The sequence below is a fragment of the Durio zibethinus genome, chromosome 5 (assembly GCF_047325235.1).
Source record: "Durio zibethinus cultivar Kanyao isolate XHJ-2024 chromosome 5, ASM4732523v1, whole genome shotgun sequence".
Lineage (NCBI taxonomy): Eukaryota > Viridiplantae > Streptophyta > Magnoliopsida > Malvales > Malvaceae > Durio > Durio zibethinus.
This window is the reverse complement of record NC_143166.1, coordinates 23,233,764-23,305,852: the sequence shown is the minus strand read 5'-3', so window position 1 is coordinate 23,305,852 and position 72,089 is coordinate 23,233,764. Positions and strand designations below refer to the sequence as shown.

Genomic DNA, 72,089 nt, shown 5'->3' with positions numbered 1-72,089 from the left:
CTAAAAAAATAGGCTAACTACCGAAAACTTTGTACTAAGGGTAAATGGTCTTTTCATTTGGTTTAGGGGCTATAAAAATCCACTTTTTGTAAAATAATGTGGACCATTGGATCTCTTATTGAATCTTGATCTGATGGCTAAAGATTGCTCCTTGGAAAAAAAATATGAAGGAACTTTAGTCCTTAGATGGGATTTGATCCAAGGACCTATATTCACTAAAAAAGAGATTTTTAAGAGGCTTCTTCTTTATAAAGGGTGCTGGTCACAACAAAAGGAAGGGAGCTCATTTTGTGAGGAAAAAAGAAAAAAAAAAGGAGAAGAGTAGCCGAAAACCAAAGAAAAAGGAGAGGAGGAGGTCTTTTAGAGGAAAAACAAAGAAAAAAAGAGAAAGAGACACGAAAAAAGCTTGGTAGAAGAAAGGGATAGCTTGGCCAAAAAAAAGAAGTAAGCAACCTTAGAAAAACTAGAAAAAGGTAGTATCTTTAATCCTCTTTGGTAGTTTAGATGCATGAAATCCGTCATGAAGAGTTCCAAGAATAGTTTTGAATCTTTAAACTCTATTTTCGTAACAAAAAAAAAAAAAAAGCTGGTTTTAGAGTAAAAAGCTTCAATCTTGTTTCGGTTCACGGCTAGAGGAGTTTCAAAGCTAGTTTTTTTATCCATATTTTCTAATTTAAGTAGCTAAAAGAAGCTCCATTTTTTCTTTAAATATCAAGAACTGCTGGAAGGCATTCAAAAAAATGAAAGAGCTACATAAAAAAAACCAGATTTTTATTTCCCTTATGTAACGCCTAAAGCAGGGCTACAATGTCTGGGTTGGTAGTTTCACTTTAAGGCTATTTGTCCATGGTTTTTCTTCCATTTTCTTAATTAAATTCCCTATATCCTTTCCTTTATATGTCCTGCTTCTTAACTAGCATTAGAGGTAAGTTTGGAAGAGAAAACCGCATCATTTTCTTTTCCCTTATGTGACGGAAAAACCTGCTGCCCTCTTATGACAGTCATGGTTTTGGGTAGTCTCAAAGGTTCTTTTGCATTTGTTTCTTAGCTTTTCCTCGAGTCTTTAGTACTTGTTACCTACATTTCCTTGTGAATTTGAGAGCCAAAAACACCACATTTTTTTAAACAAAAATACATCTTTTAACATCATTGTCCCAGGTTTTCTTCTTTGCAATCCTTACTTTAGATCCTTTTAAAGTCTCTTTAAAAAAATCAGTTTCTTTTGGTCCATTTTGGTTGTTACTTTAATTCCACGTTCTTTAAGGGTAAAATCTCATTTAAATTTCCCATTAACCTCAAGTTCCACTACATTAATGGTGTATCTTAATTTTATGCCCATGAAAAACCAAAAATTTTTGGTTTAAAAATGCATGTTTGCTGGTTTTCCAAGTCTTTGTACTGATAAACGAAAGCTTCATGAAAATATATGAGAATCCATTGACTTTCCAAGATACAATGAAAACAATAAAAAAATGAAAAAGTTTTGAAACCAGTTTTCATCAATAAATTTCCAATACGCGGCAAAGAAAAAAAAAAAAAAAAGCAGTTTTCATCAATAGCTTTCTTCAATAACTTTTCAAACCTAGCTTGCACCCTTTTCTGGTTATGGGACTTCAGTTTTAAGTCTATTATCCTCTAGGTTTGAAGTTGAAGAATGGGAACTCTTTTTTGAACAAACTAAACCGTGGGTCCAGGACTTGCATTTTTTAAGAATTTTGCATGTTAATAATGAGGGATAGGCTATAGATAGGCTGTGCATTGTCAGTTTGTTTTTTTTTTTTTTCCTGCCATTTCCATTTGTTGTCTAATCTGATTTAGTAATAAAATAGCCAGGGCAAAGTGGGAGATTTATTTGACTTTTGTTTTTACCCATTGGCACGAGAAAACGTTATAATATGGGGTAGAAAGTATGTTTGTGTTATACATACTTCATATAAATGTCCATGCTTACTTATTTTACTTATTTCTTGTTTAATTAAAGTTGGAATTTTACACATTATAATCTTTTAGGTATTTAAATTTTTTATGTTTAGATTAATTCCATGCAATTTATTTTTTTATTGTAAATTATTTTTGATTCAATTTATTTTCTATACACACTAGTTTCATACAATAATAATAATAAAAAAAATTTGAAAAAAAGAAATATATGAAAATTTTTTAATTCATTTTTTAGAAGAACTATCAAAACGAACTTACTCTAAAAGTCTGCTTCGATGTTAGAGATTTTTAAAGAAGTTCATAAATTTTAAACTTACCCAAAACCCTAAGCTCGTTTTAAATGTTTAAGAATTTGCATGAAAACCTTTTATGAAGTAATCTGTTCCTAAATGCAAACCTAGATGTTGGAGTATTTAAGAAATTTTATTTCATTAAGAATTTTCTTACATTTTTACAACACTAAATAAATCCGTGTTATCAAAACTACTATTATAAAAACATAAAATAATAAGAATAATATGACGAGATTTTAAATATAAAAAGTCATACTCAAACATTGCCTAGATATTAAAGAGTCTAGTGGTCTCTTTATATTTGAAAACTCGATTCTTAAATTTGAAATTTACTATCATTTGTTTATATCTTTTTTTTTTAGAATAATGTGTACATTCATAATTCATATATGTTTGTTGATATTAATTATATTATTCATTTTTTTATTGTGTCAAAAAGTTTTCTTAAAAATTTTTAGTTTTAAACAAATAAAATTAAAATAGCATTTCGTAAAATATAATTGTTAGTAGTTTACCTAGATGTTAGAGAGTTATCAATGATTATCATTTACAAAGAACATTATTTTATTATTTTAAATGGAATAGTATGATAAATCTTAAATAAAAAATACTATCTTTGAATTCTACCTTTATGTTAGAAACTTTGAAGGTACTTCTTTAATTTGAAGATTTTCATAATATTCCTATATAAAGATTTTTAAAACTAATTTTATTTCTTAAAAACAAAGAGAATTGTAATTAAATTTCATATAAAAATTATTTTTATCTCAAATTACAAATAGCGCATAATTAATTAGTACCAATTCTATGAGCATTATGGAGGTGCTAATTTTTCTATACATGTAATCAACTCTCGAACCCGATCTTGTTTTTGTAGACCAAAATCATCCTTTTAAAAAAGCTTTAAACTTGTTTTATTGTTTTATTAAAAAGATAAATTTTTGGGTGGTCAATCACACCCTCAAAAGGATTGGTGGCAATCTTTATGTTTTTTACGATTTTAAATTTTTATGTCTAACAATCAAGTCTCTGGACTAATACGTTATGATGGGTTTATATTTTAGGGTTTGAATTTCATTTAAGGTTTGAGTCTACTTATAGGGTTAAGGGTTTATATTTTAGGGTTTGAATTTCATTTAGGTTTGTGGTCTACATTTTAAAGTTTAGGGTTTCATTTTAGGATTTCGGGTTTTATCTAAAATTTAGGGTTTTGGGTTTTGGGTTTCACTTAGGGTTTTAGGGTTTTGTTTAGGGTTTTAATTTAGGATTTTAAAATTTTATAAACCTTTATCCAACATCTAAATAGATTTTCAGAGCAAAATCATTTTTTATGACTTTTCTAAAAAATACATTTATATAACTACTACTACTACTACTACTACTACTACTACTATTATTATTTTATTTGCTTTTATTATTTTTATTTTTATTTTTATTATTTAATAATTCTCTAACATTTAAGCAGAATTAATTTTTAAAATCAAATTTTAATTCCATCCAACATTTAGGTAGGAATTTAAAACTCTTTTCCTTTATTATTGTTATTATTATTATTATTATTATTATTATTATTATTATTATTATTATTATTATCATGATTATTATCATGTTCGCATAAATTTAAAATGCATGGAGGATAAATGATATCAAGAATGATATGAAGAATGAATTAAAGCATGACAATTTAAATCACATAGTAATTAAAATAAGCATAGAAATTTAAATAAGAAAGAAATAATGCATAAAATTTAAACTTAAGTAACATGAAAGAAACATGCATGGGAATAAAAACATGCCTGTCGGGCTATCCATAAGTAAACATGTATCTAACCCAAAGTAGAAAACATAAGTACTTAGGCTTTGAAGGAAAGGCTTGGCTTTAAATTTCTTTGTCCCCACAAATGGCTAATACGAAAAAATGATAGGGCTCTAAACATCTGTATCCAAATTTTACACAGGAAAAAGAAGGAAACAAAATGCATAGAATGGTATGAAGCCGTAGGCTTCTATAAACAAGTTACGCACAGAAACGGCAAGCAAAGAAAGGAAAATAACATTGTTGAAGTTGTGTATAGCAAACTCATGCAGGAGGAATAGACAAGCAAAATGTATCAAACGGGATGAAGCCTTAAGCTTCTGCAAACTGGCCACTCGATGGACAAGAAATAAAGAACAAGCTTTCAGCCAAAACAACAGACATGACTAGGAAAGCTGTAAGCCTTCAGACCAGAAAAACATGAAATAAAAACACTTTAAGCTTCCATACACAGTCCACTCCCTTCCTCTATTTTACAAGTTGTTTTTCTGTTAAAAAAAAATCATTTTACATTAAACATTGATGCTTATCATCAGACCAGAAAACACAGGTCAAGAATGGAGCCTTGAAGTCCCATGGGCAGTCAAAAGAAGCAAAAACCAAAACCATCCCATGGACTTCCAAAACTTTACCTTTTTCTTTCTTCTCTTGGAAACTCTTGGACACTCAAATAAAAGCTTTCACCTTTTATGTGAGGTCATATGAGAAAAGAGAGAAACATTTTAAAGCTGTATGCATAGGAAAAAAAAAGATAGAAACTAGAGCTGAAACCCCTTTTTAGTTCAAAAAAATTTTTTTTTTTACTTCTTTGGCTTCTGAAATTATGCTTTCCAAAAAAAATCATGGCTTTTTTAGCTAAAAAAACTCTTTTTCTATGTGTCAACCCGTTTTCTTCCCTTTTCTTCCTATCTTGAAAATGCTTAATTTTGCCTAAAAAAACCTTTTAGCATCAAAAACCAGAAAAGTTTAAAGCCAAATGGTTAGCCAAACTTCCACAGCAGTAAAAAACAAAACTGGGTAAACAAACTTAGTAACCTTTGTGGCTTCCATCTTTCATACGCCTATATGTTACTTTAAGTTTTTTAAAAAACTTTTTTTTATCACATGCCAAAAGAAATATAGATCAAGGATGGAATTTTGTAACTTTAGGAATGGTGAATTAAAATAGGACAACATGTTTATACATGACAACCCTATGTAGGAGACAACATAAGTATGATATCGATCATATGCATGGAAACAACAGGGCCAAGTTTTAGAGAGCTACCTTTCCTCATAGTTTTCTTGAAGGTATAAATGCTCACTTGTTTCCTTCGAACCGGGTGCCTCCTTTCTCCCTTCTGATGTCTCCTTTTATGGTTTTTTTAGAGCTCCTTCGTTTCTTTTTTTCCATTCCTCTGGTCTATTTTCCCTCGTTCTTTTAAGACCTCCTTTTTTGTCTTATGGTTTTTTTTTATGCTATTGCCGCCAGCTTCTTTTTTTTTTTCTTCTTACTGGTTTGTATTTCACACTAGCTTCCTCTTGTTTTTCCTGCTACTGGTTTCTTCTAGTTTTTTCTGGATCACGCCTCCCTTTCTCCAAACTCTTCTTTTTTTGCTTCTAGTTTTGCTGTCATTATTCTTTCCTTTTTTTTTGGGCTGGTTCTTTTTTCCTTTGGTGCCTAAATGCTCTCCCCTTTCTTATTTTTTCTGTTGGTTGTTTTTCTCCCTGTGCTTTTCTTGCCCTGTTTTTCTTTGTTTCTGACCGTTTTGTTTTTTTTCTGGTCTGGTATCCCCATTTTCTCTTCTGTTTTTTCTTTTGCTGCTACTGTTTTCTTTTTGCTTCACCTCATGTTTGGTTCTTCCCCCACGTCTTCACGCTGCTCTTCAGTTTTTAACAGCAGTTTTTGCAAGTCCCCATTTACATTTTTTCTTGTAGCAACAGTTTTTCACGACGTGCTTGGTTTGGCTGGGCTTTTATTTCCTTTTCATGTGAGCTTCCTTTTTTCATGCAAGAAATCTACTAAGGCCGAATGGTCCTTTTCACTTTAGGCCATGTTTGATGGCCCATTCGGGCCTTTGTTTTTTTTGTTTTTTTTTTTTTTTTTCATATTGCTTGATTGTGGGCCTTTAGCCATTTGGGCCATATTGGGCTTTTGGATTCAGCCATATTTTAGTTCATTTTCTAATGGCCCACATTGGGCTTTTATTTGGGCTTTGAAATGGATTTTTTACTCCGAGCTTTTTATTGGGTCATTTAGAAGTTTATTCAGGCTTATGCAACAGGTCTCATTATAAAGCCCACATTGTGTCTCGTACCGAAGCATTTAAAGTTGAGCCATATAATGGGCTCGAAAATAATGGTCAAGATCCAATTGCAAAAACAACATCATATTAAAATGACAAAATATCTCAAATAAAATTAGATGTCTATAGCCCTTTAAGATGATCCCACAGTTAAGAATGCTCATGTGTAAAGTTAGAATTTTTAATGATGCTAGAACTAAGTAAAAAGACTATTTTACCCTTCATTAAAAAGTTTTCAGTTTTCATGTAATTTTCTTGGAGAATCGTGGTCCCTCCTTCGTTTTTGTGATTTTAAAGCACCAAAAATTCTAAAATAATATGGAATTATGATCTAAAAGTTTTTGTGACAAATCGACCTCGAAAATATCAAATTATAAAATTACCCCTTAAGGGTATTTTGATAATTTCACATCATTTGAGGTGCAATTAAGATTTTTAATGCACAAAGAATCTTCAAATAATTTTAAAACATGATCTAAATCGTTTTGCAAAAAATTAACCTCAAGAAGGTCAAATTACAAAAGTACCACTAAGAGGATTTTAGTAATTTCACACTTTTTGAAATGTGATTAAGGTTTTTAATGTACTAAAAATCATGAAACAATATATATTATGATCTGGAGCGTTTCACAAAAAATCGACTTCAGAAAGGTCACATTATCAAAATATCCATAAAGGTGTCGTGGTAATTTCATACATCTCAAGATACAATCAAGGTTTTTAGTGCACCAAAAATCATAAAATAATATTTTAATGTGATTTAAAAATTTTTACGAAAATCCAACTTCGAGAAAGTGAAATTACAAAAATACCCTCAAAAGGCATTTCGATAATTTTACCCTTCCCAAAGTGCAATCAAAATTTTCATTGCGTTAAAATCACAAATATAATTTTCAGGCCCAATTACTCCTATTTTGCTATAGATTTTGAAAGTTGACTTGAGTTTGATCCAATTTGACTGATTTTGACCAATTTTTTACTAAGTTTGACTTTTTTTACCAAGTTTGATCAGCTTTGACCTTGGCACATTTGAGTTAAATTGATCTCAATTTTGATTTTTAAAACTTGTCAAGAGTAAACAAATGTTGGATTTAAATCAAGTCAAACTTGAGAATCTTCAAGTTGGCTGGATCATGTTCGAACAAAATTAGGTGTCTACAAGTTATCATCTAAAGATGAGTAAATAATCTCCTTTAATTTTTGAGAAATAGTTTTTGATTATTGTGTTTTGGAGTTTAACTTGTAATCAAGAAACCTAAAAATCTTAGGAAATTCATTATTACTCTTCAATATTGGATTAGGCAAATCAATTAGACTTTAATTAATTCATAATAAAGTGTTGAGAAAGTTTAGTATTATGATTTTATGGTTGTAAAAATAGAAAATATAAATTAAATGGGTTAGAAAGGAAAAAAATTATGTTTCGTATGAATTATGATGTTTGCAGTGGTGGATTAAAACAAAATTTTGTTTTGAACTATGATATCAATCCTTTGAATGCTTACTTCAATGTTTTGGAAGCATAATGTGAATGATGTTTTTGAACGAGCTATATGTATGTATGAAAATGATGCTTGCTCTAGTAAGGTGTGTAAGCTTGATTGCATCAAAATTTTAGTATTTTCATGCTCTTTTTTAAAGTAATTTTTCTTATATTTTGGCTTGTTCCTTGTAAATTATGGCAAAAATACTCCTAAATGTACATTTTTCTCGTGTGTGGGTAAAAAAAAGAAAATGATGAATTTTTTATAATTTAGACATATTTTGGAGGATTTTTGGTGGTGAAATCTAGCAAATTAAATAATTAATGTAATTGTGCTTATTGTTTATCAAAGTTCTTCTTACCCTTTTTCATCTATAGCTTCTAGACTTTTAGATGATTAAATTTTAAGAATTTTGCCAAGTATTATAATGTCGAATTGGTTCATTTTATGGCTTGAATTTTGTAGCAAAATGAAAACATTAAGTTTGCATCAAAAGAGAAGAAAAGAAGCATGCTTGCTGTTTTTGTGCATGGTTCATACAACCATTTGCTTTGGTGCCAATGCTTGGCGATTTAAAGGAAGCCAAATGGAGCTACTGAGTTGACATTTTGGAGAGCTCTCATTGGCCATAAAGTGGACTTGTTGGAGTGGGAAAATGCAAGAAAAATGAAGAAGCTTGAGGCACCAAACATAATTTGCACCAGTTTTACAACCATGAAGCAAAGAGAAAGAAGGATTTAGAAGACCCCTCATCCTTAGGTATTTTAGGGTGATTTTTTGGGGTTTAAGGCAACACTTAACTACCTATAAAGAGGAGGAGAACTATCATTTTTGGAAGACTTTAGATTAGGATTTACATTTTTTGTTTCTTTAATTGTCTACATTTTATTTTTTTGCATTTCATTTTCTTACATTTTCTTACTTCCCAAAAATCCTTTAATTTTAGTTTTTCCAATTGATTCTTGTTGTAATTTTCACTTTCTTGAAGTGCTTTTCAATGTTTTTTAAGATTTTTGCAATGAATTGATTTCCTACTCAAATTTTTATAATCTCTTGTTGATCTCAAATTTGGATTTGAATTCACGCACTTGATCTCTTCCCAACTTTTTGTTCAAAACTCATTGATTTCTTTCTTTTTTTTACTCCATTTTTTCATAGTTTTGTAACTCATTAAGCTTTGATCTAGTAAAATTTTAATATCAAATTTATTCCCAGTATGTCTAGTTAATTCTTGTAAGTTGCAGTTGGAATCAAGTGGCAGTGCAGTTTTAGATGTTATCTATAGTTTGGCTTGGATAAATCTCTTTTTTAGGCAATTTGTTTGCTTCTTCCAACTTTTGATCTTAGATTTCTTGTTATCTTGCTTATTTCATTTTGTTGCAATTTAATTCGTGAGTTTGATGGCTATTTGGATGAATTGTTCATTTATTGCTCTATTTTTCTCTATTTTGTATAGATCTTGAGCAGCTAGTTCAACGACCTAGTTTTTGTATCTTTTGTTGCAATTTTCTTGCTGGATTTTATAGTAAAATTATTGATTAATTGTTCCTTATCTCAATTTAAATTCATTTTTAATATAGAATTCTAGTTCTAATTTGTTTTCTTATCAACTTAATGAGTTTATGATGGAACTTCAAATTCTATTTTGGTTTTTCTTAGTTAACTCTTGCATTTTTTTTGGTTTTCCAATCAGTTTTCCTCTTAGTTCCTTTATTGGTTTTTAAAACTCCAATTCATGATTATTTACTTTAACATCAATTATATTTAGATTTTTGAATTTAAATTCGATTAACATGTTTTTAGTTAGCTTTAGTTTTGTGATCTTTTTTTGCATTTTGTAATTTTTCTTCATCCTTTGCTTTTCAAATTCATTTCACATACTATTCTTTAATAGATTTTTACATTTTATATCATTCATGTATTTACTATTCTTGTTCATTTTTTCATTTACTTAGCCTTACATTTTTTATGGTTTATTTGCTTTTATTTTCATAATTAGATTTTATATTCTTTTGGTGATTTAAGCCAACTATAAAAGGGTAAGGTGATAATAGACACTCAATCTAAAAATTTCTTTACCTAACTTCTGTGGGATGATATTTTGATCAAAATGTCATTATTATTACTTGTACGATTTGTGCACTTGTAGATTGATCCGAATCAAAGTCTATACTTGTTAAGTTTTGGTTTGCTTATTCCCTTTTTACTTTCTCTTTACAAATGATTAAAATGATAAGTATGTTTAGTGTTGTGAGGAGCTAGAAGAATCTAGGCATTGTAGACATTTTTTGGCAAATAAGATCTTATGAAATAATGTTTTTTAAGTTGTATTAGTTGACACTGATTTTTTGGTGGTTTGTTCTTTGGTTAGTTTATTATCTATTAAATTTACTTAAGGACATTATTTTATTTGAGAAATTTTCAATGATTATGGGAACGGTTAGGGTTTTATTTAAAGGTAATATGATCGTATTACATCTCGATCTCGGGACATGACATAATTACCATTACTAATCCATCAGGACTTCATTGATATATGCTTCAACAACTTAGTGCACTTTCGCTATATGAATGTGTTTATTGTTGAAATTAAGCACTCTAGGTGCATAAAATTTCTTGAACCTTTACATTGGTTTTATTATATTTTTCTTGCATTATTTCAGGGTTGTTATTCTTTTCACCTTAAACCTTTATTATTTAATTCTACCAATAAATAGATCACCCTTTCTTTTAATCACATGTTTACATAAACCTTTAGAAGAATGCTTGTGTAAGCGAATTTGAATGCAACTTTAGCATCTCATTGATGGAAATTGTTTCCTACAAGCATAGCTACTAATTTGAGCCCCTGACTCAACCCAGCATAGAGAGGGCAAGATGATAACCTTGTGGAAAAAGTAAATATTACTTTATATCACAATTAATACATCTAGTTATCATAATAATTGCTATTGTTTTACTAGGAACCGCAAATATTTCTTGCTTAGTATGGTTATTAATCATCTTTTGTCTCATTCTCGGTAGAGTTATGCATCAATTCTCTACCGCAGGCATCCAATCAATTTTAAAATGATTTTACATATTAAAGATATTCAACATCATAACATTGTCAATGATGTGATGCTAACTAAAAATATAACATACAGGCCTCAAATTGTTGCTGGAAAATCATCTATTAGTTCAGATGTAATAATTATAAAGGCTTAACTTCTGGCTTGGATTGTTCATTATTTTTCCTTTTGGACTCTTCGAAACTAACCCATTTTTATCGGTCTTTTGTAATAGATGGTTGCAACTGTGACAATTGGGTTTGTGAAGGATGCAAAATATCATATTCATGTTTATGGATTTAATGTGTATCACAAGAACAGACTTATCAATGTTAGATTTTGATTTTACTTTCTCTCTTTTTAGGCAAAAGAATCCAAAATTGTTAGCAATGGACTTTAACTTTTTATGTTTCACTCATGCCTAAAAATTTAACCCCTTTAATATCAACCATTCTAGAAGATGTGGAATGCAGCTGGTAGTAGAGAAAAGACTTAAATAAAGTTCTTCAGGTGAATTTCATGAAGTTCCTTACTAAAAACAATTAAATTAAAATTAAAAATCAAAATCAAAACCAATAGATTGAAAGGTTTCTTTACATAAATCAAATGTGCAAAGTTTAAAAATTTTAATAAATTTTGATATATTTTTTAGATATATATATTTTTTGTGAAAATGTTAATAGAATCTTTATCGTTGAATAAGTATCAATTTGAATTATAAACAATATTCATAATAATTTTTTACATATTATTGATCTTCACATTAAACTCTATTAATCTATAATTTTGGAATTCTTATTGAATTTTTTACTAAATAATTTTTTATTTTGTAAAGATTTGAATAACAATTTATCATTATGCATTTTTATTTTTCTTATATATTTCAAACTTTTTTAAGGCATAGTTTTGGCAATATTTATGTTTACTTTTCTGATCTATAAATTAATTTAATATGAAGATTTTTATTTATTTGTATGTATTAGTTTTGGATTTTATTGAAGGCATAAATTAGGGAAATTTATGTTTATGCATTTGATTTATGATATATAGTTTTAATAAATATTTTCGTTTACAAAATTTGCAAAACTTGCCCTAAATCAGATGACCATGAATTGGTGCCAAAGTAACAAAACTTTCCCTCTAACTTGTATTCCATTCACTTTATAACCTTCATTAACTATATGAACAAATATCATATACTCTAATTTGAGTATAAGCAAAAAGAGAAAAGCTTTCAGGTAATTAACCTTTTTTTTAATATTCAATAATAATAGGTATTGCAATTTATTTAAGTTTTTATTAATGTCAACAATAATGTAAAAGACTAAAGGTATACTTTTTACAATATTGTTAATGCATTTTTTTTTGTTTTTTTGTTTTTTTTTTTTTTTTGCATTTGATATTTGATTTACATTCAAATCTATTATGAACTTAATTATATAGGTAAATCCATTATTGTTTCAATTATGCATTATTGAGTAATTATTTTGTTGACTATTTCATTTTAACAGTATGTGAGGTAAAGGTAATAGGAAAAGCTCAATTTGTTTTAAGTCGTGGTTGAAAAAGAATATTTTCTCAAAATAATGAATCGGATGAATTGTTTGAACTTCTTATTGAAAGAAAACTATCAAGGAGTCTTATAGATGATGATGATGATAAAACACAACCTCTTGATGGCACTGAGAGTAATCAAGAAAGTGAAGAAAATACAGGGCTCATTAGGTAATATGCTATAAGTCTGAGTATAATCATGTTTTTTATTATTTTATAGTTTATGTAAATTACTTTTATTATTTTTTCCTTTGTTGAAAAAGATAAAAGGAACGTTCGTGGCAAATCTAAAGGCATTAAATTGCTAACGAAGAGTCAAGGTGAGAAAATTAAATTGGACGTTAATATGGCTACTGATATAGAACATGTCGTTGGTGATAATATTTGGGATTTAGTTAACTTTAGTGTTTATGTTGTGAGGACAATGGCTCTAATAAATGTCAAAAATTGGAAAGAGGCTTATGAACAAGTTGGTGACAAGATGATAAGCCAAATACAAGTATCGTTGTAACATCAAATTGTTATAACTATATTTCATTACTTTATATGGTTAGCATAGTTGTTTGTTTTTCATTTAATAGTGTACTTGTAGGATAAATTTGAATATCATGATAATGAGGAGAGGTTTAAAGCATTTTGTGTGGCAACTATGCAACGATTGTACAAGGCATGGAAAAACAAATTGCATAAACATTATCAATATTATGTAGATGATCATGAACGCTTGTAGCATTTGCCTACTAATTTGAAAATTGAACAATGGAAGTATTGCATAAAATATTTTGGATCAAATGAGTTTAAAGTACTTAACAAATTTAATATTTTTAATTAAATTAAATTGTAAGTACTTGTCCAACTAATTTTATGATATGGATGATCAATGCAATTAATTCAGCTAATGCAAAAAAAAAAAGTAGATACACATAATGGGAAACATTTTTTTTGCAAAAAGTCAATAAAAATGGTAACTATATCATTTATTGCACCTATAATAGGTAGATCCCAATACTTGAGCGAAACCTATGGCTAATGAAATTTGGTAGAAGCAACATAATCCAAAGAATAAAAAAGGTCAAGTGGAATGAGCTAATGATTATTCAAAAGAAATAGGTATATGTATTAGTTAATTTCCATATTTTGTTGTGTATGTAACTTTTTAAAAATTATTGTAGAGTTTTAAACGATAAATGTTTATATAAATATAGGAGATGCTAACTAATTTGGTTGAAAAAGGTTCTCAAGAAAATATTTAAATGACTAGAGAAGATATATATGATGAAATAATAGGTGTTAGATCTAGCTATAGAATAAGATTTGGCTATAGGAAACAAGGCTTTACCAAAATCACACATTCATCTCAATATGCTCAACAACAACAACAAAAATCAAGCATTAGAAAATAAATTGACAAACCTTCAAGAGAAGATTGCTAATTATGAAGCTGATCAAATAGCACACGGAAAAAAGATTCATGCAAAAGTTCGACAGCAACTAGCAAATGAATGGCACCAAATATTTTTTTATGCAAGAAGGCATGAATTTCCCTACATTTCATAACACTTAGTCATAACCATCAATAAGTTCTTTAAATTTTTTACTTTTCTTATCATGCACATTTTACTTTTTAAATACATGACAATTATATATTGTCTTTGTTACAGGATAATAATTAGTTGTTACATTGTCTAGTGCCTTTATAAGTATTCCATTAATTTTGTTATTTAGTTGAATAAGAGAACAAGGCTCTATTGAATTTGCTATTACTATTGAATTTGCTATTAAAGTTTTTATTGAATAATTATATGATTAGACATTGAATTGTTTGGTGTGAATGGATAATTTTATTAAGTAATTTATGCTTTGTCTATTTTTGTTATTGTTTATATAAAATAAGTGAATCCTTATGCATTTGATTGTTTGTTTTAAAAATGTTAACCATTCATGATATTTTAAATGTGGTGTCATACCAAGCTTTGATTATGCAAGGTGTTGGAGCATCTTTTTATTATTTTGTATGGTCAATTTTATATTATTTATATAGAGTGATGGTGATAAATGTTTCCAAATTATTCAAACCAACTTCGAATGAATGCTAGAGCGTCAAAGTAGCTTCGAACTCTTTTTCTTGACAAAATTTTTCTTGGAGAAGCGTTCATCCTTTAGTCCTATATATGAAGAATGAAGTGCATAATTTCCTTTAGATATGGCTCTAAAACTATTTGCACTAGGGCGTTCTATAATGAAAAACAAGCCTATTATCTACACTACATAGGGAATAGCCCCATTTTGAAATAAAATCTGATAAAACAAAACTTCAATAACACTACCATTGGACTAATTTAATTGGAAAAAATAGAAGAACAAAAGACCATGCACTAATCATGGCCAAGGCACACCAAGAAATGAAGCTTCCAATGAAATAGGATTGTTGCCAGGGACAAATTTATATATGGAATTGTGGGGGCAACTACCCCCACTAAGATACTAAAATTCTTTAGATTTGTTACAGAAAAATCTCATAAATTTTAGAAATTTCAAGCTTTGCCCCCACAAAAAATTCTTTTATCATATTTTCCCTCATTAAATTGAAGATCATGAAAGAAAATTTTTAGTTGTTTTTCTAATAATTGAACATTTATACTTTGGGTGATAAGCAATTTCATTATAATATATACATTAATTTTGAAGAAAAACAAATAAAGAACTTTTATAGTTCATATAGATAACATATAAAGTGTGAATTAATAAGAATAAAAAATAAAAAATGATCTTGAACTAATATAGATTTATGTCTTTATTCTTGTTTTCATTGTATATAGAAAAATATGTTATTTTTATTGTATATAAAAAAATATTGTTTTCAATGTATATGAGAAAATAAACATTCGCTATTCTTCACATTATAATGAATAAGAAATGAAAATCAATAATAAAACTGGAATATTGATTTTTATTCTTTCACATATTATATCTATATTTAAGAATTCGATAAGTAAAATTTTGTTGAATATATATATATGTATTTATATTTATATGTGCTTATGTTTGCATATGTGTATGTTGAAAAATGATTTATCTATCGTATAATAATGTTTATGCTATATTTGTCAACAACCATGTAGTTAATTTTTGCTATGCAAATATTGTATCCATGGCATAAAAAATTGTATTTTATAGAAAAAATTGTTATACATGTTAATTTGTTTAGAATTTTTTATATTAATTTGTTTTTCAATGAAAAATTTAATACATTGAGTTAAAATACTAGCCCTCACTAATCATAACTCCTGGATCTGTCCATTACCGTTGCAAATCTAAAAGAATTAATTTGTTTAAAAAAAATTATATATATATATTTTTTAAAACGTTTTTTAAAAAATTTTAAAAATTGTTATACATGTTAATTTGTTTAGAGTTTTTATATTAATTTGTTTTTCAATGAAAAATTTAATAAATTGAGTTAAAATACTAGCCTCCACTGATCATAACTCTTGGATTTGTCCATGACCGTTGCAAATCTAGAAAAATTAGTCTTCAAACTATAGGATTGGAAAAATAAATGTTTGCCATAATTATTGATATATTGATTGTTGATAGATCATATTGTCAATTATGGTTTATTATTACTTGATTTGTTAATTTTTATGTTTTATTTCGATAAAACATTTAGGTAACAAAAATTGTCAATAACAACATGTTGAATTTCAATCAAAATAAATTGCTGAAGTATTAAACATGCCATTTAATTTCCTAGTAACCATTTCTCTAATCAAAACCCTACTTGATAACTATATATCCCTCGCTATGTATTAGGCAACAACCTCTATTAGCAAAAATTGTTTGTTTTTAAAGAGTTCTTCTACTATAAAAAATCGTATTCATCAGCCAACAACTTCCATCAACAACCTTTCATTCATCAAATTTTCAAGAGTCCTACAATTAAAAATCGTATGCATCTGCCAACAGCCTTCATCAACAACCCAGTTATTTGTTTTTCAATAGTCATTTTATAATAAAAAACTGCCATACCATCGAGAGATTTAATTTTCACAACCAAGGAGATCTTGGCTCTCTCTTGACATGCACATAAACCATATCATTCATGAAAAACCCACCCATTGATTAAGAAAGGTTTTCGGCTTTCATTTTTGTTTTCAATTTTTCATGGATCTATTATGTTCTATTCTAGGAATTTGGTAATTCCCATGTACAAAAGTGAAAGCATAATAGTATTGATATGAATCTATTTTTCATGCAAAGACCCATTAATATATTCTATTATACATATTGTATTGGCTTATGGGAGTATGAAGGCTTCAAAAGATTAAATAACTTGTACTATTTGTTTGGATGAAGTTAATAAGGGAGCTTGCTCGAAACTTGCCATGTTTGCATTAGGTTTTTATTTTTATAGTCTACTAATGTTTTCCTAAAATGATAAAATGGTGTACAATTAAGTTGTATTGGGTTCTGCAATATTTTGTTCATTTGATATGTTCATAATCATTCTTTTTTTTAAAAAAATTTTTTATGCATGTATTTTTTGAAGGATCTTGCCACAATCAGCTTTCTTTTGCAATAAGATAAGTTGAAACCAGTACCGCAATCACATGTAAGGTGGTGACAACTTTCAAGGTATATGCTCGAAAGAATGAAAATTGTAGCATAAAAAAAACCAATGAATTTATTGATTTTTCAATGGTCGGATTCATTGTAGATGTGAGAATACGCACTATAAATATATTTTTATTATATGTATGAATAAAATAATGAATTAAATTATTTTATGATTGGCAACAATAAAATTGTTACGAAAAGGTATAAAAGCAATTTAAAAATAAATATTATGTAACAATAACAGTTGTGGCTACAATTAATTAACAAAAATTGCAATGATAAAATTTGTTATTAAAATTAAAAGAAATAATTTTGAAAATAATTTTATCAAATGACAATATTAATTATGTATCATATTTTTGAATGATTACAATCATTGTGAAAGTTATTTATCAAAACAACAAAAAATCGTGATGCTAATTATTATTAGCTACTATATATGAAAATGTTGCAACAAGTAATAAGGCAACGATAGTAGTATTTTTACAAAAAGGTTTTTGTAACTAAAGTTTTTGGTTGCTAAAATGCAATTAAAACGGCAGCATTTAATTATTACGAAATATTTTATGTGACCAAAATAATATTATTATGAAAATAATTTTTGTAACCAAATTTTATGGTTGCTAAAATGAAGTTAAAACAATGACATTTAATTGTTAAGAAATATGTTATGTAACCACAATAACACTGTTAAGAAAAAGGCTTTTGTAACCAAATTTTATTGTTGTTAAAATGAAATTAAAAAAACAATAAGAAAACTTACAGAAAAAAAATTCTAATAGAAATTCTAAAAGGAATAGTGGCTCAAATCCTATAACAGATTTGTTTAAGATTAGTTAGATATTGCTTAATGGATAAGCAGATTTGCAGGAAAAGAATTCTAAGAAGAAATGGATTCTTGACAAGCAAGTTTATATGCTTATAAATAGGTGAAGTCTCTATATGGTTAAATATGAGAAAAATATATAAGAGAGTTACAGAGTTTTATAGGATAGACACCTTATGAGACTATTGGATATTTATATCTTATGGGTGCGAATGTTTGAATATTTGTGAGAGGATTAGAAGAGACTGAGAGGGTTTACATAGATATAATGCATGGATGCACATGGGTATGTGTTTGTTTGGGTTGAGAATATTCTATAAGACTAGAGGAGATTGAGAGGGCTTATGGATATTGATTGTTGAGTGCTGATTGATTTATTTTGATTTAATTTTCTACAACTAGTAGATTTTTTTCTTATCCGTGGACGTAAGTTAGTTGGGCCAAACCACGTTAAATTGATATCTCTTGTGATATTAATTAATTATTTGATTTTACTTCCGCTGGCATGAATATTCAATTGGAATAGAGCTTTTTTGGCCTAACAGTGGTATCAGAGCTATTCAAATGTTTTAACTATTCAAATGTTCTTATCACCCAGTGGTATCGTGATCTCAACAGTTTTAACTATTCAAATGTTCTTTTGTTTTTTTTTTCTTTTAATGCAGATTGAACAAAATGAATGGCGTTATGCATTTTGAAAGAGATAGATGCAAATCACTTGAATTGCAATCATGTTTACAGGCAGTTTCGCATTTTTAAACTTTTACGTATGATATTCAAGAATGACGTGTATTTTTCTCGTTTCAAACATGTTTATCCAGAAGTCAATTCAAGCCATAAGTTATTTCTGCACTTTTGTCACTAAGGGAGTTGGTTGTTTGTCTGTTTTTATTTGCTAAGTGACTATGTTAAGCAAATGGAAGTAAAGACAACGTTGATTGCTGAAATAGTAGAAGATCAAAATGGACTAGATGGAAGCAAATACTTTGTAAATTCAGAACTAGGCTTTGCTTGGTAGAAATGACGAAAAAGGTTAGATTTAGAAAATTGTTTATCCAATAAATCACTTTCCTACTTTGTAAGAACATGAAATGAGGGAAAAGATGCAAAAAGATTCGGCAATGTGATTGATATTTCATATGCAGAGAGTTTGATTAATTTTTGGGAGCACAAGGGTTTCATTTGTTTGGGTTACTAATATCCTGACATAACAGATTATCATGCTGATATTTTCTTGTGTAAATCAGCTTAAGCAAGAACAAACACGGAGCGAAGAGTTGAACAAAGAGCAGATTGCTTTGATTGACATGACTGTAGAAGAAAGGAGAAGGCAAGATGACCAGGAAGAGATTAAAGGTTGGGATTATTTTCGTCAATGATCTTCTTTTCCTTTCTTATTTTTTCCACGATGGATGTTTGCTTTTTTCATATTTAATTTTTTATGTTTCCCTGTAGGATGCTTCTGTCACCATGGATGAACTGCTTGAGTAGATGAAGCAGCTCAAAAAAGGGGACTTGCAGGCATCAGAACAGAACATTGAAAGCAAATTAACATGGAACGGTAACTGATACTGTAAAAATGGTTTAGGATTTGTCAATGAATGAATTTATAGTGAGGAGGTGACAGGCATTCTTTGAACAAAAGCCTTGCGAGCATGTAACGTAAATAAATAAATATTTTTAAAAATGGAGGAAGGAATTGCCAGTGCTGGAATTAGAATTAGTCTTATATTAATAAAACATTTATTGGGCAAAAGGAAAATATTGGTAAAGCATTTCTTTCTTCGGGAAAGGAAACAAAAAAGCATTTCTTTTTTGTCCTAAACATTGTAGCAGGGGAGGAAATGGCAGTGATGGAAGGGGTGGTAGTGGAGGTAAAGGCAATGGTGGAAATGGCCAAGGGAATCCAAATCTTGGGAAAGGAAAAATGCATTTTGAAGAACTTGGTGGCAGCTCTTTGTGATCTCTACACAAGGTGGCATTTCTATTGGACCGCCTATAATTCAGTACATTATCTTGTTTTGACTTGACAGATATCTGATTTGTCGAAGTATTCATACCTGGTACATTGCGTGCTGTGGATTTGCTCCCCATTAAACTTGCCTGGCATAATGACTCAATAGCCAAACCTTCCACACCGTCAACCCTATCAACGTGCGGTATTTCTAGCTTGTTCCGTACTTGTCGCTAGCTTTATTGATTGAGATGGTCATTTGCTCTCTAGTTTTGGGTGATTTTGCTTTAAACTTGCATTGAAAGTTGAGTTCCACAACCAGTAAAAAACAAAGGCAACCGAAATATTACAAATAATAATAATAAGTTTCGCCTACCAATTTGACCAATTTTGAGACTATGGCACTCTTATACCTGGCAAGAAGTTGCTGTGTCTGGAGAAATTGTTGCTTGAAAAGATATGTCAGAAAGCAAACACCCTCTATTGTGATCGATTGATGGGATTTGGTGTTTCAGTTATTGCGGAAAGTATATGTGTAAAAGAGGATGCTAGATTAATAAGGCGAAAGATTGGATCCATGACAGTTAGCAAACATTAGAGAAGTGAAAAGAAGCTCCACTAGGGCTTCTCTAGTTAAAAACTTAAATCAGTTGGAAGTATAGCACGGGAAGCATTTTACAATAGCATAAGAAATTTGTCCAGAGTCCAAATAATAAGCCCGTGAGTCGCTGGTCTTAGAACCAACTGTGAAGCAAGGAGCTGAAAACGCTTTATCTATTCACTAAAAACAAAGACATGTGAATAGCCCTCTTTGCAGGTTGTGATAAAAGGTAGAAAGACAGAGAGATTGCTATTCTGTCGCAGATTGAGAATTGCCAGGTAATGGAGATTGATTTGGAGGTTCTATAATTTCCTCGATAATTAATAACAGATGCTCTAATCAGTCTTCTGAAGTTGACATTATTGAAATGAAACATTGGAATTAGAGAAAGGCAGGCAGTAAACACACCATATGACTGGGTTAATAACATAGGACATTGTTCTATCAGTGGTTGACCTTCCTCCTTGTAAAAAGTTTAATTTTGGTTTTATTTTCAATGGGAGGTACCACTTGGATATATCACAGATTTTGTGCTGTTCCAACCCTATTTTTTGGGTTGGAGGTTGGGCTGGGAATGACTTAATAATTAAACTAATTATTAAGATCTTGTGTGTAATTTGATCTAACAAGTGAGCATGTGGCATATGGCATGATTTGCCATGTATAGGATCTTGGATTATTCAGGGTTCCACGTAGTTTAGTTTAATTTTGTGCCAGGATTCTTTTTTTTTTTCACGCAGCAGAGCTACTGATAACAGAAATAAAGCCTCAAAGGTTAGATGCTGATGTTAAATATAACAACATTATTAGTACTACTACGTAAAACGTAATTAGAAACAGTAGAAGCCATTAAACAAGGCAGACGGTGACTTGATCTTAAAGCATAGACAATGCCAAACATGTGCAATATCAATATACTTACTATTAAAGTTATGTTTGTCAAGTTTAGAGTTGTAAATTTTTGTCAAGGTCGTTTGACAAGAATTGAATGTGTTATATTTTTTAATACTATTATTATCTACAAGAATATTCCCCTGGCTTTGCTTGGATCACAATTTTTTATGATAAAATATAAATTTTTAAAATTTTTAACAATGATTATATAAAAATTTAAATTCGTATATTCTCAAATAAAATAATAGTTGATTATTAAAATATTTAAATTCTTGTAAATTTTTTAATTATCTGAAATTATAATAATTTTATATAAAATAAAAATAAGATCTAAATATGTTTAATGGTATGCGTATATGATTTCCATTTATTCTAAATTTTTTATAATTACTTGAATACAATTCTCAAGTTAAAAAAATATATATGCATATATTATTTTCAAAAAGTTAATCAATTATTACTACATTTAAATTTATTAGTTTATTATAATATATAATGTTTTTATTTATTTATTTTTTAGGGCAATCAAAGGTTTATAGATTAAAAGTTAGAAAATGAGTTCTTTTTTTTTTTTTATCTATAACTAAAGGAAATTATGTATCAACATAAAGAGTAATAAAAATGAAATTTTAAAATTTTTAATTTGCTAAAACCAAGATCAATTAACAAGATCATACAATCTTTGATTTGCTCTAAGCAAGTGATCACTCAAATTCTTTTGCAAGCCAAATAGCTGCCAAAACATACAATCTCCAATGGTGATCCATATGAATTCTTATGAAAGAACCTTATCTAAACATGGGAAAAATACAAACTATACTCTAGTTAGCAAGTATTTCGAAAACTCTCGTCTTATGTCTTAAGTTTGTTCTTTTGAGTTGCTCTTCACTTCTTTTTCCATCTAGCATATATCAAGAGGGGCAGCCATATTCCTTTTATAAAAGAGGGATCGGCCAAATTAGGTTTGTGCGTAAGTTGCATAATTCCCAATTAGCCATTATACTAGCTGAATGTACATTACAATGAGATATTGTGTCTCTTGTTCTATTTCCTTTATCTTTAGGTCTAACTCAAACCAAATTTTGTTCAATTTAATTTGTCCCAATTATAATCTTTTGCAACTGTCCTATTGTATGTGACCCATTAAGTTCCTCAACACGTTAGTAGTAAATATAAGCATTGGATCGAGACTCAAGCTTCAACTTGTGTGGCTACAAGACCCAAAAAAAAAACTCATTCGACGTCTCAAATCAGCCTAACAATTAGATCGATGCATGGACACATAAAACTCCAGGGCCAACCACCTAAGCTTCTGCTAGACAATGCTACACATTAAGTGTTTGATGGAAAGATAAAAAGAAACAATAGAGATAGGTAAGAGTAAACTTGTATTAGTCCAAGTTGTAGTGTGTACAATAAGGGTGGGGGCATCTTCTATTTATAGCTGAGGCTCCCTTAAATAAATGGCTGATATTGATCCTATCCTAGGGCTCATAAAGAGTCCTATGTATTCAAGAGATTACTTACGATTACAATGAGAGTGTTTTAATTTACATGGATTCTTATCAAAGAAAAGTTTGAACCAGGTGGGACTCCTCCTTTAATAGTGCTCGTATGCGGCTTTCTTTAAGCTTGCGTTTGGATCGATTTTACCTACGCCTGGGCTTACTCTCGTGCATATGCTTGGGTTTGTCTGAAAACTACCAAACTGGATTTTTTGGTTTGAGCTCTCTGAGCTCATTTGAGTACCTGTATACCCATTTTAGGTTATGATCCTCCCCCAAGACCTTCGTTGAACCTTTAGGCCTATTCTCCCTTGCATTATGACTTGGTCCCACTTGCCTTAGAATTGCTCCTTATCTAAGTGAAAACCCCTGGGCCTGGTCCTTCCCGCAGGCTATGACATTCTCACCAACTCATTCTAGCAACAGCATCATTGCTAAAGGGATGCTGCGCTTAAATTGCATGCCCTTGTAAATGTCGATTCTATCTTTTACCTTGCAAACTAGATTTCCTATGTTTCAATCCTATACCTGAACAAGTACACTGCTGGTCTCCATTATTCTCTTGAGTATCATTAGCTCTATGCTACACTGGTCCTTGTTGCCTACACACATGATGCTTTCTCTACTTCTTCTGCTTCCTCTGAGTTACCATTGCAAACTCTTTTTAGAGGGATCTAACTACTCCTTAGGACTCATGCTGTTACATTCCACTACCATTTTCCCTTGACTTCATTGAGAGGTTTTGTCCTCTCAATAGAATTAAAAAGCATTAAGCTGCATCACCATAGGCTCTTCATGACGCTTATCACTACTACTACTCTTACCTGCAGATAACCTTTCTGCCCGGTTAATGGTTAAAAGCCTTGCACACTTCAAGCACTCTTTGACCTTGTACGGATTGCCACACAAAAAGTAACTCAAAGGCTTTTTCTCCTTGCCCTTACTGGTGGCTTTGTCAACCTTGAGAAATTTGGGCTTCCCTGTAGCCCCTTCTTTCTCTGAGGAACTATCACCAGTGTCTCTCCCACTTTGGCCTTTTTATATTCAGCTTAGATGAATCTTTTTTTACTTAATCACTAATTCTCTAATTAGCTAAACTTATGTTTATAGATCATGATCAATGATAGCTATATTATTATGATCCTCAATTGCCAAAGAAAGTCTATGTGGCTTGACAACCTAGCCGTAAATATTAATGTATGATTAATATCCTTTCATCACTAAGTATCTTGGTTTGAACAATAAGCATGGTTTAGTATCTAATCAATCATGTTCAACCATATTAAGTCTTGTCCTTGACATTAACTCACAAATAAGCTTTAGAATAATTTTAAACTTTTATTTTACTTTGGCGAAAAATTTTTCCAATTAACTCAATCAAGACTAATTGAGATACTCTCTTGATCACATAAGGTGATGAATCCCATATTGATTACTTCATGCATTTTCATAAGTAAAGTAAAATCAAAGTATAACATTCACCATATAAGATCATAAGTAATCTCAAGTCAAAGGATCACTTATACCAACATTATATAAGAATGTAGCTATAGATATTATGTGATCTGACATGTAGCATTCTCATCTCAGGTCATATATAGTGAATTTGTTCGTGTAACAAGCACCCATATGTTAGCTCAAGTTTATCCAAACTTCAATGAGATCAATTTCTTGCATCATAAGTAAAAGCATAAACATGTACTAGTTTTAACAACTTTTGTCAATGTCTTCTCATTGATAAAGCATCAACTAAGAACCATTTTAAAACATAGAACTTTTATGCAATGATGATCTTATAATTACAATCTCATTACAATTCCCTTGTAAAGCTTTATTTATATTCTGAGGACTTTATCATATAAATATCAACAACAAATATATATATATATATCCAAGCTTAATGATAAAACAATTAAGACCTTTATTAGATATCATATATCAAAGTATCACAAATATGACAATGTTTTAATCAAAAGGTAATTTGGATTGAAGGGCAAATACCAGCAAAAACATGAAAAAACAAATGTTCATTGGACTTAAGCATTTAGCACAAATAAAATCATTGGGATCGATTTCACTTTCAGCCAATGTTTCATAACAATTCTAGCTCATTTTACATTCAGTCCATTTCACTTTCAGCTTATCTCCTATAATAAATATTGACATTTTTAAAAATTAATTTTCAAATCATTTTTAATGTTAATACTTACCTAACCTTAAATTTTGAAAGAGGAGATAACTTGACTAGTTTGTATAAGTTATTAACAATGTTGGGGCTATTGGGGTTGTTCTTGGTATTTATAATCTAACACTTAGGTTAGCATTTGTAGCAAAACCCAAGAGAAAGCATCTACGAGAGAGTATGAGAGTTAGCGAAAGAATAAGAAGATTTTAGTGGGATCACCCTTATTTATACAAGAATTTCACTTGCAAAGATGTGCTAGCAAGTTGCAGTTAAATATGCATTGAATTATGTCAAAATTTCTATGGCATGAAAATCCTATTTTACTACTTTAGCTACTTGATACTTAGGACAATGAATCAAGTTTATCAAAATTTTTGAATAGATACTATTTTACTATTTTACTTTTTAAATTGCTTTTAAAATAATTAAAAGCTGTAATATTTTACAAAATTTTTTCTCACTAAATCATTTTAAACAATTAAGTTTTAACTAGAGGTGTTCATGAATAAGATTAAACTAAATGAAGTCCAATTGATATTGGCAAAAAAAAAAGTCCAATTGATACTAGCAAAAAAAAAATCGAATTGATACTTCTAATATTCAAGTTGAAGTCGATCCTATGGTTTAAGTTAAATTTATTATTAAAATATAAAAACTATATTTTTAAATATTTTAAAATTAAATTTTAATTTAAAATTATATAGTTCTTAATATAAAAAGTTTTGAATCATACCTAGGCTTATATCTAAAAAATCATGTCCAAAGCTTAAGCCAAGTGGAACTAAGATTGCAAGCTTAGTGAGAGTCCGACTTGGGAACACCTTTACTTTTGATATTTTTTAATCAAATTAAAAATTATAATGGTGAAAGATGAGTGATAAATTTGATTAATTGTCCAAAATAAAGCGATAAATTTGAATATTATTCCAAATTCTTTTTTATATTTTTCTAGATCCATAGGTGCTTAATGGGGGTATTTTATAGTCCAGAGAATAAAATCATCATTTTATTTTAGAACATGAATTAATAGAATAATAAAGATGTCTTGATCAATTGAGTCAAGCTGACATAACAAACTGACTTGATTTGTTAGACTTGCCTCAGATTGACCAGCTTGATAGCCCACCTAAAGAACATGTGATCAAGCTAGTGCACTATTCAAACATTAGAAAGAGACATGCCATGTTAGCTCAGGTCGTACCATATCAGCATAAAATTGAACACTTTATGTTAATTCATTTCAATTGGGTCACACCTTTTGCAAATAAAAATACCCTTGTTATCCTTGTTTACGCCCAACTTTAACACAGCTCATTCAAAATCTTACACCACTTTAAACCTCTAAAAAGCCTGCTACAACCTAACGTCATAGTACCATCTAAAGAACACCGATCTATATTGATAATACTGAGGCTTGATCCTCAGCTCTTAAAGAATAGGAAACACTAAAAAGTTATCATCCTAAAACTTCAAAAACCCATATGTTGGTGTCGAGCTCTGACTGAGAGTATTCCTTTGAATGCAGAAGAGAAAGATAGTTAAAAGTAAAGGCAGAGGGTATTCCCTGCATTTGCACTCCAACGCATAAGTTAGTGAAGATCAAGTTGGAAAGAAAGTAGGAAGGAGAAAGAGAAGTGAATGGGATGAACATGGCTTCATGGTGCCTAGGTCTTCATATTTATAAATAAGCTGAGGGGGACTACAAGGGGACAATTAGGATAGGGTTAGCTGAGGTGGCACTAACCATGTTAGGTTAGGTTGGCACAAATGACAAAGATGCCTTTGGTTATCTACTAAAGGCTTTGAGAGGGAAAAAGACTACTATACCTTTTTTACCATCAAATATCCCTAACACCATATTTCTTAAACAAGCAAATTGACCTCACTTGAGCTAATTGTAAACAAAGAGCTTAAAACTCAAAAGGAATGAAACAAGTCATGCAAGAGTACGGCAAGCATATGGGTCACACAAGTAATATAAAGTTAAAGTACAGGGTTTATCATCTCCACAAGGATTGGTTTTCTAGCCTAATGCTAAGTACTGAAATTAAGACCTAGAATATATTTGGCTTGAAAGGAAATTTTGTTAAAAATTACAAAAGTATCTTGCATGAATTAAACTTAAAATTTATGCCAAGTGAAATTTAAACCTAAATACTAACAAAGTCTAAAAATTACTAAACTAACCTTAAACTTACTAAAAATGAAAACATACTAAAAGTGGAAAGGCTCTAAATTAACAATTTAATACTAATATGACATTAAAATTTACAAATTAAAATGCATGAAGTAAACTAAATAAGCAAGAAATAAAAATGCATGCTTACCTTAAGTATGATGAAACCCTAATGGCACATAAAATGCATGAACATACTAAAAAATGCATGGCAAGTAAAGGCATGAAATATATACTAATATGAACCAAATTTAACATATAAATTGAATATGAAAGATGAAGGCACAACTTGAACCAAAACTACATATAAACTACTAAAAAACATAAAATTTAAGGCAATTTAGCAATAAGACATACAAGAGCTAAATAACATAACTAAAATAGCAAGTAAAAAGGCTTAACAATAACAACAAATTAAACAAGATGAGCATTGGAAATAGAATCTGGCAGCAGCTAAAATTGTCCCTAAAATCTAGCAAAAAGACAAAAACTCATTAAAAAAAAACCTTAAATGACATAGTCATTACCCTACTATGGATGACCCTAAATGCACATGATTTAAACATGAAAATGGCCTAAAATATACCATTTAACTACTACAAACAAAATTAAAAACTTACCTAAAAAGGAAAATTAAAATCAAAATAAAAAAAATAAAAGCATAAATTCCATGGATGCATTTCATTAAACACCTAAGATACTAAAATGTAAACAACTAAAAGAATGCAACTTAACCTATATGGCAGCAAATGAAATAATCAAAACTTAAATATGAAAATATTTTAAGGGCTAAAAAAAAACCTAAACCGAATCAAAACAATAGCTAAAACAACAAAAATAACTATTAAAATGAACCTATTTGCTAAGATGAAATTAAAAGCTAAAGGAACTTTAATAAAACTTAAAATTAGGCTTTGAAACCTTAAAGCAGACTTAAAATATGATAGAAAATCCATAGGTGATGCAACACAAAAACTAAATAGAAAGTGGTCAAAATAAAAAGCAAAAATGGACAATAAAAATGGACTCTAACAAGGACCTAATGGACTAAATGCAACTAACACTAAAAATACGTAATGAAACTTAAAAACTGAAAGCATGGCTTCAAAATAAACTTGACAATAAACAAAAAATACATAGGTGACCTATTACAGAATCGAACAAAAGAGCATGAAAAATAAGCTCCAAAATCGTATGTGAACATGGATGAAAAAAAGGAAATAAATGAAATAGAAGTGCTACAAATGAAAGCACTTAAACTATCATGAAATCAAGATGAAGTAGCATGAAACTAAAATGAAATAATAAGCAAATAACAACCAAACCAAGTTCAATAAACATCATAAAAAAGGATTGGGAAAAAAATAAAAATAGTGTATAAAAATTTGAAATTAAAAGAAATAACAAATAGTTAAGTCCTTTAGGCCCTATGGAAGATTTTTCAAGTAAAAGCCACCTTGGACTATCCTTCTCATGAAAATATAAGTTCAAACATAAAGTAAAACAAGGTTGGAAATGAGAAGAAATGAAGCTAGAAAAACTAAACAAGTAAAATGAACTTTCATTAACAAAAACATAAAGGAAACAAGAGAAAACTTTGATTATGGGCTTAATATAATAAAAGTAAAGTAAAAGCATAAACAAGGCTGATTAAAAGAAAAAAATATAGTTAAATTGGAGCTTAAGCTCAACAAGGTCAATAATAGCTATTACTTGCTAAGCAGCACATGAGGCAAGGAAAAAGAAAAGAAAAAATTACAATAGTTGGCTCTCTTCTCTTAAGCCTAACGTGTTCTTTTCATAGTTGAACCTAGCTCTTTTTTGAAGCCAATCTAGGGTCTTTGAAAAGCCACATTAACCCCTTTATTTACTAGACAAAATTGAGAGTAGCAGTTCATTTAGTAAAATTGTGACTTCATTTGGTGTCTTTATCCATGTCATTCACTTCCCATGTGAGCTTGCTTAGGTGGACCAATGGTGTTTCTTGAAGCCTCCATGTGTAGGGTGAGTTGGCATCCATCTAGAATCTTTAAATGAGGGATTTTAAGTCTTCCAAGCCACCAAACTGTACCGTTATCAAATCTGGTAGCAACTTTGTTGACTTGGCTTTTACACCTCACTATAGCCCATGTGACCTTCCTTTTGTCATTTTTTAAAAATTAAGTAATTTTTATATTGTGTATAAAAAATTAAATAAAGGCTCTATATCGTATTTTAAAAGGTTAAGCACAAATTTTCATATCATTTTAAGAAATAAATTTATTAATCTATTTAAAAATATATTTTCTATATGAAAATTTTCTATTGAATCTATTTTTTATAAAAAATTTATATTTAATAAAAATATTATTTTTTGTAACTCGATTTCCTCTCCATATTGGATTAGCAACTATAATGGTTTTTCAGATTGTCTATTTTTTATTTTTTATAAATATATAATTTTAGCAAAAAATATAAAATATTTTTTCAATAGAAAACCATTTATGAATAGATTAATAAATAATTTATTAAATGATATAGAAATTTTTATTTAATATTTTAAAATGATATAGAATTTTTTATTTAATTTTTAAACCAGTATACATATTTTTACTTAATTTTTTAAAGTGACATGAATTTTTTTCAAAATGATTTCAAAAATTTAACTTACTTTTAATTTTTGAAATTTTTTTTCTATTAAAAACAAAAAATATTTAACAAATAAATTATATTACAATAAAAAAATAAAAAAAAATATTATTTTAAATTTAATATCTTATAAAATATATCTAAAATATAAAAAAATTGAGATAGTAGTATCATTGATCCCTAAACGTTGAGTGAAATTCTATTTTCATCCTTCCATTTACAACATGAAATGTTAGTTGTTGTCATCCATAGGCAAAAAAAAATCAAAATATGACAATTTTTGGCAATTACAAATTTAATTGAAACTTTTTAAAAATTAAGAATCAAAATAAAATTTACCCAAATATTAGGAACCACGAGTTTTACTAACTTAAATAAAAATGATGATGTGGTATGAAGTTCCCCATTTAGAGAAATAAAAGTAAAAGTAGCCATATTAAAAAAATAATGATCTATTTTATGCCAAGACAAGAGAAAATTCTCCTTTCGCCTTTGCCATCTATTTGGGACATTTAAGATGTTGCAGTGCCCAAGAAAATGAATTAATCTCTATAAGTTTTTTTATGGCATAATAATAAATTTGATTTTTTATTTTTGTAAAATGTCTCATTTTAGCTTTTACTTTTATATATAATGATGGGTTTAAACAAATCAATATTGTTAGAAGGGGAGAGAAGCAAATAAAATTAAAGATTTCTTGGGAAAAAATTATGTGTCAATCTCCCAATAATCACAAGGCAAATAAAGAAATATAGGTATTATAATAAATTTACTTGTAGTCTATTTTTATACTACTAGTATGTAGCGTGTGTTACACGTCGGGTTACAATTAAATTGTAAATCATAAAAGAAAGCTATTTGTACTAAATAATTTATAAAGATAGATGTGAATAATTTGTAGAAAAAATGACAACAAAATGTGTAAGCTTTATATTAATGTTAATACATACAAAAAGTGTTAAGATGAAGCGGAATAAGGTTAAAGAGGTAACTATGCACAAAATAATGAACAAAATATAATAGATCTATGTATATGATCTTGACTTTTATCAAATATTTCGCATCCTAAATTTTGAAATAAAAAACTTCAATATTGATTTTTAAACTAGAATTGTAAATGAATTACATGTAACACATAAATCTCATATATGGAGTCATATTTGAAATTAGACAAAAAGAAAAATGCACTAATCAAATAAATAGATGTTGTGAAAGTTAGAAATTGAAGCAACAACCTAACTTTTCAACTCTTTCTCCAACGCCATCCCTTTAGTCCCAATCCTTAAATCCAAGCAAAGTTTCAACAAATATGCCTCCATTATAACCACACCAGCCAAGTAATTCACATCAAACCCTCTTTCACTAATCACTCCACAAATCTCATTACTCACTAGCGGTAAAAAAGATTATACATTTACATCTCTATCCATCCAAATAGAAACCTAATTCTCAATCAAAATTACCAAATTCACATCAATACCTTCACTCTTCTCACTTCATTCCTTACAACAACATGTAAATATAACCAATCATCATTTCAACGTTAGACTTAACCTTTCTATTCACTTTTTTCTCTACCTTTGAACCCATTCCTTTCCTAGTACTTCCACAACTAATTTATAATCCTCAAAAACAATCAGAACAAGCAATGCTATGCTTTTGGAACAATTATATAAACTCGATGTTTTAGATTAAAATAGATTAGAATTGGACTTGGACTTATTTCTATTATTTATGGATTTTGTCTATTGTTGGACCTTATGTCTTTTATTTACCATAAGGCCTAAGCTGAGTAGGCTCATTTCACCCTAAGCTGAGTAGGCTCATTTCATTCATAATGTTTGTTATTGCCTTTAAGAGAATGAGAGAGAATGGGAAGGGTAGCCTCTAAGATTCTAGGATTTACAAGTGGCTAGTTGCTAGCATAAAAAGGGAGTAAGGCCAATTGAAACATCATGGATGAAAATATGATTATCTTTTCTGTTTGAAATCTCTCTCTAAGCTTCTATTCTTTTTTTTTTCAAGTCTTTTTCTCTGTTTCTTTCTCTAATATTTCTTTTTCCTATTTCAGTCACTAAAGTTGTAGCTAATTAAATAAGGGCATGTACCAGTGGTATTAGAGCTTCATTTTGGCTATGGATGAGAAGATGAAAACCATATTCCAAATTGACCATAACTTGCTAAATGATCTAATGGAACACTTCAAATCCAAGTTATAACGATTACTTACAGATATTCAATTCGACTTAAATAGTGTTAGTTCTCTACTTAATCAAATATTTGCTAGATTAGGAAATATTAGTAAAATGGTTAATGAGCATATGGATGAAATCCAACAAGGTAAATAGAACAATTGTATGGCAACCTCTAGTAAGCTTCCTCTTGTTTTGAAAACACTTCCATAAAAACACATGTTTGCCTTACCAGTATCTTAAATGTTTCATGAGTTTAAGCTAGATGCTGAACATTAGTCATCTAATTTTTGGTTCTTTAATGTTAAAGAATGTGCAGCCTTTCATTGAATGGAATATATTTATGTATATTAGAGTGGCATACTATGGAAAATCAACTAAACTTTCCTTGTTGAGGATTGTTGCTATGAATGAGAGGTTTAAAAAAGCTTATTTAATGATGTTTATGGTTGTAAATAGGCTTGTTACTATCTATGACCCTTACAATTTTTGGCATTTGGTAAAGGGAAAGAATAGTAATGGTGTTATGGTGTTTGCCTTTAGGACTTGTACTTTTGGTTTAATTAAAACATCACATGGGGGAAATATGTATTTTAGCTGTTTTTATAGTAAGAGGCATGCTGTTTTTATGTCACTTTGTGCATATTATGTTGGTTCCTTTAACATAAGGATACAGAGATCAATATATAGATTTTTATTGAGAACATTCTTGTTTTGTCCTGCGGGAACTTCAATCAAGCATACATCTCAAGTGTTCCTTGTATAGGTAGTTATATGGAGCCTTGGATAATTAACTCAAATGATCTTGTAGAGCTTGATAAGATTATGAATGGATCATGTAAAGATTTGAGGAAGCAAGAACCATAATCTCAAGCTTCTGGATATTTTCCACTATGGCCAAATCTAGAAGTAATAGTCTAGTTGGTACCCAAGGTTATAAGAATATTGACATCTTCTCATGAGCTAAGAGATTTGATTAAAAAAATGTTGATAATATTTTTATTGTAAATAAGATATGTCAAGTAAGTCAACATTCAATAACTTGTATAGATTTGTTTTTGCAATTCATGAACAGAGGCAGGATTAAGAAGATGGCCTATATGAAAGTAACACTTAGGTATCTTTTTTGCATGAGAACTAGAACAAAAACTTGCAACTCTACTTGCAACTCTCTAGTGATGGGGAAGATGGGAAACAACTATTTTAGTTATTTAAATTATGTGTAAAAGCTAAGTTGCAAGCAATTTTTTATCATAATCTTGCATACAACTTCCAATTAATAGATTCATTGAAAGCAAAAGTGGGTTAACTGTTTGGTGGCTCTACGCTAAAACTAATTTTTATTTCATCTAAATTCATACAGCCTTGGCACTTTTGTGATGAAATCTTCAAGCTTAGAAGAGTTGGCAACCAAACATTAGTTAATATCACATATAAAGGTGACTAGATGAAACACCTACTTTTTTATGATGGGGTTGTATGGCTTGCAATTTTGGTTATTCAATTATCTAGTTGGTTGAATGAAAGTCTTGACCTAAATAACGCAAAAAATAAAGATGTGGATTCTAAATGGATGCATATGGATGTTCTAAGTGATGCAACATTGGCTTTAAGGCTACAGAGAGGCTTTTTTATGTTTGGTAAGCAGGGATACAAGCATAAAAAGAAAAAGGGGGGACAATAATACAAGATAAGGATGCTACATTAGCAATATTCAACCTTTGTACTATACCTCAAAATAAAATAAGGTTAATTGAAATAGGCGAAGCAATGGTCATCTTGCAAAAAATTAAGGATGGTATACTTTTTGATGAGCTATTAGGCATTCTAACTCTAACTATTGACACATTAAAAAAACTCAATTAATGATTAGGGAAATTATCTTACTATCAATTACTTCTCTATTGGATGTCAGTTAGAGTTCACATCTATTCAATTAGAACCAAACAAGCTCCATGCGATCTACATGACACTAGGAATAAGATGAACAACATTAAGCTCTTTATTAGAAGGGTGTTCATTATGGACAATTATAAAGAACTCATTCTTGAATACCTAAGATTTGTGAAAGGTGTTGTTGACCTTAATGATTTACCACTTAACATCTTTTGTGATATGCTACAATGAATAAGATTTTGAAGTTAATTAAAAAGAACATTATGAAAAATCACATAAAGATGTTCAATGAGATTTTTTAGAACAAGGAGGGCCATAACAAATTATTTGAGGTTTTTTCAAAGAATACGAAATTGAGTATTCATGAAGATAGACAAAATAAGGTTAAATTAGCTGATCAACTCTGATACCATTCAACCAAGAGTGGTGATGAATTAATGAGCTTAAGGGACTATGTCACCAAAATGAATAAAAGCTAGAAAACAATTATTACATCACTAGTGATAACAAGAAAGTAGTACTAAAATCTCTATTATTAAAGAAAGTTAAGAAAGGATTTAGAGTTCTTTTAGTTTTAATGCCATTGATGAATATGTGGTTGGCTAGTTAAAGGAATATGATGGCAAAAAGCTTATCTCAACCATAAAAATAGGTTTGAAGCTTTTTGAGGTGAGTGACAAGGGAGAGACAACCATCATCAAAGGAAATGACTCAATTACAACTATGGAGAAGTTTGAAAAGGTTCAAGATATGTCAGATATATCAACTACTACTAAAGTTTAGAAGCCAAAGAGTGTCCCTATTACCATAAGAAAAAAATCAAACATTGGTAATCAACTTCTCTTGCTTTTGATCCTTAAGGATAAAGATCCTCTTTATAGAATAAGTATTGTTGCAAACCAAAATGGATTAGAATTGTAGTTAGACTTCTTTCTATTTTTACAAATTTCATCTATTGTTGGACCTTATGCCTTAATTTACTACAAGACCTAAGCTTATTAAGGCCCATTTCATTCACAATGCTTGTTATTGCCTTTGAAAGAATGAAAGAGAATGGGAAGACTAACATTTAAGATTTTAAAATTTGCAACTAGCTAGTTGTTAGCACAAAAGAGGAGTAAGGCCAATTGCATCATTTGAACACAAAAAAAAAAAAAACTAATTGAAAAAAATCTTTTAAGATTGATAATTGATTTAATGGTTCTTTATTTCTAAAATTATGGCTTTAAAATAACAAAGGAAAGTATGCCCAAATGGATTTTAAAGGTGGATCAATCTTTGCTTGCATCAAATCATTAAATTTATCAATAAAATCAGAGAAATTCGAGGTTGTTTTAGAGGAAGTTGGTAGTTTTCACCTATCAAAAAATTAAGGTTTAAGGAATTCACAAAAACTTTCAAAGATAAAGCCAAGGTGTCAACTAAAAACTTACAAAATTTTGTCAAATTTAGGGTTAGAATAAGTGGAGGTTTCAAGAGCTAGCTAACTTAACTTAACAAGCTTTCAATTCAAAAGGAAGTCTTGTCAGTAAAAATAAAAAATATTAATTAGATAAATTCTATTTGAAAGGAACTTATAATCTCAAAGAACATCTTATTGTAAAAGGCTAGAATTTTTTACTAAAAATGAAAAAAAAAAAAGCTATTAATCTTTAAATTCTATGACAAAAAAGCAATCGTGAATTGTATTCAAAATCAAAAGATCTAAACTGACATCATAAAAGGAGATAAGAGAGAAAAAAGAAGGAGAAAAAAGAGAGAGAGAAATGAGAAATAAGGCATTGAAAAGAAAAGAGAAAAGAATAGCTTGTGGAAAGTCAAGATAAGATATGAAGAAAAAAAAAAGAAATAGGATAGGGGAGGCATTAAATGTAGTCTTTGTTTGTTTAGTTTGGTTAATTATGTCATTAGCACCATGTTTTCTCCACACAACTCCTATTTATGTTCATTATCAATCAAACAAATGTAAAAATTTACCCACTAGCATGATACTGATGGCAAAAGCATTGCAGGTTGTCTTTGTTCACTTAATTTGGTTAATTATCTTGTTAGACCATGTTCTTTCCGCTCAATTCCTATTTTTGTTTCATTATCATGTAAAAATTACACCCATTAGTATGATATCCACATGTTGCCATAGGTCAAAATTTTTTGTTTTACCATTTTTATTATAAAATTTGCCTAATTAAAAAAAAATAAAAAGGCAAAAGATAAAAAAAAAAAAAAAAAACCAAATAAGGGTGACATGTGGATATCTAAATTGACTATTTTTCTCACAAAATTTATCTAAATAAAAAACCACAAACAAAAAAATAGAAAAAAGTGAAATGGACACAAACGAAAAAAAAAGGTAAAACAAAAAAAAAAAAGAGGTTATAAAGGGTACCATATGAACAAATGGTCTGGACTCGTTATGCTTTTAAGAAATATTAATTTCTTAAATTAAGGTATCACATAATCACTTTATTAATAAAATATATATAAAATAAAATACATACTAGAATATATACTTTTATATATAACTAAAAATGAGTTTGGACAAAACACCTTAAACATTCTTTGCCGCAACCTCGTTTCTCCCAAAAACTTAGACTCGTCTTAATTTGATCTCAATTTTAAAAAATTCACCCTTTATTGTATCAAGATAAATCCAAACTTGTCAAATCCAAAATGTTTTGACATTTCTATCAATTGATACATTTTGTTGTAAAATTTATCTAATTAAAAACTACAAATAATACAAATAAATTCAATGGCTTCTGAGTTTGAGTTCTTGTATCGGATTGTTGGGTGAGAATAGGTTGCATACCAACTAAGTTACTTGGTTCCAAAGGGGTGAAGGTCTTTTTCAAGGTCTCATTCTAGATTATCTGACAAGAAAGCTAGCAAGTTTGAATGTTCTTTTCTCTCCTCAAGTCTTTCTCTTCTATGATAATGGGACTAGGATCAAGGGCTGGGCAAGTTAATACTAATACCTTTTCTTGCGCATCTTAAGCTTATAACTTTTTTTGTATAAAAAAAATAAAGTTTTAGAATCTAGAAGAATTTTTGTAGACTAAACCCATTGATAAGGGGAATCTTACAATCTTGAATCCATTTACTATAAAATTTAGCTCTTTCTTTACCTCTTTTTCTTTACATTTAAGCTATGAATCAATAAAATGACTAGCTTAGCTTTCCCTTATTTATGGAATGGGATTGATGCTAAGCAATCCCCTACTAATAAAAAAAATGGATTCAAAAGTGTCAATTCTATCTTCTAAGGTGCATAGGGCAAAAGAGATAAAGGAAATAAGAGCAACTATTAAATCTATTCATATTTTATAAATACGAGTACAAGCTCTCAGCTTGGGCACTTTAGGGTGAATTACCGATATGATAAAAGGTCGAAGCCCCTATCAAGTAAAGGTAAGGTCTATTTCTTAGTTATTCATTTTCTACTCTTTTTAGTCTTTTTGTTTGCTCCAGTAGCCCATTGGTTAAAAGTTTCAAGCCAAGTTTCAAGCTAGTTAAAGAAACAGTATCCTATCTTACGATAGGAATTGCAGCCAGCAAAGAATCTCCAATGGTTGCATTCATTTTGTTCCAATATGCATATAAACTTTTAGCTTAGATATTTCACTCATGATCTAGCTTGGTCGACTAAGTCTAGCTTAGGTGAGTTTGTACATCCACAAGTTTAAAGCAAGTTCTCTAAAGAAAAATGTTAAATGGCGTGTTACATGGACACTTTCATTAGCTTCTTTTTTTTGCAAAATTAATTTACTTAAAAAAAGCATAAAAACAAAAAACAAAAACCAAAAAAGAAAAAAAAAGAAAAAAGAAAAAAGTGAAAAAGTGAAAAAGTGAAAAATGAAAATGAAAATAAAAGGAAAAGGAAAAAGAAAGAGCTCATTGGGATATGACATGAATATTCTAATTAAGCTTAAAATATTAATCTCTTAAATTAAGGTATTAAATATTAATTTTAGTAATAAAAAATAGAAAAAGAAAAGAAAAACACAGTAAAGAGGAAAAAGAAAAAAATAAATAAAGAAAAAGAAAAAAAAAGGGAAAAGAAAGATCATCAAGATGTCATGTGGACATCCAAATTTAGTTTAAAATATTAATATCTTAAATTAAGGTATAAATAATAACTTTATTAATATACTATGTATATATAAATAAAATTAAACATATAATTAAATATATACTTTTATATATACCATGGGGGTTGCTTAGGGAAGAGCACCCTAAATTCGCTTCTAACCTATCCCTGCTTTCCTAAAAAAAAGATCAGCTGGACTTTACTCATACAAATTTTTTACAAAAATGCTCATGTCAAATGGAGACGAATCAAACCCATTAGATATTGATTGTTTTGCCATCCCAATCAATTGGCTTATTTGTTGTAAAATTTATCTAATCAAAAAACACAAAAAATAAAAAAAAAGCAAAAAAATTACTAAAGGAAATAAAAAAGTAGGAGTACTACATGAATAGCTCCACTGGCATCATTTTCTTACAAATTTATCTAATAAAGAATAAATGAAAAAGATAAAAAGAAAAAAAAAAGGAAAAAAATTCACCTTGCTATCATATGGGGCTGGATCAAAACCCATCTAAATATGAATTGTTTTGTCATTCCTATCCATCGACGATTTTTATTTCAAATTTATCTAATTAAAAAATAAAAAATGAAAGTAAAAACCAAATTAGAGTGCCATGTGGATAGCTCCATTAATTTTTTTTCATAAAATTTATCTAAATTAAAACAAAAAAAGATTGAAAAGTTGGAAAAAAGCAAAAAAATGAGGAAAGAAGCATAAGGTCTCATATCGACACCTTAAATTAAGATGAAACAAAAGTTAAAATGAGTAAAATTATGCATAGATATAATATATTTATTAAATTAATATATTAAATAACAATTTTATTAATATAATATATATAAATATAAAATTAAATAAACATTTAATAATATAATTTTCTATATATACTCAAGGCAAGATGGAACACCCTAAAATTGCTTTCGACCCTACCTCGATTTTAGAAATGAAAAAACCTTGACCTTATCTCAAATTTTTTAAAATCTTGCAAATATTAGACTAGGACAAATTAAAATCCATGGGATATGAGCTGTTTTCTTATCCCTACATCCATTGTCTTTTTCTTTTTTTTTCAAAATTTATCTAATTAAAAAAGTCAAAAACTTCAAAAAATGAAGAAAATGTTAGAGAAAAAAAAAAAAAGAAAGCCAAATGGGAATGCCACAAGGTGTTTATTACATTAAATAATAATTTTATTAATGTAATATATATAAATTTAAAATAAATAATAAAATATATATTTATATATGCTCAGACAAGGCAAAACATCCTAAACTCACATCTGATTTGACCTCGATTTAAAAAAAAAATCGACTGGATCCCAAATTTTAAAAAATGTACCTATTGAATCCAGATGACTGAAACCTATCAAATACAGATCTCACGCAAAAAAAGAACAAAAAAAGAAAAATATATACACATTTTTTATCAATAATATCAAATGGATCCCACACATAAAATTTTAAAATATAAAAAAATATTGATTAAATATTAAAAAATGAAAAAGAAAGAAAGAATAAATAAATAAATAAAAAGGAAATTCAATGGAATGCCATGTGACACCCCATATAACCTCCATACATATGCAAGTTTTAAATTATAAACAAATAGATGATGGAAAAACAAAAAGAAAATGAAGCCAAATGAAAATAGTGCATGGATTTATTAAATTACGATATTATATAATAATCCTATTAATATAATACATATATAAATATAAAATTCAATGAATAATAAAAAATATATTTATATCATGGATTTTTAGAAAAAAAAAAACAAAAAAAAGGATCGAAAAAGGAAACAAAAGTAAAATCCCAACGTGACTACAACATCTCCATAATATCTTTTTTTAAAAATAAAAAAAGAAAAAGACAAAGTAAGAATAAATATGTTTTTAGTCAATAATATCAAATGGCCAAAATTTAAAATTTTATTAAATATTAAAAAGGAAAAAGGAAGAAAAATTAAATAGATACAAAGATAAAAAAAAGAAAAAGGAAGCAAATGACTTGACAAGTGATATACCATTGGTATCAAGTGGGTAAAAAAAAATTTTTAAATCTTTAAAATATTTATTAAAAATATAAAAAACAAAAATGATGGAAAAAAAAGTAAAAAACTTTATGTACATGTGGCATACCCTTTATATCAAATGGAATCCCATACAAAAAATTTTAAAATTTAAAAAATATTTATTAAAAATTTTTAAAAATAAAAACAAAAAAGGGTGAAAAATAGATGCCATCTTTAAAATTTTCAATCTAAAAGTATATTTATTAAATTTAAAAAATTTGGAAAAATATTAAAAATTAAAAAAAAAAACCAAAGAAATCAAGTGCCAAAGCCACTTCTACCGTACAATTGCAAGATTTATATAACTAATAATTTGTCAAAAGGAACAACAACATATAACAAATGTTCTGAAATGTTAAAAATGATGGTGACTGAGTTTCAATCCTACTGAAGACAATAAGGTGTCTAGCTTGGAACTACCATAGGCTTGGGAACCCATATGCAGTTTGTGATCTTCTGAATATTTTAAAGGAAAAAGGTCCCAAGGTGGTTTTCTTGTTAAAAACCATTTCTAATAAGGTGAAGATTGATAGGGTACATAGACAATGCCAATATAGTAGAATATTTGTGGTTAACGTAGCAGGAAAGAGTAGAGGATTAGCTATGCCATGGAGAAAGGAAATGAGCATGTCATTGATGAGCTTTTCTAAGTATCATATAGATATGGGGGTGGTGGATGCTAATAGCAAAGAATGAAGGATTATGAGATTTTATGAAGAAGAACCAGTTACACAAGCTAGGCAGATTGCGTGAGATATGTTTAGAAGATTGGGTCACCATAATTCTCAGGTGTGGCTATGCATGGAGGGCTTTAACAAGATTTTATGGGACAAGGAGAAAAATGGGGGAGGAATGAGACCGATAGCACAAATGGAGGCATTCCAAAAGGTATTGAAAGATGTCAAGCTAAATGACTTGGATTTTATAGGATATGAGTTTACGTGGTGTAGAGGCAAAACAATGGAGAATAGGATCCAGGAAAGATTGGACCGAGCCATTAGAAATAAGGAATGGATGGATAGTTTTCCCAATTTCATAGTATGGCACCTGACTTGTTTTACGTCCGACCATTGCCCAATTTTGATCGACACAACGGGGGCTAAACAAATAAGATGGAACCAGTCACTGAGGAGAAGAAAATATTTTGAAGCCACGTGGCTTGCTGAACAGAATGCATGGATATTATGGACAAAGGGTGGTTTGATGAGGCATACAAAGATCTAAGGAGCAAGTTATGTGGGGCTTATACTGACTTTATGCTTGGTACATAAACAAATTCCAAGCTTTAAGGAGGAAGATTGATGAGTTATGTGATGAGCTGGTAGTGGGGTAGTAGACAAGGCAAGATTAAGTAAGGAGAATGAGCTTAAAGTGTGCCTTAACGATTTGCTTGAACAAGAATAATTGTTTTGGAAATAGAGCTCATGGGTAAATTGGTTGAAGGATGGGGATAAGAACACATAATTCTTCCATGCGCAAGCATCTTATCGTAGAAGAGTGAATAGACTAATTGGAATGGAGGATGAAAACGGGGTTTGGCATGAAAGAGAGAATGAAGTGGTTGAACAAGTAATGAGCTATTTTTAAAATCTTTTTAGATTTCAAAGACCACCAGTTCTAGATCACATCCTACAATTAATTACTCTTTGTGTCACAAATGAGATGAATGAGTCTCTCATATCAAAGTTCATAGCCAAAGAGATTTAAGGTGCAAGACGGTATGCATGCATTATTTTACCATAAATTTTAGCACATCGTAGGTCCTGAGGTTATTGATTTTTGTTTAGATTTTCTGGATGAAAATGGTAGCTTGGATGGCATCAGTGAAACCCATATTGCTCTTATTCCCAAAACTAATAGTTCTAGGAAAATGACCCGGTATAGACTTATCAGCTTGTGCAATGTGTTCTACAAAATTATAGCTAAAACTTTGGCTAATAGAGTAAAGCTTGTGTTACCAGCCTATATCAGTGAGAACCACAGTGCCTTTGTCCTGGGTAAGCTTATAGTTTGCTAGCTCTTGAGTTGCTACACACCATGAAACAAAAAAGGGAAAAGCGAGGATGGATCGTTTGCGCTTAAATTGGGTATGAGCAAAGCATATGACCAAGTGGAATGGCATTGTCTCAATGCTATCGTGGGTAAACTAGGCTTTAGTAGTATATGAAGATCCCTAATTATGAATTGTAGTTCTTCAATCTCTTACAGAGTGGTTATAAATGGTTCTATGATTGATACTTTCTTTCCTGAGAGGGGTCTCCAACAAAAGGATATTTTTTCACCATATTTGTTCTTGATGTGTATAGAGGGATTGTTAGCACTTTTAACCAGCCACCAAAGGAAGAGCTTGTTACAAGGAGTTTGAGCAAGCACCTAAGGCCCCAAAATCACTCACCTATTTTTTGTAGATGACAATTTGATCTTCTATCAGAGGGAATATAATATCGTAAGGGATGTGCTAAAGGTGTATAAGAAAGGTTTTGGGTAATAGATCAACTACAACAAATCAGGACTCTTTTTTAGCTCAAACACAAGTGAAGATGTGATTGCAATGACAAAGAGTTTGTTTGGGATACAGACTACTTCTAACCCAGAGAGGTATTTGGGGCTACCAATGTTTATTGGGAGAATGAAAAAAGGCTTTCAAGGAGATCTTGGAGAACTGAATAAGAGAATAAAGCATTGGAGTCACAAATGGCAACAATTAGAGGAAAAGAAGTGTTTACTAAAGCGATCCTATAATCAATGTCCTCGTATGCTATGTCATGTTTTCTATTCTTAAAAAGCCTATGCCATGAGATCAACATGATTATAAGCAGATTTTGGTGGCGGTAATCCACAAAAAAAAAAAAGAAAAGAAAGGGAATCCATTGAATGAGGTGGCTGAAATTATGTACAAGGAAGAAAGAGGGAGGTATAGATTTCAGAGACATGAGTCTGTTCAACAATGCCTTATTGCTAAATAAGGATGGCGACTCATGCAAAATCCTTACTCGCTTGTTCATAAGGTTCCAAAAGCCAGGTATTTCCATAGAACTAATTTCCTTGATGCAGACCTAGGGAAAGCACCTTCTTATACTTGGATAAGCATTTGGTCGAAGAGAGTTATCCTACCTTGGCTTAAGGTGGCACGTAGGAAATGGGGACAGTATCAGGGTTTGGCACGACAAGTGGATTTCAAAAGAATGCTACTTTAGTTCAACCCTTAAACAAACCACATGCTAAGCGATGAAAGGGTTAAGGACGTGTTCGATGCAAACGGGTTACAATGGAATGATGAAAAGTTGGACAATATGTTCCATGAGGATACTACAAAAGAGATTAAAGCTATCCCCATTAGCTTAAGTGGTCAACAGGATGTAATCGTTTGGCATTATACTAAGAGTGGAGCCTACACTATGAAAAACAGATATCATTTGTTGGTTTCGAATTACATGAACCCAGGCCAATGGGAAGAAGGCACTAGAGGAATAGGCAATACCAGTATGGGTTTGTTCTATAAGTGGATTTGGCATTTCTCAGTACCTATTATGATTAGAATATTTATATGGGGGCTGTGGAATGATATCTTACCAGTGCGTGGAACACTACGAAGGAAAAGAATTATAGAGAATGTGTTATGTTAGAGATACAACGGAGAAAATGAAGCCATGATGCATGCTATAAGGGATTGTGGATGTGCTAAGGAAATTTGGAGACTTGTTAATCTGAATGAAGACTGGTAGAACAATCAGCTAGGGGATAGCAAACAGTGGATGGCTTGGGCGACAGACAATTTGAATGAGGAAGAGCTGGGAAGGTTTGCAACGCTGTGTTGGGCATCATTAGGGGCTAGGAATGAATAAGTCAAGAGTAATATAACTAGAACGACCCAGGCTACAATGACGTTTGTATAGCAGTACTTACTAGAATTTTGTAGAGCCCAGGAATGGGAAAGGACAACAGTGCGAAGAATGGTAGATATATGGAAAGGACCTACGGAATGATGGATTAAAATCAATGTTGATAAGGCCTTAGAAAGAAAGGAGAATAGAGTAGGAATCGGTGCAGTCATAAGAAGCCATCTGGGCATGGTTAAAGGAGCTTTTTGTATAAGCGTGAATGGCATCAGAGATCCAGAGGTAATCGAGGGCATGGCAATGGTCAGAGTGGCAAAGTTTTGCAGAAAGATTGGGAATGCAGAAAGTGATCATTGAAGGGGACGTACTCACGGTAACTTCATAATTGAAACAAAACTTGGGAACAAATCTATCTGCGATAGGAACTTTAGTGGAGGATACTAAAGTGAAGTTTTCTAAGCTAACTGAATGGAGATTTTCGCATACTCGTAGGGAAACAAACATGATTTCCATCACTAGGAAAGAAACTCTCATCTGGTTGGATGGATTTCCTGATGAATTTTATGATATTGTACTACAAAAGAGTTGTATTTTAGGTTAATGAATCCAAGTTTCTTTCTTTCAAACAAAAAACTACCAACACTTACCTACAAAACTACTATCTATCGCTTAGCTACATGCCACTTTTTAAGGCTGAACTCTACACATCACTTAGCTACATGCCACTTATTTAAGGCTGAATACTACAGCATTCAGCCGTCAAGCTAATAAGGCATACTTTTAATATAATGTTACAAACATAGTTACAGATTTAACTATAGTATAGATGCTGTATAGATGAGAATTTTTTTGTGGTTCTTTTTATAAAATTTTTTAGTTGATTTTCTTGAGTTCTTTTTAATTTTATGTAAAAATTTTGAAGTAATATTATTATTTTATTATGATTATTAAATAAAATAAAATAAATATTGTTATACTTATTATTTATTTTCATTATATTTATTAAATAAAAACAATTTTTTAAAATTAAAAAGCTACCACGTGCTAGACAAATAGGTTGCTACATGTAATCAAGTACATTTTAAAATTTTATTTACAATTCAATACTATAATCAATTATAATTTATTTTAATATTTCAACATTTTTAAATATATTTTAGAATTAAATTTAAATAAAAAATAATTTTAAATTAATAAAAGGTTAATATTATGAATGACCATGAACTATAGAGAAACGTTCGGTTTGATTCTTGAACTTTACCTCTAACATGATATTTGAACCATAAGTTTATTAGCTAATATAATTCTTACTCCTAACGCAATTAGCTTTCAATGGTGATATGTGTTAACAAATTCATAGTTATATTAGTTAACAAATTCATAGTTCAAATATCATATAAGAGATTTTTAAATTTCAAATATGATATTAAATATTTCACTATAATTTAAAGATAATTTGTGATATTATTTCTTAATAAAATAATAATTTGAACAAGCTTATATTAAGCTTGGGTCTTAAAATTATAACCAATTGGCTTGATGGGCAACTTGATTCATGGTAAGGATCTAGAAGTTAGCAATACACCATAAAACACTTCACAAAATTTTTTTATAAAAATTGTGTTAAGCACTCATGACTTACGTGGCAAACAGAGAAATTTGAATATTGTAGTAATTTTATATCTAGTCAAATTTTATGTATAGCTATAGATTAAACTGTAATATAGATGAACCTTTAAAATATACTAATATATGAGAATTTTTTATGATTATTTTTTATAGATTTTTTGTTGATTTTTTGTGTTATCAATTTTATCTTTTATTAATGTATTATAATGTTACAATCTATTATAATTATTAAATAAAAAATGAAATAAAAAAGTTATCGCATGATGAGCAAATAGCAGATCCATACCACATAGAATTCCTTTTACTATAATGTTACAATTAACCAATTACATTTAAGAAGTATGTAAAGGCTCTCCACTTAAAAGTGTGGGTGCTACATATTTCTTTATAGACCCCACACAATACTAAATTTTGAGGAAGCATTTCAACTATAATTATTTTTACTATAATGTTATAATTGTCCAATCATAATAAAAAATTATGTTAGGATCCATCACTTATAAGAGTGTAATCCACATAATATTTTGGTAAATCCTACATAACTTTAAAATCTGATTAGTTAATTATAGTATAATTATTTTAGGTGATATGCTCCCAAATTATGATGGTTAAATATTGCACTACAATAATTGTAGGTGATATGCTTCCACTAATAATTCGTCATGTGTCATTAAGTAAGCTCTTTTGGATTTACTTTGAATAATGTTATAGATAATATGTAATATTATAATTTAGTTTTATAATAATAATAACAACAACATATCACATAATAAGCAAACAGTTCATAATTTGTCAACAAGTAAGCTTCTTTGGAGCCTATTTTTAATAATACTAGAATGTAGACTCGTGCTACATTATAAAGAGTCTATGAAAATTCATAAATTATATATTTTTTAATGTTAAATTAAAAAAATAAAATGTAATGAAATGATGATACTTAAAATTAAGATAATTCAATATTTGAGACTACACAACTCTAGATCTATCCATTCAAGAATTCTACAAACTCTAGATCAAATCATTTATCTACACTACTCTACAAATTTTAGATCTATCTAGATTTGAGACTATATAAGTCTAGATCTTTCCATTCAAGAACTCTATATTGCTTACAAATTTACAATCTCAAAGTTGCTATTAGTTTTAAATAAGAAGTTCTATCAATTAACTTTTGGTTTAGAGTTTTTTGAAATCTTTAATATTGTTCAACTCATATCTTTTGGTTTTTTTTTAAACTCTGACAACTTATATTTCTTTCTAGGTTATTAATCTATTTCTAACTATAACACACCTCTAACATATTATAAAAATATTTATCATAAATAGTTAGATAAAATTCTAAAGGATTAAAAATAAAAATAAAAGAAAGGATAAGTAAATTAAATTATGGCAAAACTTTCCATAAGTATACAAAAAGGGATTGACAAACACTAATATTGCAATTAATGATAAAACAACAAATCAAACATCAAAAACAAATTATATATGATTGATGCCAAAAAAGTATTCGAAAACTTACATTTTTTGCAGCATCAACTCATCAGCTTTTTAAAATCTATCACAACAATTTGAAAAATTGAAAGAATCATTATTCTAAAAAAAATAAAAAAATTATTTAGTCCATAGATAGATAATAGTGAATTATTAACTAACATTTTTGCCAACTATAAATGCTCACCCTTGGGACTAAACTTTTAAAGTTACCTTTCAAATTCACTAAAAGACTTTATCATGTTCACACCTTAAAAACAAAAAAAATATAATCAATAAATTTTTTTCTTTTTTTTTTTTCTTTTTAAACCAAATTTAATTTCATATGAAAAAATATCCAATTCCTGTTTTTGTCAAAACAACTTATTACCAATGCCATCAGTTTACCTTCTCATGAATTTACAAAAAAAAAAAAAAAAGTCATGCCTCAATTAAAACACACTGAAAAATATGTTTTTTTTACCTATAATTTGTCAATTAATCACCATTTCAAAGAAAGAAAAAATAAAAAAAACATATTAAAAGTATCAAATCCAAGTTTCAATCCAAATAATAAAACCTTACTACAAAAGGAAATTTTTTCGCATACCTAGAATTTGTCAAAATACAAAGATTGACCATGGTCTCTATTAATAGTCCCAATGAGCTCCAAAAGTCCAAAAAGTGCAATGCATCATATTAATCTATTCTTTTGAGACTAACATTGTTATTTCAAAAAAATAAAAAATAATATCAATAATAGGACTTGAAAATACGAATAGAACATGCTAGAAACAACATTGATCAATGATGTTAAGTAAACACGTCCAATGATTTTATGGATTAGATTGGTCATCAAGGAACATCTGATATATATATATATATATATAATTGGTTGGAAGAAGATGCTTATAATGTGAAGGAATACAAAATTGGGAAAGGAGAAACGCATGATCTGTTGATTTTGTTAATGAGTCTAGCCATATCTTGTTGAGTTGTCGATTACTTTAGTTTACTACAAAATTTATAGCAAAGTTAATTACAAGCAACTTGATAGTAATCAAAAGATACCGAGGCAATGTCATGTTGCTCATGTTGAAAAAATCACAAGTGCTCTAAATGTTGGTTTATGTGCAGTAATCTTAAACGTGTAGAAACCTAGAATAATAAGTTTATGTCACTCCTAGTTAAAAGTATAATAGATTTTGCATTTTAAAATCATGCTTTGAACTTCTTACCAAGTAACCATATATTAGATTTATAACTATTAGATATATCTATGAGGTGCTCGAGACACATATAGTTAGGTGTGCCAATAACCTAGTGAGAATATGTAAAGTATGGAAAAAAATTAGAGTGAATCCTGTAAAACTGGTTTTAACAAATTCCATAACAAAAAGTACCAAGACATTTAATAACAATAACAATTTTTATTCCAACCAGAAACAAATTATAGTATTTGCAAATAAAAGGTTGTTGCATTGATGGATTTTTAAGATGGCCTAAATTTGAAGAGTCAAAGGTTTTCTAAGGAAAACTATTTAAGAAAATTTGCTAAAAAAGATTAGTACAAGTATACATGGTTGCTACTCTTCAAGAGTACTATAAGTGTATGAGTTACACAAGTAGTAAAGTTCAGAAGAATTCTAGATTATTGTCTCTTCAGAGATTGAGAATTTTAAATCTAAGGACAATTATCAATTTTAACACTTCAAATATATTTAGCCTTATAAAAAATTTGATTTGAACTAATTAACCTAAAACTAACCTAATAAAATTTACCAAACAATTAAACCTAAATCACTCTACAAATTATGGAATTTAAAACCCTAAATGGAAAATTACTAAAAATGGAAGTTTCCTAAAACAACAAGTTTCTAAAAATAGAAAGCTACGAAACCCAAAATTAAACTAAACAAAAATTAAAAGCATAAATTAAAATTAAAATTAAAGAGCAAAGGGAGGAAAAAACAAAACTTGGCAACAACAAATCAAGCAAAAAAAAAAAAAAAAAAAACCTAATAAAATGCAAAAAATAAAGTTAGCATTTTTAATTTTTGAAAATTAATTTAAATAAAATTCTAACCTAGCCTAAGATGTATGAAATTCATAGAACAAAATTTAAACATGAAAATGACATGGGAAGAATGCAAAAAGAACACCTAAGTTAGACTAAAAAAAAATGTAAATACGTAAATGGAGCTAAATGCAACCTAGATGATTTGGCCGAACGAAAACATGTCCTAATTAGATGCAAACATTAATTCTGACCTTACTTAAAATGAACTAAAAAATGAACCAAAAAGCTATAGATACTAATGGCAAAAATCGAGTAAAATAACCAAGAAAAAAAATGCAATACAAACCATGACATGTAATGACCACGAAACTAAAACCTATGAGCTAAAATTCTAAGAAACTGACCTAAGACTATATGGTGCTATAAAATCTAAATGAACTACCTTAAAGTAGACTTAAAAATAAACTAAAATGATGCATGCAAACCTTTCCTAAAATAGAACACAAAATGTAGAAAATTAAATGCAAACCAAAGTACTAGAATGCATGAAAACTAAAACTTATGAACTAGAATGCTATGCAAATGTGGCCTTATCTAAGGAATTTACAAAAACTATTTTTGTACCCTAAAATTGACAAGAAAGCAAGCAAAAAAGGTGCTTGAAAGTTTTTCCAAAAAATGACCAAAAAGTTAATAAAACAAGGTCCAAACTAAAAAGAAGATAACAGACTAAAATGACCACCTAGTGAACTAAATGCTACTAAAATAAAAAGTACACATATGTAACATGAAATCTAAGCCTAGAATCTTGAAATAGATATGAAAGTGAACAAAAAATATGCAAGGGAACTTCACCAAAATAGAACTGAAACTAGGAGAAAAATAGAATTGAAAACTAATGAGAAAAATGCATGAAAAATGCATGGAAGTGAAAACTGTCTAAGCTATTTTAACAAACACATGTTAAACATCAAACCAACATCATTTAAATCAACTCACATGCATAGAAACTAAACACAAGCAACAACTAAAACCATAAGGTAGTAGATAAAATATAATCCAAGCAAAAATGAACTTAGCAAAACCAAAATTACAAAATAAAATAAAGCCTTCATGAATAAAGCTTCTTTGATGCCATTGATGAATAATAGTTCATCCAGATATCAAAAGCCATCCTTCCTTCACAAAGATCAAGCTCAAAACAAGGAAGAAATAAGATGGAAATTTTTTTTTTTTAAAATCAAGTTGAAAATTTTAATGGTAGAAACTAAAAATTTCGTTCATAAAAATTACAATAAGCAAAGTTTAAATGAGAAGAAATGCAAACCCTAGGGAACTAAGATAAAAAAATGAAATATTAAAGCATTACAATGGAGGAAAACTAGTAAAATAGAACTAAAAAGTCATGGCGAGGTCAACAATAATGCTACCTACTAGTGACGATAAAACTAAGAAGATAAAAAAATTGAAAAAAAAATACAATAAAGGTTTGCAACTCTTCTTTTCTCCCATAAAATTTTCTATTTAAAGCCTAGTTGTAAGTCTTCAAATGGCCAATCAAGGACTCCTATTGACCAATCATGGCCTTCCAAAAAGCCAGTTGGTTTAAAAAAATTTTGCTACTAGAAGAGGCTTCTAAACTGTGAACTTTACAAGCATTTTTCCCCCTTTCATGTGATGTTTGATGAGCTAGCCAATGAGAGCTTTTACTTTTTTCACCTAGGACAATCATTGAAAACTTGGGTCCCCTCAAAATAAGCCATTTGGCAGCTGGTTTTGGTGCAAAAACCAACTCTACAAGCAAACTGGAAGGTTGTTGCTTAGTTGGCCTTCATACATTTATGCCACCTTGCTTGAGTTCTTTTGCCTTTCCATTCATTTTCCATTAAAATGCCACCTTGTATCCTTGTTGTACTCTAAAATTTTCAAGCTCCCAGCCCCTCCAAATTGTGGGAATTAATTACACAAAGAGAAACTAGAAGATGCCATTTTCATTATGGTCCAAAATTATCTTGTAATGCAAATGGTCCCCCCTTTCTTGTATCAAGCATAGCCGATCAAAGCGCTCTAAATTTGGCTTAATTTATTGCTTTTTCTCTCTTCATTTGAGCTTTCAAAGTTAGCTTGCAGCTCCTAAAGCCAGCCCTTCACTAGCAAGTTATCTTATGCAAGAAAAAAAGCTCTTACATGCACTAATTAAGTGGCTCACAACTTAAAACTTTTTAGGCATGTAATGGTAGCTTCTCTTCCTCTTCATGGCTCCATTTTCTCTTGGAAATCAGCTTACCTCATCTCTTAAGGGCTTTTGCATTGCCTTGGCAAATTTCCCACTAGATTTAATCAATGCTTGCATAATGACATTAGGTGTGGGCATGGTATTTCAATTTTCCCCACACATGAAATTTAGAAAATTTAGGTGGATAATCAAGCAAAAATAAATCAAGTAACTTACAAAATAACCAATTAAGTACATGATAATTTTATAAAAAAAATAAAATTATCACACCCCTAAATCTGACTTTTTGCTTGTCCTCAAGCAAAATCAACTTATGTTATGAGTCAATTTCACTTTCTGTTATCAATTAAAAAATTTTTCCTCAAAAATTGCATAATGATTATAGCTTAAGGCAAATCATAAACAAAGACTAGTCACAAGAGTTATATTAGAATGTGCATCTACTTAATTGAAGTTCCATTATGTGCAACATTCATCACAGATCACCACATGCCATCTAGCTATGAATATGCAACCATGGAATTAACATAACATAATCAAAATGCTTATACATTTCATGACTTTGTCTTTCACACCTCTCTCCATTAATGTTGGCCAACACTAAACTTAAGATCCTTAGGTCTTTACTAGTTTGTAATGTCAGGCTAGAGTAGAGGTAGGATCATTTATAGAGCTATTTAGGACTAGTAAGACACCCAATCTTGATCTTCTTTCACTTTATTTGTTTTGCACACATTTATTTCTTCTTTATTTCCTTTTTTATTTTTTTTAATTGATTTTTTTCTAATTTTTATTTCCCTTATTTCCCAACATAACATAACTCTTTAATTATATCATGTATGATCCTTATACACACAAGGTAAGTTTATATTGATATGGGTGCTTAACAAAGAAAGGGTAATATAAGGCTCAAAAGGTGGATATATGCATTAAAGTCAGCTTGAAAAGTCTCAATCGATCCAAAGAGGGCCTAAATCATGTCTCTAATTTAGTATAGCCTAGAATTTTACCTCGAAAAGTGATCAAACAAATTCTAAAACTTAAGCACAACTTTAAAAATGAAATGCAATTCCTATAATTAACATAAACAATCACTAAATGACATGCAATTCAACAATCAAAACATATAGTCACAAGTGAAAGCTAGCTATCAAATATCAACAAATTCTAAAATTCATCTCATCATTTACCTAAGTTTATTCTTTTCCTAAAGCTATAATCACAATCAATCATAGTTTCTATCATAAGATCATTAACAATCAACCAATGAAAGCATACTAAAGACTCATAGTAACAATCAATCAAGCCTAAGTGTGAAATTTTTTTTCTTGAAAATTTTTTGAAATTTTGGCTTAAATTTTCCCATCCCTAAACTTAAAATACACATTGTCTTCAATGTGTAGGCAAATATGAATTTAAGCACAAGAGGTGAAGAATACTCCATTGGCTGGCTGAGGCTTTTCCTAAAGTTCCCAGATCAGCCTTTATTTTTCCTAAAACAAAACAAAAGAAAAGAAATAAACTACCATGAAAAGGATAAACACATAACATTAAAAAAAATAACAAATAGAAAGGAAAACTTGGGTTGTCACCCAAAAAGCACTGAATTATGGCCTACAACTCGACCATCTCATCAACTCAAATATGATCAATCGTGGCCATAGTGATTACACTACACATGATTCCAGTATCCAACCATTTGATAAATTTTCTTTTCACAACCTTATCCATGAAAAGCTCAGTAGTAGGTTAGAGCATGTTAGTAGGTGGTGTGGTGGCAATGGTGGAAAGTAGGCCATATAAAATCTCATGTCTCTTATTTAAGGGACTAAGATATGTGGGTCTCGATTTAAACCCAAAGGTCAATGTATCTCCATGACTATTCCATGATGGAACGGCCCTAATAAAGGAATGTAAATTATCCCAACGTGGAATTTGGAATAAGTAAGAGCTTTTAAGCTAGCATCCATTATCCATAAATTATCACCATCCTTATTTGGTACATCAAATTCAAACTTGGCATATTTAGAGGTCTCAAACTTAATAAGCGTTTCCTTAATCATTTATTCATTCATTCCTTCTGAAAGTCTTTAAAAAAAATCTTTTATAATATGTTTTTCATCAAGTACCTTATCATCATCCCTTTTTTCTTAAAAATTTCATCTAAAAATTCTTTTATAATTTTTTCCTCCTCATTCCTTACTTTATCAATTAAAAAGCAATAAGCAATATTTGAATTCTATTGCAGAAATCACTATGAGAATGGGATAGGTGGCCTATACGGTTTAGAATAGCTAAAACTAGGCCTAAAAAAACTAGCCTCCTAGTGACCATGAGTACAATCCTCTTGAACAAGCACTCTATAGGATAAAAGACCATCCACCTTCTCATTCTTTTTTCATTTTATGTTTTTCTTCTTCATAATAAGCTTTATAAATGCAACACTAGGGGTGGTCCTAACAAGGTCACTGATCAGCTCTCTATTGCTCTCGAGGTAGATTGCTTTATAATGTTCTTTTCCCTACTTCCTAGGATATGGTTCAATATTGCTATGAAGGGTGCGTTGAGAGAAGCTGTTAAAAGACTTAGTTATTAGCCCCAATTGCACTTTAAGATTTTTAATGGTGGTGGCTTGTTTTTGAAAGACAGCTGCTTAATCTTGAATAAAGTTCTTTTAATTTATAAGCATGGTGTTTGAGGATTGTATCATTAAAGAAAACATCTCTTTTAAAGAGTTTTTCTTTTCATAAGGTAGAGGTGGTGCTGATTGATACTGAAGAACTAAAAGAAAGCTAAGGGATTGCATGGACCTAAAAATCGATGATTGACCCTAATTACTAGTCCAAAATTGGTTAAGAAGGTTACCAACTAGAAAGAGACGTTTAGGAGTAGGGTTTATTTTGTTGCCAAATAGGTAGAGTTACAAAATGTCAAGACTCTAACCTAATAGGGCATCTATCAATGGAAAGCTTTCCCCCACAAACATCACAGCTAAAAAAGGGACTAATAAAATGGACTAAGGCTAGGTTTTAGGCTAGAACCTATGGCTTTGACTTTCTTGGCTAAATTTTTAATTTGAGCAATTACAGCTATGATGGCATCAAGCTCATGTATGCCTATAGCCTTTTTTGCATTTTGTTTTTTAATAGCCCATAAATAGTGATTAAAAGCCATATCCTCGATGAGGTTGTAAGCTTCATCTATAGATTTGCTCATAAGTGCACCACCATTTGCAACATCAATGATAGATCTAGTGTTTTCCACTAATCTATTATATTTTAATCTAATGCTAACAAGGAAGTCCATGGTGCAAACATCTCCTAAGCACCTTTTTGTACCTCTCTCAAAACTTGCATAGAGATTCATGGTCATGCTAGGCAAAGGTAGTAATATCATTTCAGACTTAGTAGTCTTTGTAGGAGGGAAAAATTTGGAAAAAAATTTGTGAGTTAGATTATCCGAAGTGGTGATCAAGCCAAGAAGCATTGTGGTTAACTAATTCTTAACTCTATATTTAAGGGAAAATGGAAAAAGCTTAAGAGAAATGGCTTCATCAGTAACATCATCTTGCTTGGATGTATCATAAATTTCTAAAAAATTCCCTAAGTGAGCATTAGGATCTTCACTAGCAAGACCACTAAATTGGACATACATTGGAATCATTTGGATGATGGTGGGTCTTATCTCAATATTGATCGTAAGAAGTGGTAGCCATTTAGTACTTATTTGTAGGCCATTGAGATCAGGCATGTAGGGTTTTGTTATCTATAGGATTGGCCATGGTTTGAACAAAGTTATTGTTTTCTAATCTTTCTTTCCTAAGGATCCTAAGGGTCTTCTCTATTTTAAGGTCCCAAGGAATCAAATCAAGACTCCTAGTCCTACGCATGTGCCAATCATAGAATAATAGAACATGAGATGAATGGCAAAAAAGATGGATGAAAAATAAAAATAAAATAAATTTGATAAAATTAAAAATAAACAACTAAAATAAAAATATGTACAAGAAATAAAAATCCAAATTACAACCTAGGATGTCTCTATCGATATTACCCATAGCCTAAATGTGCCATTCCTCGATAATTGTGCCAAAAAAACTTGTTGCTACCCTTTAAAAATACCGCAAGTGTATGGGTTGCACAAGTAGTAAGGTTCGGAAGAATTTCAAATTATCATCTCTTTAGGGATTGGGAATTCCGCATCTAAGGATAATTACCTGTTTTGACACTTTGAATATATCATGCCATATGAAAATTTTAATTTGAACTAATTAACCTAAAACTAACCTAATAAAATTTACCAAATAATTAAACCTAAATCACTTTACAAATTATGGAAATTTAAAACACTAAATGAAAAATTACTAAAAGTGGAAGTTTTCTAAAAAGCAAGTTTCTAAAAATAGAAAGCAACAAAACCAAAAATTAAACTAAAAAATAAATTAAAAGCATAAATTAAAATTGAAATTAAAGAGCAAAAGGAGGGAAAAACAAAACCTGGTAATAGCAAATTAAACTAAAAATAAACTTAATAGAATACAAAAAATAAAGTTAGCATTTTTAATTTTTGAAAATTAACTTAAATAAAATTTTAACCTAGCCTAAGATGCATGAAATGCATAGAACAAAATTTACACAAGAAAATGACATGGGAAGAATGAAAAAAGAATACCTAACTTAGACTAAAAAAAATGTAAATACCAAAATGGAGCTAAATGCAACATAAATGATTTGGTCATAAAAAAACATGTCCTAATTAGATGCAAACAGTAATTGTGATGTAAGTAACTTAAAATGAACTAAAAAAAGACTAAAAAGGTATAGGATACTAATGGCAAAAACCTAGTAAAACCAAAAAAAAAAGGCAATACAAACCATGACATGTAATGGCCATGAATCTAAACCCTATGAGTAAAAATTCTAAAAAAATGACCTAAGACTATATGGTACTATCAATCTAAATGGACTACATAAAAATAGACTTGAAAATGAACTAAAATGATGCATGTAAACTTTTCTTAAAATAGAACACAAAATGCAAAAAATTAAATGCAAACCAAAGTACTAGAATGTGTGGAAACTAAGACCTATGAACTAGACTACTATGCAAATGTGACCCTACCTAAGGAATTTACAGAAACTGCTTTCTACCTTAAACATACATGAAAACAAGCAAAAACGGTATAGGAAAGCTTTTCCAAAAGATGACTAGAAAGTTAATAAAACAAGGTCCACACTAAAAGGAAGATAATGGACTAAAATGACCACCTAGTGAACTAAAGGCTACTAAAGTAAAAAGTGCACATATGTAACAAGAAATCTAAGCCTAGAACCTTGAAATAGACATGAAAGTGAACAAAAAATATGCAAGGGAACTTCACCCAAACAAAATTGAAACTAGGAGAAAAACATAATTGAAAACTAAGCAGAAAAAATGCGCAAAAGTGTAAACTATGTGTCATAACAGTTTTGGGGGACCACTAGATGAATTTGAAAACAAAACAGAGTCATCACCAATCTTTTTTGGCTCAGTGAGATTGGTCACCTATTAAAACTTACCTTTTTAAGAAAATTTTAAAACTAATTAAAACTTATTAAAAAGATAATTTTTGGGTTTGCGAAACAGTTTGGGTTCGAGAGTCGGTTATGCATGGGAAATGAATAGCACCCCAACAACACCCATTTAAAATGGTACCAAATAATTATGCATTATCATTTAATTATGACTAAAATGGTCTTAATTTTGGAATGTAAAATTTAATTTTTTTTTAACTTTCTTTATTGTAAAAAAACATATTTTTGTTTTTATTTTTTAGTATTTTTCTAATTTTGAAAATAAACAAGAACCTTGCATATTGAAAAAATTCCCGAAACTATTCCAATACTTTGGCAATATTAGTAGGAACTTTCTCACTTAAGTAATTCTAAAGAATCTCTACTCAAATTTTTCAAAAATCCTATCCTTGCTGGTTCATATTTATAATCAAAATTTATATTTAATAGGTAGATTGTAGAATATGATATAATAATATTTTCAAAAATTTATTTTTTCTGCTAAAGCAAGAAACCATTATAAAAAATTATTATAAATACTTTAATACAGTGGCGGCATCTTAGATAAATTTTCTTACCTAGAGATTCTTAAAAATCATTACTCGAATTTCTTTAAGATCTCATCCTCGAAATATTTTTTTTGTTTTGAAAAAATATATTTTTTTGGCAATTCTTCTTCTCTTTTTATTACTTTTTAACATGTACTATTTAAAATTTTATAATTTAAAAGTGCATAAACAAATAAAATAGCTTAGTAAAAATATAACAAAATAAAGGAAATAAAAAAATTATCCAAAAGGACTAGTCAAAGCTAATCAACGATTCGAAGTGGTTCACTTTGGTTCAGTTGGGTTCAATCTGATTCTCTCGATTCAACAAATGGTTCTAGAGAGGTCCACATGGTTCAACCTGGTTCAAAAATCATTTAGTAGGACTGGTTTAAGGCTATGACAAAGGTTGGAAATTGGGTCAGGCACACAAACCCTGGGTCGGGTCGGGTCCATACACAGGTCAACCCATTTTTTTTCAGCTATAAAAGATGATTTTTTCTTTCATTTCATTTCAAACCTTTCTTCTAAAAAAAAACTTAGGAAACATAAAAAAACAAAAGCCTCTCTTCTTAATTTAAAAAGCCATCGCGCCATCGACCACAGCACTGCTAATTACCACTATTGGCAGACAACTTGTCTACACCAAATTCACCTATAGCTCTTTTTGGACTCCTTCTTTTCAAATCTAGTCCTTGTTTTTCATAAATCGCCTCAAATTAGCCTAGATATGAAGATTTAGCTCGAAACTTCAAACCTTTATACTTTTTTTTTGTCATTGGATCCTTTTACAATTTTAATAGGTTACTCTTCTCTCTTCAATCTTCATTATCATTAGCTCTGATCATCCTAAAAAAGTACATCGTCATAAGCTGCCACCTATGCATGTCACCTACATTGGTGGTTTCTGGCAACTTTTTTCCCTTTTTTTATGCTTTGTTATTTTTCTTATTTTTGCTTTGGCATTGAGGTTCCCTACTAAGGGACTGTGTGTTTTTTTTATTTTTTATTTTTTGGCTTTAACTACTTATGAATGGGTCTTTTTTTGTGGTAGTTTTTTTCTGTGATGATTGTGGCTATGGCAATTGATGACAGTGAGGATGGTTGGGTTGGTATGAGTCTGTTTAGGGTGGTTTGGGTTTTTGTTCAAGGGCTATGGTGGTTGGTGGTTTGTGGTAATGGTAGTTTCGAAAGGTGTTTATGGCTAACTAGGGTTCAGTGATAGTCTTTGGGTGCAAGTGCTATGTTGAAGGACTATGAGGGGTGCAAATTCTAGAAGGGGCTAGGCTGGATGGCAAGGTTGTGAGAGAGGGTTTTATGCTCAATGTTAGTTGTTGGGAAGGTGCACGTGGTACTCAGGTTTTGCCAGAGACTAGTATACAGTGGTACCAATTAGAGGCCTAGTTATTTGGTACGTAGAAGCTGGGAAAACTAGGTTATTATTCTTTAGTCTTGGTGCTTAGGGCTTGGAAAAAAAGGTGGTTGTGGTGTCGGTGTGGGAGTGAAGGCTAGGTGAGAAAAATTTTGGGGTTGAATGCAGCTTGGTGTAGGGCTTGGAGCAGGATGAAGGTGGTCATGAGGAAACAGTGCTTGAAGATGGTCTTGGTCTGGTGAAATGGATGTTCGAACCTCGTTTTCCCATCCTTGTGTTTTCCCTTGGTTTTTAATCTATTAGTTTTTATTTTCTTGCAGAGTTGACCTTAGAACCCCTAAATGTAATAACACAAGTGCTACCTCTAGAGAACTAGTTGGAGATTTGGCTACTTGTGGTATGGAATAGGCAAAAGAGCCCCTGAATTGCCAGCCACTACCATTTGTTGTTTAGTTTTATTATTTTTTGTCTTTTTTAATTTATTTCTTTTTTGTAATTTAATTTTAAATAATAATGAATTTTTTTATTAATTTATTTAATCCTAAATGATAAAAAAATTAATAATAATGATAATAACAAAAAATTAAAGTGATTAATCCAAAATAAGCTCGAACAAATCCAATTTGCTTTAATGCTTAAACTAGCTCAAATAAGAACATGCAAATTAAGTATAAAAATCAAACAAATTTGAATTAACTCGATCAAAATTGGGTATCTATAACTGCTCTTCTTTTCCCATTATTGAGAACCAAGAATAAGATAAAGACATGAACAATAATTTTGTCTAGGGTTAACAGTTCAAAGTTTTTCAAAAGTTTTTTTTTCATTTTTTTTTTTGATATTTTAGTTTTCCTTTATTTTTTTCTTAATTTTTTTAATAAATTTAACCATTTGAAAACAATTTTAAAAATTTTTTTAAACAAGGACTCAACAACTTTTGAAAATAAAATAAGAGATCCTACCCAGAGGTCTTACAAATCTCAAAACTAAAATAGATTCAACTTGAAAGACTTATGAATCCTGTCCAAAAAACTTAGAGATTACACCTAGAGGTCTTACAAATCTCAACATCATTAAATGCTCATTTAATTAAAGGCATTGAAACTTTGAAATTTTAAATGTTGCCCTAGGTCTTACCGATTATGCTTAGAGGTCTTAAAGATTATGTCTAGAGGTCTTAAGGATTATGCCCAAGGTCTTAAAGATTATGCTTGGAGGTCTTACATATTTCAACATCTTTGAATGCTCTTCCAATAAGAGGCATTGAAACTTTAAAAATTTATAAAGTATTACCCGAAGGTCTTAAAGTTTATGCTCAGAGGTCTTAAGAATTATGTCTAGAGGTATTAAGGATTATGCTTGGAGGCCTTAAAGATTATCATGGGTGCTAGCTTGACTGGACTTAGTTTGATTTGGGTGCCAGCTTTACTGGGTTTAGCTTTTTTCTTGTATCATATCTCATTTTTTTATTCATTTTTTCAAAAACCTTTTTGTTTTTTGTAGATCATTTACCTTTTTGACATTTTAGTCTCTTGTCAAGCTATTTTCTCTTTTTCTCATCCTTTTATGATAGACTTCTTTATCTCTTTTTGCCTTTTTTTTTACTTTTTTTCTTTTTTTCTTCTCTTAATTTGTTTTAGGTTTTTGTTTTTATTTTTTTCCTTCTTCGTTTACTAGTTAAAATGTTTCTATTTCTTTTCTTTTTCTTTTTTTTTGTTTACGAAGTTGACAAACATAATCATGATGCAATATATATTTTCATCAAATGATGTGAATGCAAACGTCTATGCGTATGCAAGAATGCAAATGCTTGATGCAAATACAAGTGACTTTTTTATAAAGCAAATGCCAATGTTCTTTTCATGTAAATGCTCCTACAAATACATTTTCTATAATGCAGATGCAATTATGCAAATGTTTTTCTTATAATACAAATACGAATGCCTTGGTTATGATACAAATGATGTAAATGTGAATGTATTTCTCATGATAAAAATGCAAGTGATGCAAATGCAAATGCCTTTTTTATAATGTAGATGCAAATGCGAATGCCTTGGTTGTGATGCACATGCAAGTGTAAATGCAAGTGATGCAAATGTGAATGTCTTTTTTATGATGGAGATACAAATGTCATTTTCATGATGCACATGCAAGTGAAGCAAATGCAAATATCTTTCTCATTATAAAAATGCAAATGCAAATGTCTCTCTCTTTCTCTTTTTTTTTTTTATTGCAGCATGCAAGTCAAATGTTTTTCTAATGATGCACATGTCAATGCAAATACAAGTGATGCAAATGCGAAAACTTTTTTGTTTCTTTTTTTTTTTTGAAAGATCTCTATTTAAATTTTTAATGTTTATTTTTCATCTAAAAATGATCTCAATATTCTATACAAAATGCTTAAATAATCTCTGAACTTTTCAAAAGTGATCACAAATTGCCCCACATAAAGTATCTTCATAATCAATGAGAAAAGTTAAAAACTCATGACTTTTGAATATCTTGAAAATTGATAATTAATATTTGGAATGCTTGTGGATAGGGTAATTGACATTTCAATTCTTTTCACAGGTAGGTATATCTCAAGGAAGGCTCGATAAAGGTTACAATGATTTCTCTTAGGCTCACGAAAGAGATAATTTTTCTAAAACACTTTTCTTTTATTAAAAACATGATACTCCATGTTCATCAAAACTAACCATTATTTTTTTGAAAAAGATTTGGGAAGAGAAAAAGGCTTGCTTTTTATTTTCACTTTTTGGTAAAATGCAAAGTCTTTAATGTGTATTGATCCTTTAAAAGGTTTTGCATCATGATTTTTTATTCTGGATAGAACCTTGGAACTGTAAAATTCTTTTAGGGCCTCAAGAGTGGCTTTAGCTCTAAACTACCCTTTTTTGGTTTTCATCTTAGAGCTATATTTTCTAACAATGAGAAACTTGATAAAATCTTGCCAAATACTAACAAGTATATGCAAATTTTCAAGGACATAGCTCCTTAATTCAAGTGTCCACATTTGATCTTATTGGACTTTTCAAGGAATGTAATGTAAGTCAAGGTTCAAGGTTCTGAAAGAATAGATAAATAGCTCAAAATATGTTACTCAGGATAATGAGGCCAAGGATCGTATAGAGTATTCTCTAGATAAAATGTCATGTGCTATTCTTTCTTTACTTTTTTTTTTTTGGAAACATCTTATTTCAACTTTAGCATTCGTTTTTCTTGAATTATATCTTCTTTTTTTGCTTGAAATTCTAACTAAAGTTTAATTCACTTGTTGCCCCAGATCCTCATATCTGAGGTGCATGTCTTTCTTTCTTTGCTTTTCCTTTTTTTTCTTTTCTTGTTTTTGGAAACATTTGACTGCAACTTTAGCATTCTACTTTCTTAAATTCTATCTTCTGTTTTTTCTTGAGATTCTAACTGCAACTTTATTCAATTTTTACCCTGAACTCTCATCTTCGAAGAACATATCTTTCCTTATTTGCTTTTTTTTCTTTTTTTTTTTGCTTTTTCTTTTTTTAAAACATTTAACTTCATCGTTAGCAAACTACATTCTTAAGTTGTTGGGATTCTAACTGAAACCTCATACATTTTTGGCCCCGATCTCTCATTTCTGAGGTGCATGTTAGACGTTCTTAATATCAAACAATTTCCTTAACATTGGTCTCTTGAAGATACCATTATTTTGTCCCCTAGTGTAAAAGATGATCATTGGTCGAGATTCATTTTGGAATAAAAAATTTAATAGGCTAAAATGGGTAGTAAGTGGATAATTTTTCTATATGTGAAAGATAAAGAAAGATGGCCATTCATCATTTTAAACAGGATCACTTAGTTAGAAGAGCAAATTATTTGAAGAAAGAGATAAAAGGCTTCTTTTTGTTTTTATTTTTTTTATTTTTGTATTATAACCATTAATCATTTTTGCGTAACTTATGCCCTATCTTGTTTTTCACTTAAGGTTTTTATGACAATGAAAATCAAGTTGTATAGGATGTCTCAAATTTGATCGCACAATTCATAAAAAGGCTCATTTTCGTTCCAAATTGTTTGGCATTTTTGGTAAAATGAGAGAAAAATGTATTAATGCATGAAACAAGTTATTTTAAGTGAGAAAGGATTTTGCTTCTTTTAGTTAATGTGCCTTAAAACATGAAACAAAGGCTACTTAAAAAAGAAAGTTCAAGCATTTTTAGTGCCTATGGTCATCAAAAGAATTTGGATGGTTCAATCATATTGGCAAAATTTGACACACATTGAATTACCAATTAAAAATTTAAAAAAGTATCCTGCTTGGTTTTTGAAATTCAAAATGAAAATTCAAAATTAGCCTATTTTGTTCATTGCCCAAGAAAAGATTATTATCTAAATATATCAATCGACGACAAGGTTTGCAAGTTGAAATTTATGCCTTTTAAAAGATTATGACTGGTGAATGAAGTTATTCAAAAAGATTGAAGCATGGAAGCAATCAAAGAAAAGTGTAAAGTATTAGATGAGTTTTTTTTTTAATAATAATCACCAATTATTTTGAGATTCTCGCCATTTAGAAAACATATATTTCCCTTTCAAAAAGCCTATTGTTTAAAAAAAATTTGACGATCCTAAAATTGGCTTATATGGGACTTTATTCTCGAACAATTGTGAATCTTTTTTTTTTTTTTTTGCAAAGCACTTCTCATTTTATAATTTTAGAAATTAATTGTGTGGAACTTTTATTGAAACAAATGCATAAAAATAAAATTTCCTAGATAAATCCAAAGCATTCATTTCTTCCAAAATAAAATTGTAACAAGATTAATTTAAATAACTCCTAGGGACTATATACAATGAAATACACAAGAGGTCAAAGGTTCAAAAGAAAATCATCATATCTTGATCTTTCAAAACTCCAGACCTTTCACATTTCGCAATTGGATAGAATCAACTTTCATTATTCCGTCAATTCTAGAGTCAAAATATCACTCTTGATGAGATTCTCAACTTTTTCCCTCAACTATATACATTTTTCAATCGAATGGTCAATTGCCTCCATATCATAATTATACTTGCTATTAGGATCATAATTCCTTGTCGATGGATTTGGTGTTGTTTTTGGAGGCACAGGAATGAAGTATTTGCCTTCTATTAATAAAGGCAAAAGGTGAGAAAAAGGGATTAGAGTTTTTCTCGATCATTTCTTGGTCTTTTTTGGTTCTTTATTGGTTGGGTAGTAGGCTCAAGTGTAGGAACAAGATCATCAATGGTCATTTGAGGATGAGGATTTGCTAGGAAGCCCAAATGCTAGCTTGGTTGAAAACGATATGGCCTTTGATAGATACTACCTATGATAGGGAAGTAGGGTTGATGAAAAGTATAAAAATTACATGGGACGAAGTTCTTAGGTATATGCCCCTCAAGTGTGACTACATGCACTTCCCCTTCATTCTTTTTCAATGTATTTCCCTTTTCAACATTAGTTGCATCTTTCAACTTAATCCTACCATTCTTGATTTCATTTTTTATAATTTTCTTAGCAATCACCATGTCAACAAAGTTTTTTGAGATATTCCCAATCATTTTTTCGTAATAGGAAGTGTTTAGGGAATTGACAAATAGAACAATGATTTCTTTCTCTAACAGAGGTAGTTGTACTCGGGTTGCCATGTGTTCCCATATGTGCATATTCATTGAAAGTTTTGATTGACCTTTTCTCTATATTCTGCAAAGACAACCTATCTAGTCTCATATCTTTAACATGTTTGTGTTATGCTAGGAAGGCCCTAGCTAAATCACTCCAAAAGTAAATCTTACTTTAATCTAGCTGGGCCCAATGAGACTATCTTGAAAATACTGGATCAACAACTTATCTCATGATGTATCTTGTCATCTTTCAGTAGTACATAGTGATGTATGTTGAAGGGCATCTCGTTCCATCATACTTCTAGAAATTTAGAGCTTTAAATTTTAACGGAATGACAAGATCAGGCACTAGACTAAGTTCGTTGGCATCGACACTCCCATATACATTATGTCCTTTAATTGCCTTTAGTCTGTCTTCCAATATGTCATACTTATCATTCATCACCATATCTTGTAATGGATTCGATATCCTTTTTAGTTGCTCCCATTCTTTTAGATCATCCAAATTAGGTAGAGCAATGGAGTCATAAAGAGTAGGCTTGAGATTGACATTTATTTGAACCAGAGACAACTTGGCAGAAGTCCCAGTGTAAGGTTGATGAGTTGCTAAAAGTACCTATGATATATAGGGGTCTTAAACATATAGATATGTGAACCCAAGTGGATACGATGCTTCTTCAACAACTATTTCCTCATTTGACCCTTGTGTTTCAATAATTCATTTTCTTTTTGTCAAACCTGCTAACATCTATTTTAATTATACCAAATGTTTATCCATATTCTGTTGTATTTTTGTAATTGTTTCCTTGATCTCTCATTAAGCCCTTTCTATTTTATCCATCTGACTTACATTTCATTTTCAATGATTTTAGTACAGGCTCAAGTGTTATAAGTGTGCAGATTTAACTAACCTTGTTTCTTATGATGCATTATCCTTGAACCTTTTATTAATTACCAAAAGTTGAAATGTATGACATGAATTCTATTATTGAAACTTTAAAAAATATCTTTTTGCTTCGAAAGTATATTCACAATCATCATTTTTTTCCTAGTTGGCATGAAAAATAATGAATTCAAACAAAAGATGCATGATATGCAAGTCAAATTTTATTATTATGAAAATAAGCTTAAATTCCATCCTATATTCAAGTTGGGTTGTTTAAAGACATTCTTTTGCCTCAAAGTTTGGTGAAAGCATATTTTTAACTATCATTCTTTTTCATAGGCTCCTTTAGGCACACCATTATTTAAAAAAATGAAATGTTAACAAAGATGTTCATTTATAAAAAATTCAATTTAAGAGAAATTTTCATTCATTCCCAAAAGTTTCAAATCCATATATCATGAACCATCCTAGGACTAGGGTCAAAAAGTACTAGACTCTCTCCTACTCCCACTGCCTCACCTAAAAAATCCAAAAGAAATTGACTATGATTACTAGGGGACAACCCTTTGCTTTAAGGTTTCTACTTTTTATTCATTATCCTAACCAATTTGATTATTGCATATAGCATTACTCACTATCTTGGTATGGATTGATGAAGGATTCTTGTAAACAACTGGCTTCATTTCAGTGTTAAAGCCCAAATATTTAGCTTTCATCAATCCCTATACCATGTATTTCAAAGACGTGGAATCTTTCAGAGAATGGCCCATAAAACCAAAACGATATTCACATCAAGCATTGGGGTCATACCATTTGGTATAAGGTGGTTTGAGCAATTCAATAGGGATAGGGGCAATAAGGTAGTTTCCCCTGAGTAGAAGGTATAAATCTATGTAGGACATAGGTATTGGGTTAATAAAGGTTTTTATTTTGGTGTTGATAGTGCAATAGTTATTCTATTCTATAGTTGGTTGCTTTGCTAAAAAAATGGTGGTGTAGTTGGTGTTACAGTGAATTGGGAAACTATGAGTCAGAAATTGGGTAGAGAACGTGGTGATGGGATAGCATGCTAAACAACTGATTGTGAAATGTGAGATGGCGGGCATGAATTCAGGTGTGAAATTCTTGAAGGTTGTATGAAATTTAGGGGCTTAATCCTAGGTTCTTGAGAAGGAGTTCAAAAGCAATCATGAGAAGGACTTAAGTGCGAGTTTGGACTTAGCATAGTTGGTAATGGTTGTTTGAAGCCAAGTGACTCTATCTTAGAAATCAGACTTTTGAGTTCAGTCCTTTGTGTGGCCAATTCAACCGTTCTTTTCTTGAGCTTGCCTAAACTTTGATCATTGTTTAAATCACCCAATGCCTTAGTATGTTCGGGAAAAGTATTGGAACCAACAGGAGCCAGTTGATCTTGATTTGATGGAATTGAAAGTGATAACGACCCTTAAGGAGCAACAAACTTAACCCCATCACTACCTTTAACCATTTCCATCAATTGAGCAATCTATTATTTCATCTCCTGATGCCAAAATTCCTCTTGATTCAACTCTAATGCACTAATTCTTACTTCCCATTGATCTCCCATTTTCTCCATTCCAATTCCCACCAAGCTAGACATTTTATTCCTGGCTTAGATAAAAATTTCTATATTATTACTTTTATTCAATGGATGCCATAAAACAATTTCTAACTTACGTGGCACATAAAACATGTTTATGAATATGGCAATGATGCCTAAAGAATGTCATGAGACATAAATATGCCTAAGATAATGGATTTTCACATGCACCAAACCCTAAATGATAACAATTTCATATTCCATGAATATGTATGCAAAGAATGTAATGTTCTATTGCAGGGATGGTAGGAAATGGAATGCAATGCATGTTTTATAAAACCCTACCATTCATGAATCCATATGCATGAAATGCAATGACAAACTTTCATGAATGATAAGATGTATACCTATAACTGTTGCAACATACTTGTATGAAATGCACAGACATATTATATGAATGAGATATGTCTTCACGGAATGCAATACAAGTGTTATACTGGCTTAATTAGGTTGACACTACCTTAAGATATGTATTATTGTAATGATTTTGAAGCTGCCCGATGAATTTGGAAACAAAAATAAAAAAAATGAAAAAAAAGGGAATCACCACCAATCTTTTTTGACTAAGTGCGATTGGCTACCTATTAAAATTTATGCTTTTAATAAAATCTTAAAATTTATTAAAAAGATGATTTTAGGGTCTATAAAACCTTACCATTCATGAATCCATATGCATGAAATGCAATGACAAACTTTCATGAGTGATGAGATGTATACGTATAACTAATGCAACATACTTGTATGAAATGCACAGACATATTATTTGCATGAGATATGTCTTCACAGAATGCAATACAAGTGTTGTGCTGGCTTAATAAGGTTGACACTACCTTAAGATATGTAATTGTCATGACAATTATTTTGAAGCCGCCTAACGAATTTGGAAGCAAAAATTAAAAAGATGAAGAAAATGGGAATCGCCACCAATCTTTTTGGGTTAGGTACAATTGGTCACCTATTAAAATTTATGCTTTTAATAAAATCTTAAAATTTATTAAAAAGATGATTTTAGGGTTTGCAAAACAGTTTAAGTTCAAGAGTCGATTACATGTGGGGAATGATTAGTACCCTCACAGCATCCATTTAAAATGATAAAAATTAATTATGTGTTATCCATTAATCCTGACAAAAATAGTCTTAGTTTCAGTGTTTAAAAAATAATTTCCTTGACTTCCTTTGTTTATCAAAATTTTGATTTCTTGTTAATTTGATTCCATATTTATTGTTCTATTTTTTATTCGAGAAAAATAAATTAGAACCATTTTATTGAAATAATACTTAAAATGTTCTAGCACGTTAGTAACATTAGAAGAACTTTTTCTCACTTAGAGATTTCTCAGACATCGCTTCTTATAATACCTTAAAATCTCATCCTTAGAGGCTTGGATTTACTTTTCATGAAAAAACTTTGTCATGCATGCAATGCAAATAAAAATATGTTGATGCACAAATTTCATTTTTCCCTTTAGAAATTTTATTGATTTTTTTATTTTTTTTGAAGAAAAGAATAATTTTTATCATATTAAAGATTTTTTTTATAAATATTTTGATACACTAATAATATTAAAAAAATATTCTCACCTAGGAATTTTGTAAAGCATCACTACTTAGAATACTTTTAGAATCCCATCATCGGATCAAATTTCCTTTTTCCTTAATTTTTTATCAATTAATTTTAACAAATTAGTTAATTTTTTTATTTACTACTTTATAGCAAAAAAAAAAAAGAAAAAATTTTAATATATTGAAAACCTTTTATAAATACTCCAATATGTTGATAGTATTTTAAAAAAATCTTTTCACTTAGAGATTTCGTAAGTATCACTACTCAAAATACCTTTGAATCTCATCGTTGAATAAAAATTTTCTTTTCTTACATTTTTTTACTAATTTTTTTTAATTTTAAAATTTTATCAAAGGTTAGAAACCATTTTTTATTATTGGTATCATAGTCATTAATTATTAATTATTATTTTTATCATTATTTTGTAAGGTTTGTTTCAAATTTTAACAAAATTATCAAAAATTTTAACTATATATTTCATTATCAATTCTTATTTTCTTTTTATTAATTATTATTATAAAAGCAATAAAAATTTATTCTAGCAAACTTAAATATTTTAACATGCACAAATGTTGATGACAAAAGTTTAAAATAATAAAAAAATTCAAAACAATTTTTTTTACTTGAATTAGACTGTTGCAACGTTAGTATGGACTGGCTTAGCTGGACTGATTAGAGGTTTGACGGGAAGCAGGTCACGAGTTAGTTGCATGGACCCTAGTTAGGTCACTACATCACGCATAGATCCTCCTAAGCCTAAACGACACCATTTTTGGAGGCTATAAATAGCCTAAATCTGATTGTTTTTTATTTATTTTCTCTTTTCCCTCTCTCTCTAAAAATTTATCTCCCTCACCAAATGTCATAACAACCCAGATTTTGGTCGATTGTTGCTATGCACTGGTGGTCGGAATCTATAATGGTGCCAAAAAAATAAAAAAAATTCCCAGATCTAGCCGTTATCCCAGTTTTTGGTTGCCAAAAAATTCAAATATCACTGGAAAACTCAAACTTTTCTAGCTTCTGGTGACCCCAAAAATTTTTAAAAATTCCCCAAAATTCCCAAAACGCTTTTCCTAAAACAAATTTCTTTAAAAGAATCCCAAGCTTTCTAGATTATGGTTTTCAGTTTCGATTAAAAGATTTTTTTTTGCTGGTGGTTCTTTTTTGGGAGGACTTTCATTTTTTTTTAAAGCTATAACCTAATAAACCCAAAAAATTACCTTATTTTTTTGCTAGCTTTTTCTTTCCCTATTCTTTTCGCCCCCTTTTGTTTTGTAGAAATTAGCTCTATTTATAGAGCTTTTGGGATTCAAATCCCAGATCTCTTGGGATCTTTTTGTGAAAAATTTTGGAGACTTGTCTATTGACTTTAGGTTACCAAATTTCATGCTGCCTAGTTAGGCAATGTCAAAGGAGAAAAAAATCACTCTGGCAGCTTGATTTCGACTGCCAAAGTTGAAACCATTTTTTTTTTTACTTTTTGTTATTATTATTATTATTATTTTGGACAAAATCGGTGTCCATAGTTACCTATTTTGCACATTGCTAAGAATTAAGAATAGGCCAAAAACAAAAAGATGATTATTTTGCGGAGGTTCAATGACTTTAAAAATTTCACCTTAAAAATGTTTCTCTACGAAAAGACTCAATGACTTTAAAAATTTCATCTTAAAAAGGGCTCTTTTAAGTAGAGGCTCAAAAACTTTTAAAAAAAAGGTATCATCTTGAAAAAGGCTCATCTAGGTAGAAGCTAAAGAACTTTAAAAATTTCATCTTGGAAAAGCTCATCTACTCAAAGGCTTAATACTTTAAAAATTCATCTTGGAAAAGCTCATTCAAGTAAAGACTCAACAACTTAAAAAAATTTTCCTTGCAAAAGCTCCTCTAAGTAGAGGCTTAACAGTTTTAAAAATTCTATCTTGAAAAAGGCTCATCTAAGCAGAGGCTCAACGACTTTAAAAAAATTTCATTTTGAAAAAGGCTTTTCTAGGTAAAGGCTCAACAACTAAAAAAATTATTCATCTTTTCTCGAAATCGAGCTCTTATCTTTAAACAAGTAAATTTCTTTCTTTTCAAATCTCTTATTTTTCATTGGAGAATGGAAAGTCCCTGTCCTTCTTATAACTGATCATGGATGCATGTATTGAATGCTCTAGGTGTAATGCATGTAATACAATTAAAATCATTCATTTCCAATTATGGTAAAAGGCTCTTGAAATCTCTTGCCTTTTTGCTTCTTTTATCAAAATTCTCAATAGTTGCCAAAGGACCAATCTGTTCTTAACGTCTAACCATTGTATTCTTTCTCAACAATACTTTTCTTTTTAAGAAGTCTACAACATCAATGTCTGGTCATGCTTTTCTCATCATTTATCATCCACCTTTATCAACCTTTAAAAAGTAATGTTGAAATCTACTTTTTCATCATTTTAAGTTTAAGACGAACAAAATACAATCACACATTCCTCCCATTCATTCATAAGGTGAACAAAAATGACGAATTGAGATAAAAAAATGGATAGGCCAAAGGAAAAAAAGCATATTTCATTAAATTGATAATAAGTGTATGGCAACAAAAGTATTTGGTAGGAACAAAGGTACCCAAGTAATGATTACAAGATAATCAAGAACAAAATATTCTTAGTTTTTTTCTTCAAAACTCAACCAGATGACTTCTTTGATTCTTCAAAGTTTGTCAAACTACATTTGCCCCCATGTTGTGAAGTCATCTCTTGATGATACTTTTCCTTTATATCCAAGCGGCCTTTTTAGGTTTTCAACTTAGATATGTCATTATTTCTTACTTTTTTTTCAAGCAAAGTATTTGTAGACACCCATTTGTGTCTGGGGTCGATCAGACCATGTCTGGGATCAATTGGACCATATTTCATTATTTTTGTTATTATCATTTTGTATAGTATTATATTATTATTATTATCATCATCATCATCATCATTATTTTTTTTATTTTTTCCTTCCTTCTTTTATTGATTTTTGGCGAGAATTATGAAAATGTAAACTAAATAAGCCATATCAGAATCTCATAATCAAATGTTTTTAATCATGAATCAAACTTGGATAATTGACTAGATTTAATTAGGACTAAAAGTTAGAATCCTAAAATAAGACTCGAGCAAAATCAAATTCTAAGATTCAAGCCCGAATTGATTCTATCCATTTCCTAAATTTGTGCGAAGGTTGCCTATAAATTGAACTAACGATTAAAAGAATACATAATGGGTGGATTTTGGGAAAAAAACAATTGATTTTTGGGTGAACAGGTGCTTTGAAAGATTCTGGGTAGAATAGGAGTTTTTGGCTTTTGATTTTTGATTTTGGGTTCGTTTGAAAATTTTTGGGCTTAGATTTAGGTTTCTAGGATTAAGTTTAGGCTTCTAGGAAGTTTCTTGAAAGGATTTGGGTAGAGTTCGAAGAATCTAGAAAAATTTTTGGATTTTTGGGATTTTCTAGAAAAATATGGGTTTTTAGATGAACTATGAAATTTTCAATGAGTTTTTCGGTGAAAGGTTAAATTTTTCGACCATTTCTAGGTCAATTTTCCATAAACCGATGAGTTTTTCAATTTTTGGTTGAATTTTCGGTGACTTTTCTGAAAACCGATGGAATTCTTAGTTTCTAGTTGAAGTTTCCAGTGGGTTTCTAGAGAAA

General features: G+C 29.7%; 2 pseudogenes; one reads left to right on the top strand and one right to left on the bottom strand.

Annotated features, from left to right (window-relative positions):
• Positions 1-18,877: 18,877 nt before the first annotated feature.
• Positions 18,878-20,399, bottom strand: LOC149518850 (uncharacterized; annotated as a pseudogene).
• A 13,510-nt stretch (positions 20,400-33,909) lies between these two features.
• Positions 33,910-43,255, top strand: LOC111281573 (heat shock protein 82-like; annotated as a pseudogene).
• The last annotated feature ends 28,834 nt before the right edge of the window (positions 43,256-72,089 follow it).